A 72,089-nucleotide genomic window follows, 5' to 3' on the forward strand; every position below is an offset into this window, starting at 1 on the left:
CATTTTCAAAATTCCATTTCTATGGCAACTGCCAAAGTGTTATCATGAATATTTAATATATTTATTTAATAAGAAAATTCAACAAGCGTACATATTTTCATCTGTAATTTTCAATCACTTCCACTAATAAATATTAAGAAATTCCACAAACTTTTGGATCAACCCTTGTATAATTCTAAATATTAAATACAAAGTTGCCACTAGGTTTTCAATATTGAACATGTCGAGTTTTGGTAAGTTCAATGGCATGAGGTATGTGAACCGCAGTTGAAAACACTGCTACAATTTGATTTATTTATCAGTGTAAATGTATTTGAGCAGAGATAATTATGAATGATTTCTTATTTTAACTGAATGCATGTGTCATTTTTTGCAACTATTATTGTTTACATCAACTTTTTCATCACATGCTACAAGTGAACAAAAACTAAATTATAGTCTGTCATGGAAGTACAAACATCTCCATCTTCAATGTGCGTGTTTCATAATTTTGTTTGTCGGATTCTCTGTTAATGTTGCTTTCAAAATTTTCTTACTGATTGCTGACAGGACAACTTATTGTTTTATGACCAGTGTATTTATTAATTTTTCTATGCTTTGATTTTAACGACATGGGATTTAAAAAAAACAAAAACATACGAGTGACCAGGTATTGAGACAACGCGTAATTGGCGGCTTCACTGCATGTAGAAAATCAAGCTATGTAGATAATTATAATGACTGTACAAGTGCTGTTGAAAAAGAAATGCTTACATGCTTGAAAAGTACCTAGAATAAATGAGGAAACGTATACCTGTAATTTGCACTTCACTTTATGCAGGTAATTCAAGTTACTAGCTAAATCTAGTGAATGATGTTACAAAAATTTCAAAATTGATCGCACACAACTCAATATTTACACTTGGAAAAAATAAAATACTGTATGTTATGCTTTATTATCCCCTCGTCAATTAATTTATGCAACTGGAATACGAGATCACACAATAGTTGAATAAATTAAATATGTAATAAATATAAATCAAGGCAGCATACGACTTTGATCCCAGTGTATGTCACTTCCGTTATGCACTCAAGGACAAATTTACCAACCCATACACTCACAAGAGTGTTATTATATCCCCTCCAACTCCGTTGTGAGGGGATCTAATATAGGCTGATATAAACTGTAGCTTATAAAATACATGTACACAGTACCTTTTGAAATGTACAAAAAAGGAAACAACATATGCTTATCTCAAGGATAAATAACTTTCTTCTTTTTTTTTTTTTTTTAAAGAAACAGCAATATATCAAGCTGATTTATATTCATATAGATATTAACTGTTTGCCAGAGTAAGGATAAAAAATTTCCAAGAATTTGTAACGTCATAAAACGTGTTCAAAACATGTAGAAAATGGCACAAACTTACTTATAATGTTCTTTATCTCCATATATTTCATGAAGATTTATTTAAACACCCAAGAATGAAAATCTACAATTTCTTCATCCTTCAGGTTTTTAAAATTTATGTCATCAAAATCAGTCAAGAAATATGAATCAATCAATGCATCAATTTTTCGTTTATGTCATTTATCCTTAAAAAATATTCACAGGGTTATTTTTGCCCCCGTGTTATTTTCGCCCTCTCATACTTGCAAACAATTATGCCCCTTTTTAAAAGCGCCAAGTCATAGTGTTGTTTACGAAATTATACTGTATTCTTTGAATTCGCCCCCTTTTTAATTCACCCAGCTGAGGGTAGGGTGAAATGGGCAAAAATAAAATGGGGACAAAAATTTCCCTGTATACAGAAGTACATTTTATTTTGTAATGAAATCAACTACATTTCATAACTTGAAATGTCATTAAAAATTATTATAAATGTTTTAAAAATTGTTAAAAAATACTTTAAAGTGTCTCATATGTTTTTTAAGCATGATGCTGATATTTACAGACTGAAAACTTGCTGCTACCCCACATGCATGATTTAAATGAAACACTTTGAACGAAAGGCTGCACAGTTTACACAAAAATCTGCACGAAATACTGTACGTTTCTCACATGCTTACTTTCAATTCGGATCTAAATTATAACTGATTAATTATCCCTTCGCACGACTAGTTGCTGAGGGGATACAGCATCGCTACTGTGCATGTGTGTCAATCGCATCATCTCAGGCCTTTCTGTCAGAGGTCGGAAAAACAACCTCGAATGTATTAACATCACCGGATGTTAAAAAAATTATTCTTGTAAATACGTTCTTCTTTCTTTTAAATTGATATAGTTTCTTTAATAAATAATTATGATCATCTCTATTACAAATGTAAATTCAGTTAAGCAAACCATGAAGCGCATTCAACGAAGACGAAGTGAATTTAATGCGGCATTATAACGCTAGGTGGCAGGATGTTCGCTGCGAGTGTTGGTACGATTATTAGGTACGCAAACCCGGGCGGGGGTTATTCGTAATTTTTTCTATTTTCTGCCTTAATACTTTATCAATCGAACCCAAATCTTCAATGATGTATGTTATATAGGTTCAGGCATGTATCCGGTGTCGTTCCCCCTGAAGGCTGGCTAGATGGTAAGACTTCCCCCGGAAGACTAGCTATATAGTAAGACTTCTCCAGGGGAAGTCTCACTATATAACCAGTCTTCCGTGGGGAAAACTCACTATATGGTCAGTCTTCCCCCTTCATAGTGAAACGTCCCCCTTTAATTTAGTTTCTGAATATTTTTTAATGTAAAACAATGTTTTTATTCTAACGTTTTTATACTACCCATGACGTACGTTCCGCATTACTTTGCAGAGCATTATGGGTTGGCCGAAACCAGACTAGTCCCGGTCCCCAGAATCACGCATGAACAGTTATTATTATCCTGAAATAAATGATATATGGTTCCTGAATAACAACTCAATTTATAAAACGTCCCTCTGTGTGTGTACATAATGCAGCTATATATACATATGATTTGGACTCATTTCTCATTTATGCCTTATCATAATAATGCATACATAAATGTTCATATTTTTTCTGTCGGGAGGGTATTCTTCACTTAGCGGTGCTCTTGTCAAATAACATATTAATTAAAAATCGCAGTCTCTCATAATACGTTTAATTAAAACTTGCTACAACGGTACTATATAAACATATAGAAGAGATATTCAATATTCAGTTTTAATTAATTGATAATTGTCATTTTGTTTGCAATTCGCTTGTTTAAGGATCAAATGCCTATCATTATCTATGTACAAACTTTCACAATATGTTTAAATGAAAACTTCCTACAAAAGTACTATAAAACCGATAGAAATAATCATTATTCAGTAGTAAATAATTGATAATTGTCATTTTGTTTGCAATCTGCTTGTTTAAGGGTCAAATACCTATCATTATCTATGTACAAACCTTTTTCACCAAATACTATTCAAAATTATGCACTGCATGAAAAAAATATGTATCTTTAATTCATAACCTCTTATATTAAATGCTTTTACAATTGTTGTTTTTTTTTATATTAGAAACTTGTTTAATTACTGAAAAATATAAACTCAGTGATTGATTAAAAAAGAATAGTTTAATTGCATATGATCCAACTTCTTTCAGTACCAAATTTTCTTCATAATTAACTACATTACCCTTACTTGACTTTACTGTAACAAAAAGTGGAAGGGGGGGGGGGGCAATCGGCTAGGATTGCTTCAAATCAAACAACTTAATTTGACATCCTAACCCATCGATAGCCATATTTAAAATAAAATGACTTCCAAATGAATCCTAGACATTTCCCCCATGATTCTTGCAGAAAAGTCTCAATTTTCTCACACAGTTCATACATGATTTCGTAATGTACTTAGTCTACACAATTTGCACAAAACGCTATGAAGCTTACACGAAGTCTGCTTAGTTTGCACGAAAAGAAATGTGCAGGAAAATTGCACTTTTTTTAGAGTAGAAGTACGTTTTAGAGTCTGTAAATATTCTTATATTTATTCTTCTTATAATGTATGACATTTGACACTTAGATTTAGGCACGAATCCAGGGGGATCCACCCCTGTCAAAAATTTCCAACCCAGAAAGTTCTTGACAAGCCAAAACACCCCCCCCCCCCCAAGTCCATTATCCAAAGGTAAAAAAAACCTATTTCGTGGTGGTAATGGCGGTGTCCATATTTTCTAAAAAAAAAAAAAAAAAAAAAAAAAAAAAAAAAAAAAAAGGGGGGGGGTCCAAATTCATTTTTTTATTTGCTTCAATCGGTATATAATTTTGATAACCCTGCAAACTCCAAAGTGGGGAGGGTGCGGACCACTCGGACCCCCTCTAGATCTGCACATGAAATCAACAATTATTCACCTACTTACTACTACAGGGACTTGATAATTTTTGCTAATAGATTTTTTTTTGTCTAATGATAAGGATACAGAGTTAGAAATTGTTTCCTACAGCATATATTATAAAAGGTGGCATTATGGTCTAAAATCTTACCTTCGCAATTGTTGCTTTGTATTTCAGCAGACTTGTTGATGTGGATAATTTTCTCTGGATTTTTCATTTAAATCATACGATGGAATTCCAATTAAGTCTTTGCTATTTGTATACCTTCACCTACAATCAAATTACAATTAAACTTTTATCTTTGGAGTTATTATTTATTTACGTTTTTATTTTTATTAAAAAAAGTTTGAGCTGGGTTACACAAAAATACAGATGACAATGTTGCCACTAATAGCGCACAACTTCAATATTTAGTAGTACATGTATAAAATAAAGCTACTGTTTTAATTAATTGCTTACCTTCTTTCTTTAAATAGACATGTACATGTATGTAAAGGGGGTAATGAATGATATTTAAATTCTCATCTGGATTTTAATTTTCAAGTCATTATTTTAGAGATTAAAATAAATTAATTTATAAATAGTCATAAATAATTAATCATTAATAGGGGGGTGCACGGAAGAGATAAGAGTACAGTTCTGTCCACAAGTACCCGTGATGTAAACTGCATGGGCATAAGTAAAATTGCTGACTTTCATTCATACAGTAACCCCCCTCCCTGCCCCATCATCACGCTTCTGTGTGATAATGAGATAAGTTGTAGCTATACTGAATAAATGAAGCTGTTAAGCAATAAAAATATCATCAATATTGTGCTTGTTAACTTATTCCAGGGACTAATTTATAATAAATTATGAGAATTTCTTGTATAAAAAAATAAAACAGGCTAATTTGAATAACATGAAAGAACATGGAGTTTGTTAAAATCAGTATTAATGCTAAGAACATCAAAAACTTCAAAGTTTTATAAAATCAACTGACAATTTGTGAAAATACTTGTCTTTTATAGACAGACTTGTTGGGTACACCTTAATTGGCACTAACACAATCAAAATAAATCATGACATTACTTTTTCAGAAAAGAAATACATGTATATCCATTGTATAACTAGGAAAATAGCCTACCTTTTCTATAGTAAGAGATTTTGGCTTTAAAAGTTGTAATTTAACAGGAACACTCAGGGATCCAATGCCTTTCTGTTTATGTTGGCAGCCATTACTATCATCTGATTGGATAATCTCATCACATGTCACAGTTGTTTGGAACTCTTCTGGATTCTTCATTTTTGGTGATAAAACCAAAGGCATTCCGCATGAATTCAATTTCAGCTGACAGGAAAGTCCAACAGTTGGACTAAATTTGACAGACAAATCTCAGACAAACATTTATTGGGTATATGTCATGAAATACCCAATTAATGCCTCTGGAGCATGATGCAAGCAAAAGAATTATTGGGTATACCCAACAAGTCAAAAGTACCCAATAAGTGTTCCAATAGCAAAAATCATACCCAATTAATGTCCTCTCGTGAACACAGACAGACAGACGGACGGACAGACTCAGAGGAAACCTATAGTCCCCTCCGGTTTCACCGGTAGGGGACTAATAAATTACAACTATATGGAAACGAAATGAAAAAAAAAAAAAAACATGTGTAAATTTGTCAAGTCGGAAACACTCAGAAGGGTATTATTGGTATCACACAGACTGTGTCATGGCCTTGACTCAAGTTCAAGGTCACTAAGAACAAGATGCTTTTACTGGACGTGTGGTCTGAAAGAACATGTGTGAACTTCTCAAGTCGGTAACACAGATTGGTTTGCGTCATAACCAGAGTGTGTAATGGCTTGACGCAAGGTCATCTGGACAAGTTCAAGGTCACGAAATAGAAAAGGTACATTATTTTATTGTCTTTCTACTGGCGAAACATTGCAAGTTGATAGGTCCCTTACAAGATTATTTATCATCTTAGAAAATGGAATGACCTTGACTCAAGGTCACTGCTCCAACGGAAGACCTATTCGTTGCTCTGCAACGAGCTCGGCTCTAGTTTATACAAATTATTTATAACTTTTTCTTTTTGGTATAAAATAAATTGTGAATAATACAAAAATGTACATGTACACAAAGTGTAATGACGGGTCTCTGAATGATTTTCATTTTCTAATTCTAGGAGGGTGTACTGACCCTAGGGGGTCCTGAATAAAATGTCAAGCAGATTATCACTAACACACTTTTGACGCAGGTCATATTGTGATCATTTCCAGTTTCAGGATGAGGATGACTTCAAGGGGTCATAACCTTTATACCATTTAATGTATAATGACTTGAGGGACAATATCATATATGGTTAAGGGGAGAGTTTCCAACCATTTTCAAGAAACAATGTATATGATCATTGAAGTTTTAGGGGTTAGGAAAGACCTCTGGGGGTCATGACCCCATATATCCCATTTAGTGTGTTATAATACAAAGATGACTTAGGGGCTTTTGCTCTAATGACAGCTATTTTATTGTTTCCGGTTCCAAAGATCGAGTGGAATGACCCCAGGGACTTGCCTCATTGTATAATTTGTATCATTGTGGCATTCCAATGATCTTTGACCCTTTTCCACCTATAGGCCCCTAACCATTTTCATTTTCGATTATTTTACCCCGTTCTAGTCGCCCGTGTGGCGCAGTGGTTAGAACGTCTGCTCTAGAGTCGTGGAGTAAGGAGTTGATCCTTAAGTCGCAGGTTCCAATTCACTGCGGGACGTGGAGACCAGTTCTTCGGATGAGACTGTATAAACCGAGGTCCCCTGTTGCAGTAGTTGTTGGCACAAAAAAGATCCCTCGCTGATCAATGGCCCTAAGTGTCGACCATAGGTTAAAATTTGCAGCCCTCCACCGGCAAGTGATGGCGTCTCCATATGAGTGAAAAATTCTCGAGAAGGACGTTAAACGACAAACAAACCCCGTTCTATATTAAACGTTTAAAATAATATATTCGTAATGTACTTACCGCCTGTTATAGGTACTGTTAACTTGATAGAATGATAAATCCATTTAAAACACACACTAAATATTAATTATCCCAGTGGTAATAATGATGTACATACATCATGTCCAAAACAATAATGATAACGGTAAAAGTAGTGCTCGCAGTGTGACGTAATTCCACGCACGAGTCGAGAAATTTTCCAAAAAGGTGTACATTTGTAAAATTTATATTATAATTACATACAATTTTTTTTTTCATAAGTTTGTGTTATCTATTCTAAATATGACAGGTAAACGGGTGAATTATGGGTGGAGGTTGATTTTTGACAAAGTTGATTGGGTCAAGATTTGGAAAGGGGTTCTCCGAGTCCTACCCAAATACTGATAAAAATTTGCACAAGTTGTCATTTTGGCATCTAATTTTTTTTAAGTTCATCAAAAAAGCTATGCACTAAAATAATAATATTTGTTGTTTTGACAATAAATTCAAGATGTTCCAATTATGGGTAGAAAATTAACCACCCCCCTTTTTTCACAAATCTTTCAAAAATTCTCTCTTTATCAGAATTTACACTATTAGGTAATATCAGACTAGTAATGAAATATTTACATGCGAGGATCTAGAGGGGGGGGGGGGTCCGGAACCTATATACGAAATCTTCTATATACGAAAGCAACTAAAACACGGACCCCTGTTCAGTTGGTATGAAAAGTTATACATATGAAGCTTAAAAAGTGAGCAGCCAAACCCCCCTCCCCCCCCCCCAACACCACCACCATGAAATAGGTTTTCACATTTAGGAGAGGAGGTTTTTTTTTTTGCTTGTCAAGATATTTCTGGGTTGATTCCCCTTGGAAAAATTCTTGGATCTGCACCTGATTTACATAAGAGGCCCATATGGGCTACATGTTCAACTGAGCATTTTATGCTTGATTTAAATGTGTGCTTCTTCCCTGGTTACCAGAATTTGAAGGAGAGCAGTCAGAGCACATTTCAGGGACGTAGCAACGATTTTGAAAGTGGGGTGGGGTGGGGTGGGAGGGGGGGGGGGCAGCCAGAGAAAAAAAAATTCAACTTACCTGAAAAAACTTGACAAGCCAAAACAATTTTTTTTTCAAAACTCAAAAATCCTATTTCGTGGGGTGGGGTGGGGGTGGGTTCCAACTTCTTTCAGTACCCAAAATTTATACGTACATGTACACTACAACATTACCTTTATTTGACTATAATGCAACAAAAAGTGTGGGGGGGGGGGACCACCCTTTCATGAACATTTTCAATAGTAAAAAGTTATGTTTCGAAAAAAGTGGGGGAGGGGGCAGGCCCTCTCTGCCCCCCCCCCCCCCCCGATGCTACGTGCCTGCATTTAGAGGCAAACACATTAGTGCTGGTATGTTTTGTTTTTTTGTTTGTTTGTTTGTTTGTTTGTTTTTTTGCTTCTCAGGAAATTCGGGGCTGGAATTTTTTTTGACTGAGGTGTGGACACCCCCTCCCCCCGGACAAATTCCTGGATCTGTGCATGTAACTGAATGTAATGTCGACAATGGGAGATAACTCTTCAGAATGTGAAATTCGTCTATTGCGGCATCCGATGATCTTTGATCCTTTCTAAACTTTAACCTAACCATTTGCATTTCGGTTTATTTTACCCCAATCTATACTTAATTATTACTTAAAATTTGTCCTTGTACTATACATACCGACTATCATAGGTCCTGTCAACTTCATGAAATATAATCCAATTAAAACACAAAATGAATTAATTCCTACTGATATACATGTAATGATGTGCACCATGTGCAATCTAAAAATGATAATGGTAAAACTAGTAGTAGGGTGATGCAAGCCAAATGTGATGTAGAAATTTTCAAAAAGAAGTTTACATACATGTACAGTACAAGAACAAATTTCAAATTATCATAACAAACGATGTTTTAACGTAACTTTGCCATCTAGGCCTATTTCCAAAAACAGGAAATTTGTGTGTGTGTGTTGGTGGGGGGAGGGGGGAGGGGGTGACAAAATTGATTGGGTATGGCTTTTCAAGAAGGTTTTTGCCTAATCAAATACTTAAAAAAAAGTTTGCACATTTTGATTAATTCATTAAAAACGCTTTGTACGTAAGTAATATTATTTATTGTTGAGAAAATAAATTTTAAAAGTTCAATTATGAGCCAAAAATGTATATCCCCCTTTTTATCAAAACCTATTTTACATCATTAATTAAATTCTGTTATTTCAGACTGGTAATGAATTAAGTAAAGGAAATACCTATAAGAGGCTCATAGGTCACCTGAGCATTTTATGCTCGATTTCGCAGCACAGTTAAGGTGCCAAATGGAAATATCGGCATTTTTTAAAAATAGAAAATACATTCTTTACAAGGATGGGCATTTCTTTTTAGGACTTTACTATTATCGGACAAATGCAATGTGGTTGAAAACTAAATGTTGAGGACGATTAGATTTCTTATTAAGACTTGTCACGTGATGTGGCAGTCACGTGATTTTAGCAAATATACGTGAAGTATTGAGGTCATCTATAAATTCTAATATTGCAAGGGCATAACCAAGTTAAAAATCTAAGTTTAACATATAATTATTTTCAACACTCTTTGTAGTTTGTGAAAAGTGCTGCGAACCTATATAGATTCTACTATCTAATTGCTAAAACTACATTTGTTAGACCGTATGTTGAATATTTTGCTGGTCAAGTACATTAAATATAGATATAATTAATTCATTTGCAAGATTTCAACAGGTTCACAGCACTTTTCAAATATTTTCATACTTCTTGAGTTTATGTGTAAAAGCTTGTCACAATTCGTTGAGGGTATGCCCTTGCAATATATCGATTTATTACGACCCTTCTAATACCCTTCAGTGAATCTGCATACAAATATACGACAGTATCGCTTGTCTAGGGAATGTACGGGAAGTATATGAATAAAATCATAAAACAGACATCGCATCCAAGTTAATGGCCTCTTATATATCTACAATTTTTATTTTATTTAATTACAAAATACATTTTTCATTGTATAAATATAACTTGTTCCGCCTTTCACTGCATACAAACTGCGTCAAATTTTCCGATATGACGTCACATTGACAAGTGCATTGCGATTAGTGAATTGTTTATATATTGCTGTGTAAGATTTAACCAACGACAATAATGCATGCACTAGTTAGTATTGATGTAGGTTAAAGCTATTCATAAGTTTAAAATAGCAAATCATTTCATTTTGTGGTAATTTGAAGAACTTATATTTTTGTGTGATGTCATAGTAAGCATTTCCCGTATAAATTAGGCCCCGCCTCCTTACTGCAGCCTTAACTGTGTTGCGTTGACGAAACATGTACTGTGTAAATTATAGAATCATTTTGACTTTTTCCTTGGTAAGCCCAATATGAAGGAGTGTGCATTTAGAGGCAAACACCTTAGTGCGGGTATTACTGTCTCATGACAGCATCTAGTTAATAACGTACACGACTGCCATATTATCTGAAAAGAAACAGACTCTCTTATCAGTCATTTGATTTCCCCATAAATGAACAGCCACAACAATTGGGAAAAGTTCTTTTACAGATATATGATGTTCAGTCACTGGGTGAAATAAGCAGTTTCCCGTCATGGGAAACTATATGGAAACCAAATGGAAACCTCAAGTTTACATAATGTTTCCCAGTGGTTTCCACAAGGGATGCCAGGTTATTCCGTCAAGTTTCTGTGGCACGGAAACTACTACGCTCCGATTCCATTAGGTATCCCGAACCACGGAAACCTCGGGAAACCTGAAGTTTCTCGAGCCTCCATGTATTTTTCCGTAATGGGAAACCTGAAGATTCCACTGGTTTCCATAATTAGGAAACTACATGGAATTGGAGCGTTGTGGTTTCCATGGAATGGGGAAACTGGATGGAATCCTCAGGTATCTCATGAACGGAAACTAGAGGAAACCTCATAATTCTCATGATGCAGGAAACTACATGGAATTGGGGCGTAGCCGTTTCAGTGTGACGGAAACTAGGTGGAATTATCTGGTGTCCCATAAAAGGAAATTACAAAGAAACTTGAAGATTATCTTATATTTCTGAGACGGGAAGCAATGTGGAATTGTGGTGTAATAGTTTCCATACCATGGAAACTACAGGGTAGGTTGTGCATTTCAATTTTGGGAAATGATTGACAAGCTACTGGAAGCTCAAGGATCCCTGTATTTTCCATGGTAAATCTTTCTTTTCTAGAATGTGAAAAGAGATCAGCAGTTTTAAATCAAAATATATATTATTAATTTCCTTGGTAAACTGTGATTTCTATTCAAAACCTATTGAAAAATGTATAAAAAAGAAATAGCATTGTCAAATCATATGTTTAAGAATTCATTTGATGTACAAAAAAACATTATTTTAAAATGATATCAAAATAAAATCATATATCTTAGGTAAACAATATAGCAGTCTTTCACATCTAAGTTCATTCATAAACATCATTAAATACTCAGTACTTCTTTCAACATCATCTTCCCTTGTATTTTCTTCACATCATCTGCAGTATGCAATATATTTTCGTACAAAATTATTATTTGATGACAGAATTGTATACTTGAATATTATTTAGAAATCTGACAAGATCACCTTAATGTTCTCTAATGTACCAATATCAGTGATTAGTTTCAGTCTTTAAATTTAATGACCATGAAATCAGAATAATGAACATTATACAATAATGTTTTAAGCCAGATTATTATCAAAGCAGGTATGATGGAGAATATAATAACCATTTCATAGAACACTGCTTTTAGCTGAGTTAATTGGAGAGAAATGTGATCCGGACAAGGATATTACAGGTACAAGGAGTTGTTTTTTTAATTGACATTTGATCTAGAAAATGAATTAAAGATCACTACATACCCTTCATCACATGGCATACAAGCCAGATCATACAAAGGGAGAAAAAAATATGTTCTTGACAAGGACTTTAAATAAAGATATATAGTGTATTCTGATACTGACCTTTGACTTGGATAATTGGTCCAAGGTCACTTTTTACCCTCTATCCACAGGCACTCTATGGGTTAAGTTTGAGTGAGATAGGGCTTAGAGGAGAGAAAATATACTCAGGACAAGTGTTGAGCAAGACAGTTTTTTAAAAGTAAGAAATGGTACATGTATAAAAACCAAGAAACGGATGGCGTATATAAAGAAATGTTTGTATATGTAGTAGTATTGACAATCACCACATCAGTATATAATACCTAAATATCGAAAGAAACTTTTCTCTCCATTTTTTTGAAGGAGGGGAGGGGGGCTTAAATTTATCAGGGTAACCTTCTGTTTAACACAATACACGATTTAAAAAATATTTTCGCTAAGCAACTACGTGTAAAACAATTAATAAATTATTGGGGTTTTTTTTCTTCAATGAATTGCCTTAGCATGCAGTTCTTCAGTAGACGTTGTTCTTAAGGAAAAAATCATGTTCTATAAATATAATAGACTTTTCTTTCTTTAGATCATTGTGTACAAAATGGCTATATTAAATATACGTGCATGTATGCATTTAAGACGAACATTATTGTAATTTCATGCGAAAATGAAGACATTTACTATATCAAGGTCTGAGTACAGATATAAATAAAAAAACTTGTTAGTTAAACCTCATTAATTTTGTATAATTTATGTATATTATTCTGCTGTATTATCTTATCAATGTCTTTGTAGAGGACTATATAAGAATTTCACACAAAAACATTTATTTAGTAATCTGGTTGTTATGCTGTATAATAAATCCATCTGCATCCTTTCTCGTAAACAATTTGCGAATTAAGCAGGCAACAAAGGTGATAAATATTTTTTTTCTATTTTTTCAATATTTGAGGTTTACATTGATGTCAAACAAGGACGATTGTTAATTACCGATTAAGAAATTTAATTTCATTTTTCTATTCACTTACAAATTTATTTAAAAAAGAATTATGATTTAACACATAACGACAATTTAGGTTTATCTTGACAGATAGAAAAGTATATATAATTTTTAAATGGTTAGGAAATTATCTTTTTAAATCAGTAATGAAAATTGAAAATTTAATACAATTCTTTTTCTTCTTCTCTCATTGAATATCTTAAAATTTGTGTTAGTAGCTTATTTTATCAATATTTTGTGGTCTTATTGATAATTTAAATTATTTTTTTTAATCAAATCAATGGCCAGCAATTATCACCTAAATTTAAACTGAGTTTGCGGAGACTATGTGTATGTACATGCTTGACCACAGCTCATTGTTCCCCTCAGGTAGAAAATCCTCTCAAATCACATAGAATATACAAACAATACACAGCACCAGGTGTCTCCGCGACACGTGTCTCCACCTGTGGCACGTGAGAACAGGTGCCCGCGATTACAAGAGTCAGTGCGGTGATTGAATTTTTTCTGACCAGTTTACACCCCGAGTTTTCTAAAATTAAAAGTTGTATTAAATCTTATCTATTAATTCCAATTCACGTGTCCTTATGAGTTTTACAGAGACTAAAATGTTAAAAATTCTTTAATTTGGGTTTACAGTCACAAAATGTTCAATTTTATTACACAGAATTACACTAACAGTTTTTTTTAATCATTCTTTTGAAACACGTTTCCAAAATGTCTATTACAGGGATAATAGGTGTAAACCACAGTATACGTGATTTCCATATCTGGGAAACATGCAGGAAACTACAGGTTGATTGTTTCCATATCGGGAATCTACGTGGAAACCACTACTGTATGTTTCTACGGTTTCCCATATTGGGAAACTTCCGGGAAACCACAGTTTGATTGTTTCCATATCGGGAATCTACTTAGAAACCACTATGTGGTTTCCATAAATTAAAAACTTTATGGAAACTACTGATGTCACGATTCCCATATGTTTCCATCGAGTTTCCAAATTTGGGAAGCCTGGCTTTTCATCCAGTGAGTCCATGCGGTCGTCCATTCTCCATAAAACCATTGTTTTCCAAACACCCTTCCATGTCCTAAGCCACTTGCATCAGTATACAATTGCAGTGTTTCTGATGTTTGAAGCTTATTATCCAAAAAATGATGAACCATTAAAATGTTCAATAAATAATGGCCATGCCTCTAAATCCGCTCTTGCATCTTTTGTCATTCTTCGCTTATGGTGAGGCTTTTTTAATCCTTTGGTCAAATCAATGAGCCGGCGGAGGAATGTTCTTTCTGGTGTAACTACTGCACAGGCAAAATTTAATAGCCCAATCAATGATTGAATTTCTTGTAGAGTCACCTTTTTCCGACGCTTTGCATTGAAAATTTCCTTACGTATGTTGGAAGGTTTTTCTTCTGGAAGACGTATGTATGAGGGAAGGGGGGGGGGGGGCATTTCTATCCTTTTTCCGAGAAGAGTCTCCCGTTATTATTTTTTATGGATATTATCCTAGAAACGCCACACTCCCTCCCCCAACTTTTAGTTGCAGCATGTCTGAACCCTTGTTTTACAAACGTTTAAAGCTTAAAACATATATAATGGTATATTATAGCCACTTTTTTCTCTTCATTCACAACTGATTGCATGCCCTAATCATAGAAAACAGTATTACAGTTTGTAAAAGGTGAAATTAACGAACAGTGTCTTAGGGCTAGAAAAAATATAAATAAATCAATCAAAAGATGCATTTACAAATATATAAACGACGTATTTTTTAACCATGGTGAGAGAGAGAGAGAGAGAGAGAGAGAGAGAGAGAGAGAGAGAGAGAGAGAGAAAAGCTTACATAAAAACAAAGCATGATCATTATAATTTCATGGTATTATTGAGTTTAAATCCTGATAAAAAAATATATATAACGACGCGCTTCACTGACACTCACTTTTACAAAAAGTACTTTTGCATCTGTTAATACCAGTTGTTCAAAGCACTCTAGGCCACATGACGAACACTTCTTTTAAGTAGAATACAATGTGTGCAGGAATTTTATCTAAGGTCGTTATTTTAGATTTGCCATTATAATTACTTTTTTTTCTAAAATGTACTTGACTAATAACAAAACTCGTATTGATTTTTTTTTTCCGCAATGGTTTCTAATTTCAATTTAAGGACTCATTAAAGTTCAAAAATACTCATTCCATGTTTTAGAGGGATTAAACTTACAAAACTTCAAACCATTTGATATAGATTCTTATTGACTGTCATTAAGAAGAAAATATATATCACAATTTATTTCAAGAACCTGCAATTCAGCAATTATAGGATAATGAATAAACTATGAAAAGTATTTGTCTTTCAAATATTTTTAAATTGTACAAATTGAAGATATTTGTTTAAATTAAGAAATCTTTATGAAAAAATGAGAAATGCACAATGAAAAAAATTTTTTAATCTAGACTTTTATATAAACTAAAAAAAGAAAGTATAACTACGATTTATATTTTAGATCACATTGTATTAAGGTACTTGGTCAGATTGATGGAGTTGTGAAGAATTGCTCACTAATTAATTTAGATCAGCAAGAACTGGTAAATGTCTGAGGTGATAGATATTTTACCTTCTTCAAAACATCTTATGAGATACTAATTTATCCATGAAGGATTTAAATAAAAGAAAAAATATATCAGAAAATATAATCTAACACGTTAACTTTTGAATGAATGTAAATTGTTCACCTTAATTCTATATTGAAATCTGACCCTGGTAAACAGAGATCACATCTCTGGACGAAATCGGAAAGGATTTCAGAATTTAGTTCCTACGATCGTTAATCGATATATTTTTATATATATTTATATCGATACCTCTAGATCCTGTTCACTGACAACAGAATAATTCCCAATTTCATGAACAAAATGCCTTCTTTCTATCGACTGCAAATCTGCACATGCCGTTTAAGCAATAAACCAACACAACGTCAAAACCTAGCACCTGTGATCTATAAGGCAACGGAAGTACATGTAATAGATATATATTCTGCGACACCTTGTGTATGAAGAAACTGCTGTCATTTGACATTTTTAAATGGTTTGATACCCTCCTTGATCCGAAACTGGTAAGTCCGCTCTAGTGTAGATCGAAACAGTCGTATGTAATGAAGTTATACATGTTATATTTTAATTATTAAGCAGATTGAGGGTCATCCCCCAACTGTTGTGATGTGGAAAGCTAATGACCAAGCAACATATTGCACAATCTCTGTAACGGATCAGCCAGCGGAGATTTTCAGATAGTCAGGTTATCAAATGTAAAATAAACAAAAATTGATCGCACTCCCCTTAAGAAAGCATGGCTCCTCTCTCGTTGGTTAGAATAATCATATACAAGTATACATGAATTAAAACGGCTTGCCAATGAGAAGTGCCCCTCCCACCCATACGAATAATTTTTTGCGCTTGATTAGTTTTTACTTTCCTTGTGAAAAAAAATCATTTTTTTTATGTGAAGTGGATATGAGCTCTCTGGATCTGCCCTTGCATCTAATCGCAGCTAGGTTAAGGACTCCCATATATACGTCAGCCTATGCAGAGGTTCGGCAAAGCTATTATGACGTCACGTTATAACGTTATAACGATACAAATGAATCTCGATGAATAAATACTATATGTTCTTTTTAAAACGCACTAAATACTTCCGTTTCTCATAAATGTTATAAAGATAAATGGATGTGGAACTTATCTTGCCATAATAGCACTTAGCGTATGTAGAATGAAAGCAAGCTTGATCTCGCTGTACTTACTGAGATGACGTCATTTCTTAGTTTGACACGCAGTTTCTCTGTATTTGAGGCGTGGATCAAGCTTTTATCGTAGCTTGTAAAAATAAAAATAAATACGAAACATGCGTAGTCGGGCCAAAAGAGAGACATATTCTAAAACATATTAATCCACATTTTATTGTCAAACTAAATTGATAATGTGTAGACTTTATATAAAGCCGTAGGGAGCACATTTGTACAGTAACGTGCTAGAATGACAGGTCCAGCCCCTCGAAAATATCAAAAGTTCAATGATATCCGCTTCACTATAAATTCTGAATTTTTAAACACGTGTAGCTATTATTCCTATTATTCTGAAAAGTGCTGGGAGCTGGTTGTACGTTGTTTATTTATTCCGTAATCTAACATTATTCCAATGCGTATATTACATTTTTGGAGTTTATAGAAAGACGGCTAAATTTTAAACAATTCTCGAGCATGAGGAAGTTGCTCCCAGCACTTTTCGGGTTAAGGAATTTGTCTCAAAGAAAACAAAATAGATTTTAAAGCGGAAAGATGCCCGTATATCGTTGAACTTTTACGATCTTTGTAGTAGTACATATATGGTCCAATTTTAAACCTGTCACGTGACAAACAGCTGATGTAAGCGATGTCACTTTGGCCGAACTTAGCAGAGACCCGATATATACAAATGCGAACACCACAATTCACATTTATCAAAACTACTGCTGTTAAAAAAAATATTAAAATTGTATTCATTTTCCCTGAATGTATAAAGGCGTACATATTTCATGGGCGTCCTTAACCTAGCTGCGATTTTTTTTAAATTTACTTAGGTAGTAAATTTTATGTATAAATTCCTTTGGTCGAGTCGAGTTTTCTCAACCAACATCTCCATTGAAACAAATAAAGGACTGTTCACTGATTGATATTTAATGTACAGTTAATTCACAAGAGATATTTACATGTTGAGAGTCGTTGTATGACACTGCATGAAAAGTTGCGTTTAATATAATTTAATAAATTTGTTTACTTAATTAAATTTCTTGTTTTGAATTTAATTTATGTATAACGTTACATTTTATATAAAATATATTGTGATATAATTTACTACATTTTTCAAATAAGTATAATCAGATTTAATGCAAAAAACATCGAGAATAATATAGTTTAATAGAAGAAATTATACGTTTCGTTTAAAAAATCGACATGTAAAAGTAAATCCGCTTATACTTTAAGTTTAAGTATGTTTTTGGTATTTTATATATGTGATAAATAATGTGTCAATATTTTTTTTTTATTTTATACAGAATAAATATTGTTTACATATTTATTATCGCAAAAAGACAAAAACATTTACATTAAAGCATCCTACATATATCGCTTTTGTTTGGCTTTTTATTAACTCTGAAATAATTTAATATTGACAATGTATATTATTAGTACGGTAGTACTAGATCTAAATTTGTCGAAAAAAAATGTATTATGAAACTGGATCAAATTGTTCTGTTTACTTTGATGCTGTTTATTCTAAAACCTACTCGATCCTGTTTGGTAGCCAAAATTGTCCAGTTTCAAAGGATCATCTCTCTCTCTCTCTCTCTCTCCCTCTCTCTCTCTCTCTCTCTCTCTCTCTCTCTCTTTCTCTCTCAGCCTTTACTTAACGCATTGCATAAAATATTAATTCAATCAGATCTTTGAACGTACAAAAATTAATTTGAGAATGACGCAAGACTTACTACTTATTCAAGTATTCTGGCGATAGACCACTGTCATCAAAAATATTGGTAGAACATACTTTAAAAACAGGTGCCCCACCCTGAAATTTTAACAATTTTATTATGAACCAAATGAATAAAGATATTTGAATTTTTTATATAACGTTTGATTCAGGAGAATATCATGAGAGAGAGAGAGAGAGAGAGAGAGATTTAATTCGAAAGAGATTTTACTTTATACTGAGATCGCTGCTGTATTTGCAAATATCGAATTTTGTAAAAATTGGACTGTGCTACACTCTTAATAATCATAGATTGTTATTTACTATTGTATTTATCTATAAATGCTCATATATTTAAAATTCTTAAAGACGACTTAAATCTAATTTACTTAACATATCTAATTAAATATTAGGGAAAAAAAATCATCAATATGTCATGATCATTTACACCTCAGGCTCAGTTTTTTTTTTTTTTTTTTTTATAATAGAGTTATCTGCCCTTCCAAAAAATTTGAATCAAAATCTTTTTTTTTTTAATTTTCTTTCCTTTTAAAGTTTGAGAAATAATAATAAAAAAAATCAAATAGGCCTATCTAATATAAAATGATTTTTCCCTCTACGCGCACGCTATACATAATTATAAATTAGCCATTTAAAATCAGGCAGCAGCATCGCGAATATTCCGAGCCCGCCAAACAGCACCAAACATGTCGGACAGGCCAAGTATCGGAAATTAGCGAGGAGGATGGATCCTTATCATGCTCATGGAATAGTTTCGATTCACCAGAACCATCGGATTCATACATCGATGAAATTATTGGGGAAAATGCAAGACATTTGAGAAAGGGAAGAAAAGGGCACCTCAACATGCTCAAGGTAAAGCAGGTAAACATACTCTGATACTGTTTAAGAAAAAAAAGATGGCGAAAAAGTCATTATTTACATGTACATCAACACTAGCTGCAAAATCTAGCTCACTGGTCTGAAACAATTGGGATGGACGACCAGTCTCCGGTCTGTCAATATATATTTTTTCGGAGAGCTACAGTTCTGCAGCTACATCAACACTAAAAAACGTGCAATATGACCATGGGAAACCTTCAATATCTATAGATGACTCGTATATGTATGAACGTCACACTATATTATATCCAACGTAGCATACTGGGGCAATTTGAGACGAAAAATAAAATATTTTTAGCCGTATAACTATTCAATATGGTATGTCATAATAATCCTTTGGCTAAAACCTTCATAAAAATGACTGACATGTAAATATGTCCGACTGTGAAACCGTTAGGGCGAGCGCAGTTCATTTTCTAAAACTCAACACATCTCAAATGTCGTTTTACATTGCTTATTACACTTTTATCGCGCGTTTACTGAGTATCGTACATAATTTTTTTTGTAAACCGTTATTGACGTACATATTCTCTAACGTTGCAGACTCCCAATGCATTGGGATCGAAATTCCTAACTTCTCGGATATTTCCGACAAAATTGGAAATACCTGAGTCGTTGAAGTGACAAAAATATGACGTCACATACAAAGTCGTGTTTACCAGGGATGCAAGCGATAGTTTTGTGGGTAATTACGGCACATGGAAATTGAATTAATTCGTTATTTATTAATTTTATCAAGTAAGTTGTTGCTATGCTTATGCCACCATGTTGCTATGCACCGCAAAGGATTATTGGGAGTATGGAATATTTTCACATGGGACGATAAAAATTTCTTTGAACAATGTGCAGATTTCAACCTGAATTTCCTCCGTTCGTACACGTTGTCTATGGACCTCGCTACGTGAGCGGCGCTTTGCGCCGCCTCGCTGCGCTCGCTATTAACGCACATGTCGGAGGAATAGCACATGGAATAGTGCATAAACACTCACTGATAAAGGAAAAAGTATTCGCTGATTTCACATAAAATATGATAGATACAATAGATCAAGTGCAATTGTTATTTAATATTTTTTTATCGCATTCTTGAACTTGACTGTACTAATTTCTCGGCATTTGATTTTTTGTAGTTTTTCTGCATGTAGAAAATGACATCACAATCGCATTTGTTTACTAACAGCTCACAGTTTCCCGAAAGTGAAGGAGTAAGGGGGTTTTATAGAGATACACAAATGTACTGTATTACTCAAATAGAATTAATGTGCAGAAGTTTTATTTCATTATTTCTATAGCTGAAATTAAAAGAATGCTAGAATTCATTACCAAACAAAACATTTTTTATAGGCCGAATAATTATACCCCGACTAGGTCCCTTCAGAATGAGAGGGCAGTATAATACCGTTTTTGTCTGTCTGTCTGTGCATGCATGTTTTTGTCCATAACGAATTTCCGTCACAGTTCTCAGCAACTGCTATTTGCAGATGCTTGAATTTCTAATTCCTATATACAGCAAAACTCAAATTTAACAAACATAGATACAGATAGCGAATTTTTATTCATGTCCAGCAAAGTCCTTATATAAACCTATAGAAAATCGCTGTATGTAACGAACATGGCTATATATAACAAATTTATGGCTATAATGAAGTAATTTTAAGATATTTTAATGCATTTTTTTTCATTTAAGTATAACAAATATTTTTCATTACAAATTTCATTAAATATACATAAGATTTTAAGATCATGATGAGGAGTTCGATGAAGATGCAGATGACACTACATTAGCATTGTTAACTCAGAAATTTAATGGATCCTTTAATGATATTGTTCATGTTGACAATAAATTTGAGTTGTGGACACCCGAGTCATCAATAAATACTCCATATGTTTGTGAGTCACCATGTATGTAAATCATATATATTTGCCACAATTAAAAAAATTGTTCTGGAAATAAAATCTTTATTTCATCGGTTCTATTTTTAATTTGTTATAGATGTATCCGGTAGCATGGATATGATTATGAAGCTAAAGGATGAATATATATGGCAGGTTTCATTATTTTCTGACATTTCAAATGCATTGGTTAGATGATAATATTTAAATGTTCAAATCTAAATATTATACACTAAATTCTTGAATTGTGCATCTAAGGAAGTGAAAAGGTTGTATTGACAATTTTTGTAACTGAGGGTGATATCGATTATATAACATACAATAGTTTGAAGTACTGTTAGCTGACTGTTTTATAACAAATTCGGTATAGGATTTCTTATGAATTCACTATATTAAACATATAATGAATTAAGATTATAGCGAAGATCTTTCTTTGGTCCCTTGAAATTTGCTATGAAGGAGTTTTGCAGAATTGCTGTAATTGCAATATATGTATATATGTTATTCCCATATACATTGTAATAATGTATACTGTATACAAGTATCGTAACTAACTCTGGAATACATTACTGGGATTCATTTTTGTTTAAATGTTATGTCAACTTCTTGTCAAATGATCATGATGATAGCACAGTTATTTTTAACTGACTTGTGTATTCACATCAAAAGGGGGGGGGGGGGGGTTGGTTGGTTATATCACTATTGAGCATTCATGATTGACTCACAGATTTCTTGTTTTGTTAAAGCTACAATTATAATAAAGCAACATTTATTATGATAAATCTAAATGATGTACTATCATTGTGTCTAGCTTCAAATGATTTCATTTAAAGGCATAATCAGGATGTTTTATTTGTAATTGATATGTTAATCTGTGAATGTATACTTTCAGACTGCTGCGCATGATGGATATCCCCATGACAATTCACAAAAGCTTGAATGGAAACTGAAATCTGATGGTGGAAACCAAACGTTGAAGTAAGAAAAAAAATAATAACATGTACTTTTAAGCTCACAAGAGCTGAAAGCTTAAGCGAGTTTTCCTGATCACATTTTGTCGTCTTCCATCTGTCTTTCTATCTAACCATAAAAAAAACGAGTAACATTTTCAAGGGGAGATGATTTAAATTTAATGAAAATGTCTTTCTATCTAACCATAAAAAAACTAGTAACATTTTCAAGGGGAGATGATTCAAATTTAATGAAAATGTATTGGCAATTTAAAAGAAAATCTTGAACCATTTATCCAGAAAAATTGAAACTTATGTTGAAGCATCTTCAATTAAAGTAGCTTTTAGTTTGTTCAAATCATCGTACCTTATTGTTTTCCATGATATGTGGTTAAATATCTGTACATGTGTGTCAGACATAGTTGAACAGGATATCAGATGACCAAACTCTACTTGGCACCTTAAATATTGTGTATTGATATGAATACATATCATATGAAAATTGTACTATGACATGCTGATCACCCGAAAGTAGGGTGGGGCTACACTAAATCATATATTCTTGTTCCTTGCAATTGTCAGATCTTAAAAACACTTGATACACCACACAACTTGTGTGGCATTTCAAGTGTTATAAAGATCTAGACATATGACCCCATGAGGTGCTCCTGACCCCCCCCCCCCCTTTTTTTTTTGTTTTGGTCAAAGTTATGGCCATGGTTGCTCAGGTGAGTGATGTGGCCTTTGGATCCTTTGATGGTTTGAAGTATTTATTAAATTTTGACTGAAAGACAAGAGAAAATAAACAATCTACCAACAATTAAGCTATGATAGAGGTAGCCATCTAGTGGATAAGAAATGTTGATATAGAACATGCATATACCATTACTTGGTAATTTATTTTTGGATCACGTTCAATTTCAAATGCTGGAATGATTATGTTAAAGGTAAAAGTATTAGTTTATGGATTATGTAGAATATTTTCTGTGGAATAAAATTTATAGTACTGTTCTTTAAATGGAATTCAGGTAATTTGATATGATGAGATCATGTGTTGCAGACCTTCATCAGATGGAAACAAAGAAATGACTGAACATATATGCCAGTACGTCGTAGGCATCTATCTAGCTTGCTGAGCATTTGTTAGAGGTCAGTATAAAGCATATCTTTAATCTAGAATAAAAAATGTAAAGTTTATGTAATAATATTTAAATGTATGTTAAACATACTTTATTATTATATAGTCTATTTAAAGTCCTTACATAATCTATACAAGCGCAAACAGTTCATAACACTACATAATCACCGGATTTGAGGCCTTATTTACCAGAGGGTCAGTGCGCATGCAGCGGCATTGTGACATCACAATCAACACCTCAAACAACATTGTAAACAATGGTTGCAACGGCCGCAGCCAGCTGTGTATCTGAGCAGGAAAAATGTTATACATTAAACCTATCACAGGATTATATGGACATATTCCACATAGCGTAACTTGGAAAGGAAAACACGGAAGTTACAAATTGTAATCTGAACATTTTTTCTATTTTCAATGACGGAAGTTCTTAAATGAAAATGGTGTCGTCATGCAGCCTTCAATATCTTATTTATTCAAATCTGGACTATATAACAAAACAATAATTATGGACTCTTATGGTGTTGAATATACACGTAGTTTTTTAATCACCAGAAAATATCAATATTGACCTCGGCTTCGTCTCGGTCAATATTGATATTTTTCTGGTGAGTGGTGAATAACAAACCACATTCAACACCAAAAGAGTCCATAATTGTATAATATTTAATACATCTGGTGATTGATGGTATCATTTATATAAAAATACTTTAATTTAATCATGTAATTTTTTATTTGATTTGCAAGTCAAAAATTCAAACATTGCTCATATGATGATAGTGGAAGAAAAGAATTGTTAACTTCTGAAAGAGATCAACCAAGTGCAAAATTCAAAAAGACTTGGACACAGAGCTCAAATTTTTTTATAATTATATTTTTTCATTGTTAATGTCTAGAATTAATTAAATGCAAATGTTAATTTGCTCACAGTCAATAAAGGGTATATGGTACTCTAGCTGTGGGTTTACTTTACAACCTTGGATATTTGATATATGTGTGATTGTAATTTCAAGTTTGAAAAAGAATCTTAATAATCATTTATTAAATAATGTATCTTACTAAAGATTTCAGACATTCTTAACTTTTGCTAATTTTTGCTGCAATGTCATATTTTAGGTGCAATACACATATACTTTCAATCCATACAAGACGAAGAAACGCCGATTGGAAAAGCTGATTCCATTAAAGCATAGAATGGTGATGTACCAAAGGAAGTGGCGTTCTGATGAATGTTAAAAAGTATTCGAAGAACTAGACACCAAAAGTGCCACTCACAAATCAAAGCTGTCTAAAAGGCAGAGCATCAGAAGAATTAGGATAAATAAGGAATCCAAAAGAGACAAACCTGATGATGTAGCGATTGAACAGAAATGGGCTATTAGAGATCAAATATCTGAGTTGCTACTGTTTTGCATAATTGTGTTGCTTTTTTTACTTAACTCGAATTGACACATTCAAATGTTATATAAGAAAAATATACCTAGTGTTGTATTTTTGACAGTTAAAGTGTTTTCTGATGCTTGATTACAGATTAAAACTCGGTCATATTTTTTATTGTTTGAAGATCGATTCGCTTATTTTGTATAGTACACATGCACATACATTTTTAATCTTGATTTATAAATTACATTTATGTACAAGTTTGACTTAAATGATTAGTGTATGGACAATTATTGTGAAAAGAAGTAGGAGACAATCAAGGGTAGTCTGAAAGAGCTTTGCTGGCAGTAAGTTGCAGATCTTGATACCCAAGTAAGAGAAAGGTGGTGTCTAAGACCGATCCTTTTGCTGTTGCTTGTTGGCGAGTGAGGCTTCTCTGTCAGTGGCTTAGTTTGTCTTAGATGTAAAAAAATAGACTAAACAGACCAGATAAAGAGATTTCTGAGTAAATAGGGTAAATAGTGATTTTAATGTATATTATATTGCAAGAGTAAGAAATTAATTTGTTTCCTTTCATTTGAAGTAAAGAGTTTAAGACCAGAATTTTTTGCATTAATATAAAGAGTAAGGCTAAAAAATTTTGTAACATTTACTTGTACATATGTTTATACAGGCCTTTCATATGTATGTTTCGGAGCTTATTCTTGAAATTTTACGGCAAAGACTAGAAGATTATTTACTGAAAATATCATTATCAAAATGTCTTGCGTTCCAATGTAAAATTGATTTGATGAGGATATGCTATGTTTCAATCCACAAGTGATAAACCTGATGATGTAGCGATTGAACAGAAATGGGCTATTAGAGATCAATTAGCAGCTGTTACTTGTTTTGTGTAATTGTGATGCTTTTTCCTTAATTTGAATTCACATAACCATGATATAAAAGAAGTTTTCTTGATGATGTATTTTTTACAGTCAACATAAAATGTTTACTGTACTCACTTAATGATTAAAAAGCTGTCGTATTTTTTATTGTTTGCAGATCAACTGGCTTATTGTGTAGCACACATGCCAAACATTCTTAATCTCCGACTTATTTCCATGTTTTTACAAGTTTAACTTGAATAATTAGTGCATGGATATTTATTGTGTCAATAATTAGGAGACAATGCAAGGGTAGTCTGAAAGAGTTTTGCTGGCAGTAAGTTGCAGATCTTGATACCCAAGTAAGAGAAAGGTGGCGTCTCTGACCGATCCTTTTGCTGTTGCTTGTGGGCGAGTGAGGCTTCTCTGTCAGAACTAGACTAAGAAGACATTTATGCATAAAATATATTGTAATAAGAAGAAAAGGCAACTTAATTATTAATAAAAATAAAGAGTTAAAGAACGTTTATCATGTGTACATGAATATACTAATGCATGATATTATTTGTACATGAATATTCCAGATATATTGTTTCTGAACATATATTAGGCATAGACTAGCTAGAAGAAAATGCTTTGAGTGTAAAGGTCAATTTTATGTCTCAATTTTAAATTAGCCTAAAATTGTTTTAATGAGATATATGTAGTTTCACAGTATTCATATTCCTGTCTACCTGCTTGTGCTTATTGAGATTCTTAGAATTGAAACGACAAAAGATGTTTAATGTTATAAGTGTACCATTCCCCTAGATCTTGATATACATGTAGAATCATTGGCTCTTTGTCTTGCAATGTTTGTGCTAATTTATATAAATGAATGCCCTTGTATTCCAGTATGTTCACTAATTTATGTGGTCATAATGTACTTTCTCTTCTGTCCAAAACTTTTTAAGGATGGAAAATAGGAAATTATCATGGAAAAAGATCTTAAAATCTTTTGTGAATGATTTCAAAATTATCACTTTCAACAATATTTTTCAAATTGCATGCTAAAAAGTATAATGACTCTGTGCTTTAAGTTATCCACATTCATTTTTTGAGAAATTTGCCTATAGCACATGTAGAATTTTTTTCAAAAAGGCCTTGTATTTCATGCTGTATATGAAAGACACATAATGAGATGAATAAACTTTTATTTTAAATTTACAACCCATTAAACAGTTTTGATAAGGACTGTTTCTATCATGGATATTGTATTTTTTTTTTTTTTTGAAGTCTAAATAGACTGCAGTTTTTACCTTTTGTGCAGATTTAATGCTGATAGATTTGAATGTGGTATGCAATTCTATTTTGTAAATTGTTGTAATTAATTTGTTTGGATATGAATTATTTTGTGACCCATTGTTATCAGCGTCTAAAAACTTAATTTCCATTAAATTGTGTATTGTAAAATTCTAAATTCTGACAGTATATTTAGCACTATGTAATAATTTATAATAATAATAATAATGGCATTGAATTCCAATTACTAGTACCTTGGTATAAATTCTGAAATATTTTATAGACTTATTAAGTTTTTTTAAGATTTATTTGTTTGTATGTCATTAACATAATGTAATAAAATTATATGAAAAATGGATTTGTGTGTGATTGTAAAATAATTGAAAAAAAAATTATATATATCAGAAGTCCATGAATTCACAGTGGTCAGTATAGTAGTAAAGTGAAAATAATGAAATTGAAAACACAAAGACAACACAGTAAAGCATACATAGAAAATTTTTAAAGCATCTGGAGATTTTTAAAAGGATTTTGAAAGGACTAATGCTTTACTTTGTGGTCTTTGTGTTTTCAATTTAATTATTATATATATATTCTACAAGGAATAATGAGATAAAAATAAATATTAAACTAAATCTTTAATAAATCAATAATAAATGTTTAATCCATGTATATAATTATGTTTATACATGAGGTATAATATTAGTTTATAAAAGGGTTAAATTGGACATATTTCGTAAGTTGTCCCGTATATAATTCAGTTTAAGGAAGTATTGTTCAGTAAAGTGTGAATTAAACAAGAACAAATAATAAGGTAAAACTCTACATTAAATTTTATTAACCAAACAATATAATATAAACATAAAACTTAATTTTATGTGCATGTTTAATAATAATTATACATTTTACATACTAAAGGTATAACATTTGTTTACGGAAGACTTAAATCTGAATGTATTAGTAAGTTTACAATTTTCCAAACTTTATTAAATTTGTTCTTTTAATTTTCTTTTAAACTCGTATTAAATGCTAATTATTTTTTAACGTTTACGATCCCACAATATGTTATACTATGCAGTTAAACATTAAATAACCGCAGCATTTAAATTGCATTTAAGGTAAAAGTAAACCCGACTTTTCATGCAGTGTGAGGGGGAGGGCATTCTCATATTTCTTTCTGGGAAGAGGTTCTCCTGTTATTACTTTTGCATGGATGTTATCATAAAAGGCCATTCGAACTTTTAGTTGCAGTATGTCTGAGGCCCTGTTTTACAAACAATTACAGATTAATACTTATATGATGGTATATTTTACCCACTTTTCTTTTTCATTCACAACTTATTTCATGCCCTAATCATGGACACAGTATTACTGTTTGTCTTAAGTGTATTGAAAAAAATAAAAATTATTTTTAAACCGTGGAGAGAGAGAGGGAGAGAGAGGAGAGAGAGGGATTGGTCGATTTTACGTCCCGTTCGAGAATGCTTCACTCTTATAGAGACGTCACCATATACCGGTAAAGGGCTTCAAATTTAGACCTTTGCTCGGCACTCGATCAGGGCCATTGGGCAGTGAGGGTTCTTTATCCTGACAACGCCTACCGTGACTTGAGGCTCGGTCTCATCCCAATGACCTGCAACTTTCACTTCAAAGTACGCTTGGCGAAGGAACAGTTGCTACCTTTTTTTATCGACTTAAGTCAGTCGCAGTCGTGATTCGAACACAAGACCTTTCGATCACGGAGCGAGCGCTCTATCGACTGAGCTACATGACCGGTACAGAGAGAGAGAAAGAGAGAGAGAGAGAGAAGCTTACACGTACGTGTAACGTATGGTAGTATGGTAGCACATACCATATGTTACACGTATGTGAAACGTACGTAACACATACGTGAATTCCAACCGCACGTTACACATGCGTGGTACAACGTACAGATAACGTGCGTGTGACAACATACGTTTCACATAACTTACGTGAAACGTGCGGTAGGAATACACGTATGTGTAACATGTGCATTGTCAACCACATGTGACACGTACGTTGATGAACGCATGGTTTACATATGTAGTATAAACCACATGTTACATGTACGTTAAACGCATGGTTTACATGTATAATCAATGACACATTACACGTATGTTTATAAATGCATAGTTACATGTGTTATCAACCACACGTTACACTTATGTTAATAAATGCATAATTACATGTTTTATAAACCACACATTACACGTACATTAATGAATAGTATGTGTATTATCAGCCACATGTTACATGTACGTTAATAAAAGTTGTTTTAAATGTGTTTGAAAACCTGTGTTTGAGAAGGCTGTATATTTTCTATATTAATGGTACTTTTATATACATGTACGATAAATGTTGATCAACTATAATTAAATTCTGTCCTTTTCTATTTAATTTCAATTAATTAATTAATAAAATTATTGTTTAATTTTAGTCATTAAGAGAAGAAAAAAAAATCCCTAAAAGTTTTATTGTTGCTGGGACTATAATATTCAAAAATTGGTGACATTTCAAATACAGGAACTTTTTGTACAAATGTACGCCTGACTCAGACCTAATACTATTTTTACTTAATAGTTCAAAGTAAATCTGGAGAACTAATCAAGATAATGTTTAACAATCAATAACCTGTAAGTCAGGAATCAGAGTATTATGACCAACCTGATCTAAGTATAAAATACTTCTTAAAACGGGTACCTAGATCATAAGTTGCATTGATTTTAATCATCATAATATATTGTAAAGATTTAACTAATTTTTTTCTAAATAATAATTTTAATATTATGATCTTTCTAAATAATAATTTTAATATTATGATCTATGATTAAAACCCAATCAATTCTGAAAGCTCACAGGTGTGTGTGCTGTCACTTTGTTGTGCGTGTTTTAATTTGCGTTTTTAATGTTCTTTCGTGTTTCAATTTATTTCACATTGTTTACCTTACGTCCACTTGCATGTCTGACATGGAGTAATCAGTTCGCATTGGTATATAATTTATTCTTAAAGTAGTAAAACATAGTTTACATACAAGTCAAGTACTTCCAATTCTCGTAATGTGTATATCGGATATCGGTAGACGCACATAAAACTGAACTCGATCATCGGTAGATATAATCATTCCGAATTCAAGAGCTACATTTCAGAAAAACTAAACTTAAAAAAAAAAAACGAAAATCACGATAATTTCACAACAAAACTCAAATGAAATTCACCTAAATTGACATTAGACATACAGTAGGTAGCGTCCGTATAACATTAAAATATGTAAAATATACATTTCGGAATTTTCAAGCCACCATTTATTTTTTACTTTACGGGTGACGTCACTGGAAAGATGTCTGACGTCTGCAAGTGTTTGGAGCTAGACTAGGATAACGGTGAGGAATATATAACATCAACAGTTATTTAATTACGTTATATTTCAGACTGTGTCGCATGTAAACTAACGGGTATGTTTCTTTTAATTCAGTGTATGACATAATGTAGACTTAGTTTACCAAATAAGAAAATATTGACGAAGTCAACTATCTTGGTCAGCATCCCAGCCCAGGTGTGAATCAACACTGGCACATTATATCAAAGTGCAGGTGAGGTTTAAACATACTGTTATAACAAGTATTTATTGTAAATATTTTTTTAGCCTACCAATAAGATGCAAATAAAACCCCTGATGGAACACCCCCCCCCCCATGTATTTCTTTATAGAGCATGTAGAAGAAATCAATGTCTTTTAGGGCATTTAGGGTGTAACACTTATTTTTCAGATGTCTTTGCCTTTTTCATCCTTATGAATATACATAATGTATTTTGAGATTGTGATTTTTTTTATGTGATTTTAAATGTACACTCCAGGATGGTGGCTGAAGGCAGAAGCTCATCTCCTATTTAAACACCTTAATGTCAAGTCTGGACTTCAAAAACATATTCTAAAAGTTTAGCAAACATTATGGTAATACTCTTAAAAAAGAAATCAGATTTTTTGATCCCATTGCTTTTAGACTTGCGATTACATATCATGTAATGATGTGCATTATATATTTCAATCACAAGATATGAAAATGTTAAATGTTATCAGAAAAATAAGTAATTTTTCATCTTGTTGGTTTTGCTTTACAAGTCTGAAATGCAATTTTTATTAACATATATTTTTTTTTACCTCAAGGACAGACACAAAAACAAATAGGTCCATACTAAGCTTTGAAAGATTTATGCTTAGGGTAAGTTCTATTATTATATAGAATTCAATTGTCAGACACATGGTTATGTCTAAAACTTATATGTTGTATTTATATCAATGATGAAAAATATTTTGTATAAGCTCACCTGAGCTGACATAATCACAACAAATTGTTTTAAGTAATTTAAAAGTAACCTGAGTCAGTCATGACCTATTGCTATCTGTTTTTGTCCATCGTCATTCACTGTGCATTGTCTGGTAACATTTGAACATTTTCAGTTCCTCTAAAACTGCTGATCCAATTTCGACCAATTTTGGCATAAATTAATGCAGCATCTGTGGGTGAATTGGAACAAAAATAGTGAATTTCATGGTCCCTGCTCCCCCAGGGGCCTAAGGGATGAAGCTAAAAACCATCAAAATTAATGCATTCTTTAACCCTGTAACCTCCAGAGACGCATTTGGACGCATTTTCAGCATTACAGATATTTAAATGTTGGCGTTTTTTAAATATTCGGGTTACAACAAAACAATTGATATTTTCTGAAACTAGAGAAGAAACTAAAAATTTTTTTCTACTCAAATTTTTTTCTGTGCGATGTTGAGAAATTATCATAAACTTGAATTGAATATTGCACATCATTGCAGGAAGTTGATAAAACTACGCATAAATGACTGATTTTGTGCTGTCTTCTGTTGGCTTTATCTAAATTAGAAACACAATAAAATAAAAAATGAATACCATAACCTGAAAGCTGGGAATATGCCCTACATTTCTTATTTCGGACATTATAAGGTACATGCATCCGTTACAGAGATATTTGTTGTTGAACATTGGAACTTTTACGAGTAAAACACAAAATACACGACGTTTTTCATGCACAATGAAATTGTTCATGAGCTCAGTGTAAAACAAACTGGCTCTTTTGATATATGGACCAGATTTATTTTTTTTTAAAACGAATTATTCATAAAGAAGAGTTAATGTACGACACATTTTGAGTCATAAACATGCAACAAAAGGAATTTTCCATAGCTTTGGGAGATACATTATATACTTTCACCCAACGCCCCGATTGCGTGCACCCATTGCAGAAATCCACAGTACAGTTAAGGCAACAATTTCTATAAAAAGGCACCAAAAACGAGACACTTAAAGTTCAACCGTCTTATTTTTTAGCATGCAACTCTATCTGAAATATCTTAATGGCTTTATAAAGAGTTTGTCCATCGCTTTTCACATCGGTATTTTTTGTCATCATGTGACCCTCTACAGTCACGTGAGCTCCGATTTTAGGTCAAAATATGAAATGTCAAATTTAACCAAAAAGTGCAAGGGCAAGGCAAACAATATTTGAACTGTGCAATGTTTCAGTGTGTCCCTTGGTATCTATCCTATCGAAAAACTAATGCTCATTCAGTCAAATTTCTGAGATATTTAAGTTATTCTTTGATAACAAACACCAGTATTCAAAAATAGGGTATTTTTCATCATTTAATCGGAAATTTTAAATTGCCTAAAGAATAACAAAGAAATGAGCATCACTTTTTAAAAACTATACAGTAAAATAAAGAATTTAAAATAAAGAAATACCTCTTGGGTTGTCGCCTTGCCCTTGCACTTTTTGATTAAAAATTGAAATCTTAACACATTCATTCTAAATATAGTTTTCAAACGCATCAATGACCCGGCATGGGAGATAACTCTGTGGTACTTAATAGAGTTTGTGTACCTCGCAAATTTTAAACAAATAATACCTACGGACTGTGCTGGGCTTTATTTCACTAAATCAAAACGGTATGCATAAAAAAAATCCGCGACTTTACTTTGTTTTGTATATCTTCGTTCTTTCATATGCTACACAAGACGTATTTGACACCTACCGCATTTCCTCTGTTCGTCAACGATAGGTCTAAAATTTGCCGCAACATCAATCATGTAAATCGATTGAAAATGCCCATGGTTTTAAATATATTGAAAGCTTCAGTCATCTGTAATAAACAACAGACAGACCCTATCAATGATAGAATATTTATGCTCCCCCAGTAGACACACAGAAAAATTATCCCCAACAGAACTTAGTTTTTTTTTTGTTTGGTTGTTGTTTTTTTTTTTACTACATATGTGATTCTTTTAGTTATCAAACCTTCAACTGTTTAGGGATTCTAGACTACGTTAAAAGTTTTAAGAACAGTAGGAAGGGATTGGGGTGCTTACTCCTGTATTAAATAACCTGTTTTCCTTTCTACAGATGTACCCCCCCCCCTCCCCATCACCAGTTTGCCTCTGGCTCCTTTGATACCATATACCTTACTTACATGTTAAAAATAAATTATTTAACAGTGCTTACATCAGGTTTTACTTATTTGGGTATTGTAGCACAAATCACACTTGGGGGGGGGGGGGGGGGGGGGGCTTTAGTCTCATTTTTTAAAGTTATTATCAATCCATGCGCAAACAAGATAATCATAGTAAAAACTTTGTAACCAAGAAACAGATAGTCTGTTAAAGAACAGGTGAACACAATATACATGCTGAAATTTAGATCTTGTTGATGCCCAAAAACACAGACAGGCGCGTAGCCAGAATGGAAGTAAAATTAATGTACACAGAGAACAGCTGGCGTCTGCTTTGAGGCTCCCAGTGGGTCGAGGGCGAAGCCCTGATGAGGGTCCGGGGGCGAAGTCCCTGGAAGCTCATGGGTTTTTCCAAATATTTCATTCAAAATCATGCCATTTCGATTTTCTTTAGAACGTACAAGACATAGTAATATTGTTTTTAACACAAAGTTAAATACTTCCATGCAAATTTATTGTACATGCAGAGGCTGAATATTTTTTAAAAAGATATATTGATATCATCTACTCTTTTTTTAACTTTCAGCAACAAATATAATTAATTTCAATTCTTAACAAAAATAATGTTATATATCAAATCATATACTAGTGAATCACAGCATTCAACGGTTGATATTTTCTCAAAGATCTTTAAAAATTATCAATGTGTTGTAGAAGAATTACAAATTAATGAATGTTTTATTTGGTTTTGGCAATGATTTAATAAAACATTACAATTTTGTTATAAAGACATGGTAATATAAAATTTGAATCGAAACAGTGTATGAGATAAAATAATTTGAAACACAAATATTTGCTGGGTGGTATTGATATTTTTTTCTCCTCTAATAAATCTCTCCCCCCCCCCCCTTTTTTTTTTATTTGAAAACGATGTGTACGCACCTGCGTATTTGCGTATAGGCAGCTACGGGCCTGTCAGAATACATGCAAGTAAAGATATTCAAATCTTAACAGCCTTCAAACTTTCACACCATTGTACTGTTAAAAATTCAAAGTATTATTTATCTAGAAAATTTATTTAATTAGGAACAGCTTTTCAAATTCAAAGGCAGGCTGTGAAGGGATTTCTGAGCAGGTGCAAAATATTTCAAACAGTCCACAGTTCAAACAGTTCTTCTGGATGAAATCAATTCTGAAAACAAAATGAAATGCCATTATGGAAAGTTCATTGGTGTTTTGAAAAAGTGATACTCAAAATAATGCAGTGATTAACATGGAAAACATATACATGTATATATTTGTAACTCTACTGTTTTTATTATCAAAACATTTCAATAATCTTGATATGTATGGTTTATAGCTAATATGGAGCATACCTTTTTATTTTATTGGTGCAAACACTTGCTGCCTGTTCAAATTGTTTGGGAGTAGCTACAACACAATATATTTGTAATGAATGAAATACATAATGATTACTATTGTAGAATGAAATAACATTGCATTGTGCAAAACAAACTACATGTATGCTATACTATATTTTCTGAAATTCATAAAATAAATGAAAACAAACTTTTGATACAAAACTTTTCTGGAAAATTGAAACCAATGACATTTGCAAAACTAGAATTCATTGGTAGCTAAAAGTAAAAAAAATAAAATCAATATACTAAAGATAACATTTAAGCCTTTCACCTATACAAAAAATAAAAGAGAAAATAACACTGACATGCTATAAAATTAATGTGAAATGCTTTAGTAGTGATCATACACAGTGCAGAAAATGATGCATCTATTTTGGTAGTTCTGTTTGATGTAAATGCCAGTTTTAACCAGTTCTGTGACAGCTACAATGATAGAAGAATTATACATATAAACAGTTTATAAATACATGTATATACAAATAAGACTGACTTAATGTACATGTAGTCAGAAGAATGAAAATTCAAATATTTTATCTTCATTAATGTAGAAATTCTACAAATTTACAACCTAGTGATACAGATAGATAAAAGTTCTACAGATAAATTTAAAATATGAATCACTGGTAAAAACTGAAATCTTAAAATTCATATATTTTTGATTGCCAGAGGTATAAATTAAAATTCATAGGGTCTTATACTCTTGTACGTACAGTGCGCATACATTGTACACTGTGCACTTTAACTTCACAAATACATGTACATTGTAAGTGTGACTGCATCTAAATTATAATTTGATATCATGACATGCTGTGCTTATATTATGTAACATGTTTGTACATGTATGCCAAAGGACAACATCATTGCATGTTTAAAAGTGTGCAACTTTCATATTGTTTGTGTGCGTGTGTGTGTGTGTGTGGGGGGGGGGGGGGCATACACACAATGCACTGCATTACAGTTTGTGACGGACTGTAATAATACATCTTATTTTACATGTTCACGGTTATTTTACATCGATGTACAGAATAGTATGTGTTCATGTTGATACCTATGCGCCTACACACCTTAATGAACAGAAGGGACCTACATGACCTAGGGAGGTACATGTAGTGTGGATCGTCTCAGTTTTCCATGATTTTCCTAAATAACGTCATCTTCTCATCAAAAAGATAAATAATGCCTAACGTTAGGTCTCTTATTTTATCCGTATTCTCCTTAAAGATTGGCTGACTGTTGCATTTATCCACTGCATATCTCAGCTGCTGTCGCCACGTTTTTAGATGTAAACAACATTCCGTGTCACCGAGTGCAAGCGCTTGGCTGAAGCCGAATGCAGCCAAACGACACAATAAAAAGATAATTATTTCGAAGACGTGTTGCTACTTTATAAGAGAAAATCACTAATGTTTATTTATTTAAACATGAAAATACAGACATTCATTACAAATTCTCGCAATCATCATTAAATAGCTTTTTTGAGCTCTGTTTCCTTTATATAGATCTATCTGGGCGGAGCAACTGTCATGACGTCAAACCTCATTATGACCTCATTACCATATTATCTTCATGTGTAGCCTTAACTGTACTGCGTCCCTGTCGAATATGGTGTCCGTCCTACATGTAGTAGAAATAATTAATCAAATAATTAAATATTATCCTTACCATTTTCCTAATCTTCATATTTATTATTGAAAAATGAATATATATATATATATATATATATATATATATATATATATATATATATATATATATATATATATATATATATATATATATATATATATATATATATATATATATATATATATATCTTTATTTAAGTACTTGGTGTACTTTGAAAGGAAAAGTGCATTTCTATTAAAGCAACAGGATAGATAACGCGGGTATCCTTTTTTAATTATTAAAAGATGAAGAAAAAAAAATTGTCACAATGAAAAAATATATTAAAAGTACTACGTCGTACGTCGTAGACGTAGACAAACAAACAGCTGATTTTAATTAAATTGCTATATTTATAGAAATCATTTCTGAATAAACACGTGTAGGAAACTCAAGTTTCTTTGTTCGTGTTAAATTCATTTTTCAGTCTTCACAGAGTTAAGAACAAGTCTATATCAAACTGGATAAAAATGGAAAACTTGGGATAAACTAACAAATTCTCGCTCATTGCCTAATCCCTTACAGATTAGCCGGGATTACAAGTATGTGTATTGAAGAAACTGAAAAGTTGAATCTACTGCTACAACAAAAATAAAACGGAGCAAGTATGTATGATATTTGCCAGAACACCGCGCGAAAATAGCAAAATGCGCTTTTGAATATAAAAACCGCCCTTTTACTATTTTCTAAAAGCTGTGGAGAAATGTTAATGAATTCAAAGTACAATCAGAAGTATTCGGAAACTATGCCTACGCTCTATAATTTTGAAAAAAAACTTGTTTTTCATTATAGAAATCAATGGAAAATATTTTTAAAACATCCCCCTTTCCTTTTTACAGCAATTTTGAATTATTATTAACAAATCCATACCTAAGCTCTTGTTGTTCCCGAGGGTGGTGGCTGGGGGTATGTTTACAAATAAATTACATGAGTAAAACATATGGAAAAAATGAAGCATCATTTATCCATGCCTATGAGTATTTTAAAATCTGAGTTTTATTTTAAAATCTCTTGATGTTTTAAAGCCTGATTTCAATGGATATACATCTTCTAGACCCTTTTTAAAAAGAGTTGTGATTAAGAGCAATGAACAATTTGACACTGGTATTAATAATGTGATATTGTAATTTTTGAATTTACCAGGTGGTAGTAAATACAACAAGAGGCTGGGCCACATCGCTCACCTGAGCTCATTGGCTAGGAAGAAGCACTAATCAGTTCAGTATTGAAGGGGGAGGGGGGGGGCAAACTTTAATTTAAACTACCTCAGGATGCTTCCATATCAATATCACCAATCATGGTTTTGCTGTTCTTAAACAGAAGAATTTTAAAGATTTTTTTCCCTATGTTTTCCATCGTTATGGTAGCTCATTCTGTAGAGCTCTCGCTCCGTGATCGGAAGGTAAGGGGTTCGAGCCCCGGCCGCGACTGACCTAATTCGATAAAAAATAGGTAGCAACTGTTCCTTCGTCAAGCGCTCGGCATTTGTGAAATGTGAAAGTTGCGGGTCCTTCAGATGAGACCTTAATGACCGAGGCCCCGTGTCACGGCAGGCGTAGGCACAATAAAGATCCCTCACTGCTCAATGGCCCTGAGTGCCGAGTAAAGGTCTAAATTTGAAGCCCTTCACTGGTATATGGTGAAGTCTCTATATGAGTGAAAAATTCTTGTACGGAACGTACAACAACATACAATCAATCAATCCTATGTTTTCCTATGTAAAACTTTGATCTCTCATTGTGGCGCCCCACACTACCCACCCTAAATTTGAACAAATTTGAATCTACACGACCAAAGGATGCTTCTATGATAATATGACTAATCATGGCTTTGCCGTTCTTGAGCAGATTTTTTCAAGATGATTCCTAGATTTTTTCTTATGCAAAACTTAATTGACCCTCTGTTGTGCCCCCATGATTTGAACAAACTTGATTCTACAATACTTAAGGTTGCTTCTATATAAATATGATTTATAATGGCTTAGTGGTTCTTGAGAAGAATATTTAAAATGTAATTAACTAAGCAGTAATTAATTAACAAAGATTGCATTGCAGTCTAAGGGGACAAGTAATTTTTCTTTTAAAAATAAATATTCAAATAAAAAGAATATTAATAATTACTGTCGTGGAAAATGCATAAAACATTAGAAATAGAATGACAATTGAAAACAATTTTTTTTCACAAGATAAATTTTTTATAATTGAATTTTCAAATAAAAACAGATGGAAATTACCCTTACCAAAATTCAAGGTCATAAATTAGGACACATCCCACCCTTACATGCTTATAGTAATAAATGTTAATTATGTCTAAACATGCTAAATATACTGAGTATTAAACACCTACATATCTGTCGTGTATTCAATTTCATTGAATCTGTTGCTATTAGGGATGGAATACCTTAACTTCTTTATTGCTGATTCAGCATCCAACTTATTCTGCTAACTTGCGAATGCCTGACTTTCCCAAAGCTTTGGCTTATATACTCTTTGGTTTGGCTAGTCTATTCCAAGGGTTGCCCGGTCATTCCATTATTTCAGGTCTTTAATGCATTTTACTCGAATGCCCCTTAACCATTACACCTATATATTCCTATGCAAAACTCTGACCCACTGTTGTGACCCTGTTCGATCCATGGGGGTCTTGATTTGAATAAACTTGAATCTACTGTACGTGAGGATACTTCTACATACTAGACGGGTACGTTTTGTACTTGTGCATGAAAAGTACACGTAATTCCAACATTGGTAAATTGAACTTGCAAAGATACCTTAATACGAAAACGGACATATATTTTTTTCATTGCATAGGTACCTGTATTTGAACTTTGTAATTGTCATAATTATTTAATTTTAACATTTTAATAATTATAGTTTCAAAGTGAAGCCAAGGTCATCACGTGTCCGTAATCATCCACCTGTTTCGAAGATATTGCGGGTGCTAAGAGCAATTGCGGTGGGTTTTTTTTAAATTGACACTTGCTGGCTGGATGTATACTGTCTCCATGGTCACGGTATACCTGAGTATATACTCCCCCTACATTCGCGATATACTTAGCTTGTAAGTTAAGGAAAATAAAGTGATAATTCTACGTCGAATGTATGGTGAAATTCTTGAAATTTTATCAACGTCCTCCATATTGTCACTTACATGTACATGTTTCGATCGCCATAAAAACAGTAATGATCTCTACTGTATTTGGAATATACAAGGGGCGGGGCTTACTGGCGGCAAGATTAAAGCGGGGTCCGCTTCACGCATGAGTGCTTAAAGCGAACCCGGAAAGCGAACGCCGGGTTCGCTCTAGCGGACCCAGAGCTGACCCCAAGCGAACGCAGAGTGAACCCGAAGCGCATACAGAGCGGTCCCAAATTTTCTGAAAGCGAACCCACAGCGGACCCAGGAAGCGAACCCGGGGTGCGCTTTGGGTTCGCCGCCCTGGTGTTAGGTTGTGTCCTGTCGGTACTGTATCTCTCAGTTAATTCGATACGCAAGAGCATGCTCTACGTATGTACAATTTCTAAAACGAGTTAATATTATTGACAAACAAGTTTATGAAACAAGAATATCAGCAGTCTCGTTTAAAGTCGTCATTTCGTACATGTAAGTTCTATGGTCGATACAATGACCATGTCAGCAAATACAATTTATCATTGAGTCAAATGCTGACTGACGTTTTTCATACTAATTGTTAGACCATATATTTCATTATGCGAGGGCGCATGAGGAATAGAGGCATGGGTAATTGTTTCAAGAATCATATTGATATTATTTTTTTTAATCTGAGCAGACGAATTGACTTTTTTCATACAACATTGTAATTTTTAGGCCATGATTTACACATTGAATTGTCGACGGATTTTTCCGTTATTTTCCGATCATGACAAAGAGCACACGGCGGGTGTGACCGGTCGGCAGGGGATGCTCACTCCTCCATGGCACCTGATCCCATCTCTGATGTTTTGGAGGTCCATGTTTGCTCTGCACCTATTTTGTAATGTTTAATGGACTTTTGAGCTTGAATACTGTTCGTTATCTCCATATATTTCATCTTTAGAAATGTCAATTAAATATATGCCGGATAGATTTAGATATATTTTAATAAAGGTTTTTCGATTCATTTCATTTATGATTCATGTTTTTATTTTCTCATCACCATTTTTTTTATTTTGAGGAGTTATACATCATAATTAGGCATACAGGAAAAAAGCTAAATAGGGTGAAGATAACGAAAAAGTGATGGATCTAAAAAGATATATCTATGAACAATACAAATTGCGACGGGGGCATAAAACAGGAACCCCTGAAAATTCCAGAGGTGGGATCAAGTGCCTAAGAGGAGTAAGCATCCCTTATTGACCGCTCACATCCGCTGTGAGCCTTACGCATAGATCAGGTAGGCGAAACACTCCGTAGTTAAATTCAGTATAAAAACAAAGGCCTAACAACAGGTATGAAACCTTTCATTCAACAAAGGACCAATGACAGGTTTTACTTGCTAACAAGGACATTATAACGAACATAGAATTGAGGAAATGCTGACTTTCAACGAGGTTGTTGAAATACCTGTAATACCGTCTTATTTGTCAGTAGCCTACTCCGGTATAGAAATTGATCGTACTTGGAGCATGTTCAATTAGATATATATCGAGTCGACATATAAATGGAACTAATTAATGTTAACTAATAATACGTCGTTGATATACATAGGGAAGCTAAATATCGGATGGATGATTGATATTCATTTATCTCGGTAAACTTGGTATAAACCATTAATTATTTGATGCACCACTTGAAGCTTGATTTTTTCCCCCCATCAACGTTCACTTTACAAAAAAGACATGAAAGGTTTACCTTTAAACCCAGTGCTAATTTTAGCAGCTTCATCGTAAACATATTCAAGCAATTTTTTGCTGCTTTGAGCAATATCCTACACAATGTCTGCATATTTAAAAATGGATCTAATAAATAAAAAAAAAATTGAAAAATACATAAAAAAAAAACAAAAAAAAAAAAAAAAATGTGTTTTGATTGCTTTATATAATTATCACCATATCCAAATTACTTGTGGGAATAAATTATTTTCTTTCCTTTTAAAATCACCATAAATGGTTCTTGGTTCTTTTTTTACCAGAAAAAATCAACAGTACAATGGACAAATTCCTTATTTATTTTGAGATAATGTTGGATTGGTAATTTGATTGTCTACAATAGGAAACAAAGAAGTGTTTGTTTTCAACATATTTTATTGACAATATATCAAAAGAAAAAGACACAGATACCAAAAAGCAAAGAAGTATCATAAGCAAACAATCAAATATTATTTGATATATTTTAGGTTTATCATTTATATGTATAACAAAATCAAGAATTCCAGTGTTGTAAATAAGTATGTATATATGGACATGTGTCTGTTTAACTAATTACAGAGTCCTGTCAGATTGTGGTGGTCTTTACATACACGTATCTCATTATAACCTATTACAATCACCTGGTACAAAGTCTTGTCTTTTTAGATACACGTATTTGTATGCACACACTTTGTTGTCGTCATAGGATCCAACGAAGAGAAGGTGATTTTTGTTATCATAACTCAGGGTTCGTGGTCTGTGTATCTCTTGCTGTTCTATCTGTATCAATGACAGGAAGCAGCCGTCCTTATCAATCATCTGTACTGTGTCCGTGCTTTCATCACACACCAGGATGTGTAATAACGCGTCTGTACAGACTCCTCGTGGTTTCAGTATTGATCCTGTTGGAGGTCCTGTGTAGGAGAAGCGATATCTTCCTCCACAGTTTGTTACCACTAAACCGCGGTTAAAATCAGAAACAACAACATCCCAATTGCGGTTCTCTGTGATGTAGATAGGTCGACCATACAGTTCCTGACCTTTATTACCGTGTTGAATTGTCTCTATGTATTGTCCAGCGTTATTGTAACGGTTCAGCTTACCTGTATCTGTATCAGTATTCAACATTCCGACAAGCAGATCTCCAGTGAGAGGGGAGCTGAAGACACTGCATGGCTTCCATGATTCTGTTTTCTTAATAAGTGTAAATCGTTCTTTGGTATCTTTAGATAGTTTGTTAATGTCACCATCCGTGTCTATATAGATTAAGTCAGATATAATGTCCACCGTGTGTATTCCATAACTCCAACGGTGACAATCAGGAGTTTTATTTGTCAGAAAATTTAGTGTCTTCCCTTTTAGGTTTGTCAGGATGAGACGAAACATACCACATATCCAGATCCGATCTGATGTCACACAGGAAATGTGTCTTATCGCACTAACACCTCTCACTAAAAAAGTAATGTGCAGCACGGATGTGGACAGACCTTCATTTTGTACTTGTCTTTTTCCCGTTTCTATGATTTGAATTTCACTCAGAAGCTTAACCATATACTCCATGTTGATGTCCTTACTGTGGGCATGTTGAATACAATAAGATGTAATGTCAACCTTGGGAACGCTGGTTTTCTTTAGGAAAAAGAGAAATTTTACCTGTCTGTTTAAAGACTGTTGAGATATGTGTTCATACTTCTCTATGCTGGTAAGTTGTTTGATCATTTGTTTCTTTTGTTGTTTGTTTTTAACATCACATATCACTGTGTCAATGAGGTCCTTTAGCCTCTGGGCTTTTGATGACATCTCTGATTGACGGTAGAAGATTTCTTTGTGAAAAGTTTTCATATCAGATTTGATATCTGCCAGGAGAAAAAAACTGTTATAGAGAGTCTCACTTCTGATGTTATGGTTGGTTTTTCTATTTAGTTTTCGGCTTATCACATATGCTATATCAATATTCCATAAGTTGTGTTCGCTGTTTTCTTCACATAGGTTTCTTTCTGTACTACTTTGGACACCAACAGAAACACTATTCCTTGTGCATTGCACACAGATAGGAAGACTACAGGAGTAACACCATTTTTCAATGAATTCTGTTGGATGTCTCACACAGGGTGTTAGTCTTAGTCTATCTTCATATTTTTCACGGTTAATTACAACATCATGATGTTTGGTGTGTAAATCAATAACATGTCTCTCCTTACAATGTAGACACAGGTCATGCTTACACGTGTTACAGTAGTATTCTGTGCCCCCTTTGCATTTTACTTTATACTCCATGCTGACGTCCGACAGGTTCATAAAGTGGAGGGTTTTTAACCTTCATAAATACAATTTCCTGAAATTCAATAATACCGTATAAGTAATGTTTGGGTGTAGGCATCTTGAAAATGGACTTTCCCTGTCTTTTATCTTTAAATTAACAGAATCATGTCTGAAAATAATGTATGAAATAGGATGATAAAGAAATTATTAATCTCAAAAGTACATGTACGTGGGAACAATACGGACCACAACAAAAACATATATGTAACACATATGAACATGTATAACATGCATTTTTTTATCCTTTGTATATTAAAATGAGGAATAAACCAGAGTATTCCGGGAAACATATCACTTGCAACAATAAATAACCTTACAAAATTGTCATTTAAATACATTTTAATGATATTCCATTCCAGTCAAGAACTTGGCCAATTGACCTTGAATGTTGATAACCTTTCGACGTCCGAGCGTATATACATGTATTTAGAACCGCTGTAATGTAAAAAATGATGACAAATCTGGGTTCATATAACGGATGCTGATTTCCTGTAGGATCGCACAGGCGTTATTAAACGTTTTGAAAAATAGTTTTAAAAGTCACAGCTTTAAAACAATTACATGTATTTTTATTTTCATATTTTTACGCATTGATATGACACAGTTGTTCTATATTCAATAGATTTTTTTTCCTAAATAAAAACGAGTAAGTACGCTACTTATTAGATATATTTTGTCTTTGAAACAGCTGTGGTATATGCATTTCAACGCAGTTATCCCGTATCATTTATTATTTATTAGACTGGTGAGAAATTTGCATTTCTGAGAGGTTGAAAAGTTTTTTGATGCATTGTACCTGCATGAATGAATTTACCCAAATAAGCTAGAATTACATTTCTTGATATGTATAATTGCCAACGTTACATATTTCTCCTTTTAGAGTACTTTTTGAGAAATAAAATTGAAATATGTTTAGGTTATGTTCCTGAATTTCAAAATTTGTTCGAAATTGATACATTCGTATCCTTTCGTATTAACACCCCACCAGTCATAGCAGCCAAGTGGTAGGGTGTTAATACGTGATCGGGAGGTCAGGGTTCGATTATCGCTCGCCGTTTCTAACGTAAGACGTAATAAAAGTACTGAAAGTGCTGAATGTAGTTAATTTAAATTACGGTTTCAATAAAATTCGAATTTTTGTAACCTTGTTCACAACTTTTCAAATTATGTATGACATAAATTCTTCAGAATTTGGTATTCGAAAAACAAATGACTATGAGGATGTCAGAGAAGTATGGTTTGTTCTAATTTGTCCATTACCTTTAATTAATATATATATATATATATATATATATATATATATATATATATATATATATATATATATATATATATATATATATATATATATATAAATATAAATATATATATATATATATATATATATATATATATATATATATATATATATATATATATATATATATATAAGCACTAAAAATGACCAACGACACGATTAATAATAATTGTCAAATTTTCGGGACAACCTGTCCCTTCCTCAGGACAAAGAAAAAAGTTAAGAAGTCATAAAAACAAAGGAAATAGAGAAGCAAAAACAACTAGCACTACTACTAAACTACCAAACACTAAATATTTACAATGTTACATGTTTAATTTGGAGTTTATAAACAGTTGTGAACAAAGAAATCCGGAGCGCTATGAATTGCGTCCGGTCTATCGGGTGTAGTCTGGTGAAGCGTGATTTACATAATTGAACGAATTAATTATCGCTAATTAATTACGGCCAACAGTAAATCGTACATTGTCTTATTCTCTCAAAATAGCGTAACTCTACATGATAAAAAGAAATTAAAGAAAGATGATATTGAAGGACAATTTTGAAATATGAATTTGGATATATTATAAATTTGGAAATCGGATAAAAGAAATAAACAAAAATGTGAGCTGTAAATATTTGGGTAAGTTGTTCCAGGATTACTAATACGAATTAACGGTAAAGTTTACACTATATAGAGAGAATGAACTTGTTTGTTACAATCCGGGATTGGGTCTAGTTCACGTTCATCCTGGTGAAGTCATTAAGTTTGTTAATACCATTAGGGCGGAATGACTTCAGCCTGTGCATCCAGAACTTTTCCTTGCCTTTTCTCTGCGCGTCTGTCCATCTTGGATCATGGTCAATAACCACTACTGTCATGTCCTCCCATTTGTGACCTTCAAGGTTGAAATGTTCCCCAACGGGTTCATTGAGTTTTTTGGTCCTAATGGTAGAACGGTGATTATTGACCCTCCTGCGGAGATCTCCTGTTTCACCAGACTACACCCGATAGACCGGACGCAATTCATAGCGCTCCGGATTTCTTTGTTCACAACTGTTTATAAACTCCAAATTAAACATGTAACATTGTAAATATTTAGTGTTTGGTAGTTTAGTAGTAGTGCTAGTTGTTTTTGCTTCTCTATTTCCTTTGTTTTTATGACTTCTTAACTTTTTTCTTTGTCCTGAGGAAGGGACAGGCTGTCCCGAAAATTTGACAATTATTATTGTTCATGTCGTTGGTCATTTTTAGTGCTTTATTTAAATTTCCATCCGTGACCTTGTATCTACTTAGTAGATCCGACACTTAGGATATACAGTGTTGTTGGTTTTTAGTGCTTTTTATGTCCTTTTTTCGCCAACTGTATCTTCTCAGATCCACCCGTATATCCATTATTTCTCTATTCTAATTCTCTGTACCTATCATTCATTTTTGTTTATTTCTATCATCGTTTGATTTTCTGGTTATTTATTTGTATTCCACTCTTGCAATTTAGTTCTTTCCACTCTTCTCTTCAAAATTTTATTCATGTAGCATTTGTTTTTATTTTTTTGAATTCTTGTACGAGTTATCTCCTACGAATTAAGAAAATAGTGCAATCGTTCGTTGAATCTTCGACTTCACACGGCTACAGTTTAAAAATTAGTCATATTCTTTAGGCCATTACCTGTTTATTTCCTTTTAAACATGTCTATAAAAAGTAATCCAACATTCAAACTTCTGAAGAAACAACACCAAAAATCAATCAAAACTGAACACCGGGTCTCGAATTTACAGACCTACTTAGAGTGTGACATTATACCTAAAGGTTTCCAGATTAATGTCACGCCTAACATAGGGCCGATCTCCAAACGCTTTCAAGAACGTTGGGAAGATATTACAAAGAGGTGTTCTAAACAATTGATGTCACTCTGTCTTTCTTGGGATATCCACAAGTTAGGACAATTTGAGAGTGATATCACTTCCTTAGAATCATCCCTCAATGATAGCATGTCCCAAGCTGATCTTGATGAAGCCCATAAGATTATTGACACCTATAATATGGTCCTAACAAATGAACTCAACAAGACTCAAAGAAAGAAATTTCTCCGAGACAGTGTTCCACAGACCAGGAACAACCGATCAGAGGTCCGAGTTAACAAAACACGTAAGCCCCGCTCGAGACGCTTCAAGCGCTTAACGACAATCGCGAGGGATGGACCCTCACAAACTCCTGACGTCTGCCCAGTGCTCAATAGATCTAGTGTTCCTCTCTCCGAATCGGAGACCTCACTTCTTTCCAAGGGGCTGAATTTCTGTCCCACGCCACATGAGGTCGACGAAAAACAAGTCAGAGAGGACACCCGAGCTTCCTTTCGGAGACTTCGGTTGAAGGAGCATTTTTCTAGAAAAAACTTCGAAGTTGACTCATATGACTCTTCTCAGCCACAATTGCACGACCTAGAGGAACACAAACTCTATCGGCCAAAAAGTGACTGGGAACCTGCACCGGGCAAATGCGGAGCCCTTGAGTCGTATATTGACGCCGTTGAGTCAGACATAGAGAAACTCCTTTCAATGCCAGACAAGGCTCCCGACAATTTGAGTAAGGAAGAGAGATCCGCCTTACAATCATTAAAGAATCGGGATGACATTGTAATCAAGAAAGCAGACAAAGGCTGTACAGTAGTAGTGCATGATAAAGAGACGTACATGGCGGAGGCCCATAGACAACTCTCAGACGAACGTTTCTATAAGAAACTGGACTCTGACCCTACTAAAGAATTCTCCACCGCCATCACCAAAACTCTTGACGAAATGTTTGAGAAAAACGAGATTGGTATCAACGTCTATGAGACACTCAATCCTATTGACTGTAGACCAGGACAATTTTATCTGCTTCCTAAGATACACAAAGAAGGTATGCCAGGTCGCCCTATAGTTAGCGCTATTGGACACCCCACGGAGAAAATTTCTGAATACATCGATTTACATCTCCGTCCACACGTAGAGAATTTGCCATCCTATCTCAAGGACACCACGGACTACATTAACAAGACGCCCTCTACTGGCCTTCTAGATCATACCCTTCTCGTGACTATGGACGTCACATCTTTGTACACCAATATTCCGCACGATGAGGGTATCGAAGCCTGTAGAGAAGTCTGGGATCGTAGATCCATACAAATTCCTTCTACCGAGTCCCTTGCCAAGCTCCTTGAACATGTTCTCAAGTATAACAACTTCATGTTTAATGGAGAACATTACCTGCAGGTTAATGGCACTGCTATGGGTACGAAAATGGCACCATCTTATGCCAATATTTTCATGGGCAGACTGGAACGCAACTTGCTACTTCAAGCACCATTTAGGCCCCTTAGCTGGTTGCGTTTCATTGACGATATAGAGATGAAGTGGGTGGAATGTCGCGAGAGCCTCGAGGCATTCATTTCGTTTGCCAACACCTTTCATCAGTCTATCAAATTTACAGTAGACGTATCTAATTCGAAAAACATATTCCTAGATACTACATCTACCCTGACTGATGGTGAAATCGAGTTCAGTCTCCACACGAAACCCACAGATTCCCATCTGTATCTTATGCCAACTAGCTGTCATCCCCCACACACATTCAAGGGTGTGCCTATGGGTCTAGCCACCAGAATTCGGCGCATCTGTTCATCCTCTGCCTTATATCAAGAACAAAGCGGTCTCCTTAAGTCCCACTTATGCAAGAGAGGCTACAATGCCCGCACCGTACAAACTGCTATTGATGAGATGGCGGGACATGACAGGCAAAACCTATTACGCTACAAGGAAAAGGACAATAGCGGCAGGGTCCCTCTGGTAACCACGTACCATCCCGTCCTTAAGAACCTCAGCGGTATCCTTCAAAAGAATCTGCCAATTCTCCACTCAAATAAACGAATGGCAGAGGTCTTTAAGGAGCCCCCATTGGCTGCATACAGACGCCCGAGGAACCTGAAGGACATGGTAGTAAGAACCAGATTGGACAATCCATTACCTAACGGGGGCTTTAAAACTTGCTCTGACAGAAGATGTCTTCTCTGTAAGTACAGCTCTGACACAGACAGTTTTAACAGCCCCGTTACAGGCCGCAGCTACAAAATACTAGGGAATTTGTCCTGTCAAACAGACAACTGCATTTATCTCATCAGTTGCAAAGTTTGCTCCAAACAGTATGTTGGTGAAACAGGAGATCTCCGCAGGAGGGTCAATAATCACCGTTCTACCATTAGGACCAAAAAACTCAATGAACCCGTTGGGGAACATTTCAACCTTGAAGGTCACAAATGGGAGGACATGACAGTAGTGGTTATTGACCATGATCCAAGATGGACAGACGCGCAGAGAAAAGGCAAGGAAAAGTTCTGGATGCACAGGCTGAAGTCATTCCGCCCTAATGGTATTAACAAACTTAATGACTTCACCAGGATGAACGTGAACTAGACCCAATCCCGGATTGTAACAAACAAGTTCATTCTCTCTATATAGTGTAAACTTTACCGTTAATTCGTATTAGTAATCCTGGAACAACCTACCCAAATATTTACAGCTCACATTTTTGTTTATTTCTTTTTTCCGATTTCCAAATTTATAATATATCCAAATTCATATTTCAAAATTGTCCTTCAATATTATCTTTCTTTAATTTCTTTTTATCATGTAGAGTTACGCTATTTTGAGAGAATAAGACAATGTACGATTTACTGTTGGCCGTAATTAATTAGCGATAATTAATTCGTTCAATTATGTATATCACGCTTCACCAGACTACACCCGATAGACCGGACGCAATTCATAGCGCTCCGGATTTCTTTGTTCACAACTGTTTATAAACTCCAAATTAAACATGTAACATTGTAAATATTTAGTGTTTGGTAGTTTAGTAGTAGTGCTAGTTGTTTTTGCTTCTCTATTTCCTTTGTTTTTATGACTTCTTAACTTTTTTCTTTGTCCTGAGGAAGGGACAGGTTGGCCCGAAAATTTGACAATTATTATTGCTCGTGTCGTTGGTCATTTTTAGTGCTTTATATAAATTTCCATCCGTGACCTTGTATCTACTTAGTAGATCCGACACTTAGGATATACAGTGTTGTTGGTTTTTAGTGCTTTTTATATACATGTATATATATATATATATATATATATATATATATATATATATATATATATATATATATATATATATATATATATATATATATATATATATATATATATATGTGTGTGTGTGTGTGTGTGTGTGAGGGTGTGTGTGTGTGTGTGGGTGTGGGTGTGTGTGAGAGGGGGTGTGTGTGTGGGTGTGGAAAAACAATGATAACAAAATATCAATTCGGAAAATTTTCTTTCTTATTTGGCTCTATCATTGAACATGTCCTGGATCTGAATGCACTTTTTTTTAAAAAAATGCCAGAAAGCTGATTGGACCATTTGAGTTTGAAAATCTGAAGCTAAGAACATAACAATGGTACCGAGAAAATGTGGTAAACGAGCTTGGAAGGTCTTTATCAAGTAAATGTAAATATGCTTCCCATTTTTTGACAGATTTCGTTCTTATTTTAGGTGAAGGTATTGAACGTTTACTTTCAGTGTCTTAGATAATAAGATAGTTCTTTTTGAAGATGAAAATCACATTGGAGAAAAATTGATTGACACTCTCAGTGGGAAAAATGCAATTGTTTTGGCCTGGGGGAAAACTAATATGGCATTTCATTATTGACATAACATGATGAGAATATCATCAGACGGTCACATAAACATTAATTCATGAATAAAGTGGACAGCATTCCTCTATTTAATGTGATGATTAAAGTTTGATCAGGAATAACATCTATATTGATGATGAAAAATTAATGGAGCTATGCCAGGAAGGAAGATTTTCTCAAATAGGGACTTAGATTCACAATATGCATCAACAGAATTATTAGCTTCAGATATATATACACCAAGTATTGATTTAGAAAATTTCAGATGAAATTTTTCCCATATTAACTTGGAGTATACCCTGTCAATAGTTCAGAATTAGCATGGTGGTCATCAAAACCCGAGTCCTCTGTCTCGGGAGTGTCGTTTATCCAATGTGGATAAAGTTTGGACGACCTTTTTTTTTAATAATATCTCATATGTTTAGAGTCTAAAGTAAACGATATATTAGGGATTTCATAATTATATTATTGTTAAGATATTCAACTGTTTTTCTAATCGTAACTTGGCGATCTGTCATAACAAATTGTTCAACAAATCTTTTCCCCAGCTTGCTTTCGCTGGGCAACAGAACGAGATAAAATGCAATTACAGGTATTAAACCACAAAGCAATATAGTTGGTCCTTGCAACCAAAATGTGTACAAATTAGATGATATTGTGTTCGAGGGAAATGGGCTACCTTAACACCCCACCCAACGCCAAAAATACTTAATTTGCCCCAATTTTGAGAAAGTTTGGATCCTCTCCGAATCCTTCTATTTCAGCAGTCATCTATTTATTGAGAAAAATAATTATATGTACAACATTTTTGAAAAAGCAATAGAATTACTTTTACTTTTTCAAAAATGTTGTACATATAATTATTTATAACAAGCTTCATAAATAATCAATCCTGTGTATACTATCATCAATTATAATTCTGGGCACAAAAGTAAAAAGCTGCTTAATCGGAAGTTAAATTTTGTCCATGCAGTAGGTCACGTCTGCTGCAGCAAGGAGATCTTATCTGCGGCTTTAGAAATTTACACATATTAGACAATGCCTGCTGTGATAATCAGTCACGAGCATACATGTTCGTAAACATAAAACAGCTAGAAATTGCCTTTATATCAATTGTCTGTATCAATTTGATAAGTTCTCTGTATACCATAATGCATTCCAATGTATATCTCATTATTAATCCCGTTGTTATTGAACTATTGAATTATATTATCTCAAACGTGTGGTGAATACTACCCATAACATAAACCTATGCTTTTTCCACGGGTGTGCTTCATCAATAGCACTTCCAATTTTGACACAACTCCTCACTTCAAGATAGTTTTGTTTGTTTGTTTGTTGTTTAACGTCTCTCTCGAGAATTTTTCACTCATATGGAGACACCTCCACTTACCGGTAGAGGGCTACAAATTTTGACCTATACTTGGCACACAGGGCCATTAAGCAGTGAGGGATCTTTTTCGTGCCAGCACCTACTGCGACACGGGGCCTGGTTTATACGCTCTCATCCGAAGGACCGGTCTCCATGTCCCTCAGTCTGATTCGAAACCGCGACGTAAGGATCAACTCCTTACTCCGAGAATCTAGAGCAGACGCTCTAACCACTGCGCCACGCGGGTGCTTCAAGATGACAATTTATCGAAACTTCTTTTTGTGAAATTTCTTGCATTATCAAATGAATGCTAACGAGCAAAAATGTTGTTATAAACAAGAAAGACTCTTTTTACCTCAATGAAATGTCTTTTTTTTACTGGCTACTGCAATAACAGATGTTAACCCCCCCCCCCCCTTCCATTGCTACGCTGAGCAGTGAAGTTGTTAGTGCAAGATTCATTTGACCATGCAGGGAAGTCTAGTCACTTTCAACAATACTTTCTTACATTATACTGTATAACTGACCATGGATCTACAAGTAGCCTAGCACTGTCGATTTTTAGAGTAAGGTTTATGATTCCTCGGTCCTTACAACACCGCACAATACTTTCTGTCAAAAGTTTGTATTAAAATGAACCTCATGAATCAACAGGGGTTATCTCAAATTTTTTTTTAAATGGAAAATCAAATGAGATAAATAGAACATCTATAATTGTGTGACTTGATATTTGCTTTATCCAACTCTTTGAAATGGTGTATATTCGCTCGGCAAGCCTTGCGAATATATACCATTTCAACTTGTTGGATAAGCAAATATCAAATCACACAATATAGATATGCTTTAGTTGTCTAAGTTAACTGTAGCTATGCGTGTGTTTACGCAATGCCATATTATCACCAGAATACCTTCAGCTTTTCTCTACATACTGCAGAAATGACATATATAAGGTATTTTAGGAAGGAATTTCCTGTCTTAAAATTAAAATACATGCACAATATAAGAACACTTATCGAAAGCGGCATAAAAATTGAAGTGAAAATGCATATATCGAAATTTAAACTGCAGAACAAAGTTGACTATATAGCTATTACGGACTATTGTAAGGAGTAATGGTTTGTTTGGTTTCCTCAAGATATTTTTTTAAAAAATCTACGTCGGCAAGAGCTTTTATCATCCAATCAGCACAGCCAGCAAAGGAATCTGCTCATTACTGACCACATGTTTTTATATCGCGCATACCAGAGGCTGTACCAGACTATTGAAACCTGCCGTACTGTGACCGAGTGTTGGAAAATTTACAATTACAAACACTATTATTGAGAAGTAGTCGTAGCATCATTTAAAGTTCAAATGTTTACAATGTATTGAAATTAAAAACTATACATCTTTCTTGATATGTAAATAATTAAAAAATGTGTTCAGAATGCCTCGATCATTTTCAAGTACGATTTCTTGTCAGCGGCGATAATTTTCCATTGACGATTTTTCTATCAGAAAAGTGATTATGTCCAAACACCGTTTGGTCTTGGGAAGGGCATAGAAGAGTTGATAAAAACAACTCCCAAAATAGGTCGCCCGGTGTAATGTTGAATATTGACCCGCGTTGAATATTGAACCGCGGATGCTTTTTCTCCGTTGACAATTGAGACCAGAAGTCGTGATATTTAAAACTGGGCTCATTTTTAAACAGCTTGGTATTTTTTTTTCTAATCTCTGATGACCTAAACAAGTAGAAAATTTACCTGTTATTTATTTTTCTGTTTTTAATAATTCAGAAGTAAAAATAAATTATTAGATATATTACACAATCAGTATGTACTGGTTCCAGCTGACAAAGCTGGTAACAACATAGTCCTTGTTTGTAAGGCTCACTATTTGAATTGTATTTTAGAGGAACTAGGATTTAATTCTACAGGTGGAAATCCAACTTACACCCTGTGACGGTACATTTTGTCATTTTGTACATATTGTCGTCGATGACGATATGTATCTACCCTCACTGCACATATTGGCGTCAATCGGTAAATATTGTCGAATGTCAGACACCTCGGCCCAACGACACCTCGGCCCAACGACATCTCGGCCCATTGACACCTCGGCCGGCCCAAGATTTGAGACACCTCAGCTAACGTAAAAGACACCTCGGCACAAACAACTTCCTTTCTTCTTATGTAGCAAGATACCCTTATCACCCGCATATGGGGTTTATATCTCTCAGTTGATTCGATACGCAAGAGCATTCTCTACGCATGAACAATTTCTAAAACGAGGAAGGGTACTGAAACAAGATGAGGAAACAAGGATATAAACAGTCTCGTTTCAAGTCATCTTTTTGCAATTTTTACAGTTGAAGCAATTGATCTTCTCAGCACATACAACCTGTCATTGAGTCAAATGCTGACTGACGTTTTTCATACTAATTGTTAGGCCATTATTTATACACTGAACTGTTTACGGATTTCTCTGTTAATAGCTGATCATGACATGGAGCACACGGTTGGTGTTACCGGTCGGCAGGGAATGCTCATTCCTCTATGGCACCTGATCCTACCTCTAAATTTTGAGGTCCATGTTTGCTTTGCTTCAAATTTGTATCGTTTCATTGGACTTTTGAGATTGAATACTGTTCATTACCATCATATTTCTGTTGAATATTGACTCCAACTTTAGAGTTTCTTTTTTTTTTTTACGGTTTTTAAACTGGAAATTGTTTTAAGCGATTTATATCTGCATTTATATTCATCAATATTTCAGTTTCAACATTTCCATTTTTCCAAAATAACAAACTTAGGTCTGAGAACATTTTGAATATATATTTGCAGTGTTGACTAGTAAACGAATTAACTTATTTTACTTACTTAGAACATCACTTTCTTAATTTAAAAACATTAATTATCTTTTAACATAAATTGTATATATATAAGAGTAATTCTAGAATTATATTAAGTGTGTCATAAATTCTCGTATTGCAAAACTGATTAACCTTGCTTCAATATGCCTGTTTCACAATTTTTGTCATTAATGTCAAACTTTTGTCCCCCAGATGAAGGCTATTTTAGAAAAAAAAAATCTAAAAATAGTCTTTTATAAGTGGATGTTTGACAACTAGTTTTACTAATGTAGCCTTGCTATCTAAAAAGGTTCATACTTCCTTTTTTCTGTAACTCAAAACCATTTCCTATCGTGGACCTGGGATCTTAATCAAAGATATATATGAATTATATCTTATATTTTTTTCTCTTTGTCTTTGTTTCTTGTAAAGAATGATTTCAGCAAAGATAGACATTAAGCTTTTTGATATTTTTCATATAACTTTTACCAAGTAAGTTTGCCTGTGTAAAATGTGTCAAGACATCACATTCTGCCTTTTAGTACAAGGTCTTAGAACGTCAACCGTATATATAGCCTTATCCTGACCATGACCATGTTTATTAATGAATTTCCTAACTCTTATAATTACCATCAAATAAAATCCAGTAATTTATGCTTGACTCAAAAATGTTGTAGCTAAAAACACCCATTTTTCAGATAACTACCGCTTTGAATGAGCTATACTTTCGTTGTGGTATAACTTGAGAACCTCTTTAAGGATTTGTATTGGAGACCAATTGTTATTTACATAAAACCCTTTAATATAATTTTGGCTGATAACGGGATCAACGAATTCATTAATGATATCCATTTGGAATTTGATAAATGTAATAATGATTTTTACATACATGAGGAAATGCTTTTAAAAAAGGAAAGAAATTTTGGACGTTTATCAACTCGAAGTCCCGGTCAATATGAAACAATACAAAACAACCTTCATATTAGGTAATTTTAAATGAAATGTGAAGATAACGATCGAGGATCATTTTAACAAGTCCAATTAATAAATAAAAACTATGGACAGAAACAAAGGAAATCTCTAAAAACAGAGATTGGATGAGGTTCCATGGATGATTGATTGATTGATTGTATATTGTTTTACGTCCCATTCGAGAATTTTTCACTCATATAGAGACGTCACCATATACCGGTGAAGGGCTTCAAATTTTGACCTTTACTCGGCACTCAGGGCCATTGAGCAGTGAGGGATCTTTATCGTGCCAACGCCTGCCGTGACACGGGGCCTCGGTTTTTAAGGTCTCATCCGAAGGACCCGCAACTTTCACTTCAAAGTGCCGAGCGCATGGCGAAGGAACAGTTGCTACCTATTTTTTATCGACTTAGGTCTGTCGCGGCCGAGATTCGAACTCACGACCTCCCGATCACGGAGCGAGCGCTCTACCGACTGAGCTACCGTGAATGGTGGTTCCATGGATGAGTGAGCACCCTATTCCGAACGGCCACAATCACCGTGTGCTCTTTGTCATTATAATGTATACGAAAAATGAATAGACAGTTCTGAACGTTAGACAACATTCGACCTAACGTTAGGTTGTAATTGAAAAAAAGGTCATTGTATCGACAATAGAACTTGCGAAATGTTGACTATAGACAAGATTGTTGATGTCCTTGTATCATCAACGCTTTTGTCAATACCCTGTCACAAAAATTTATAAAAAGGCAACAATCGTTTTAGTCATAAATATATTTTAAAGGACTTATCGCATGATCTTTCAAAAATCGTAATTTTATGAAAGATATCATCTACAACCTTGTTTATTAAAATACTGAATACAATAAACGTTGTTCAAAGCATATTTTAAGAGATATTGAGAGTTAAAATTCAAATACGGCAATATGCATATTTCAGTCGGATTTCGGCGAAATACTGCTCTGACGTCATAGGCGACAATTCGGTGATAGAGAGATGAGAATATACACACTATTAACGGAGTTATCAATGACAAATGCAGATAAATTACGAAAAATGCTGAAAAAAAATTCCTTATATGCTTTTCAATTACTTAGTTCTAAGGTATAAGGCTTTTAAGATATTTTCGTTTTTTATTCAAAACATTTAGAACATGTAGCTCTAATTACGGCAATGTTTCGTGATTGAGAAATTATTTTTCAAGATCGCCATCCTTAAAAAAAACATATGAAGACTTGCATAAATTAATATTTTATACAAAACGAAGAATAACAAAGTTATATAATGTTTAATTTGTGAATCAAATAAGTTAATACATGTGATAAGGTTACAAATTAAATTGCATTGTTATGGCGAGTTTCTTCGTCTTCGCTGCGTCTCCCTCGCTATCGTCGCTGCTATTTTTACAATGTTAACAGATTTTTCAAATTTTTTCTTGCTGACAATTCTATCATATAAATAAGGTTGAATATTCAATTTTATTTGGTCGTCCACAACGCAGAAAATTCAGGTTGTATCACTTAAATTTTAGTAAGATTGATGAAGAGCTGATCAGCCATTGTCGCCTTTGACGTCACAGGGTCACGTGATCGCTATCTAATTAACTTACATTTTTAATTCAGGGGTTTTCATTTGAGTCAATAATTGGTTAATTAGCGAGATTTATCCACAGTAAAAACACAGAATTTATAAATTGTGGTCATAATGAACGTAATACGCTTTTAATTTCAAATAAACTTTATATGTTTGTCTTAAAATATAAGCACAATAGATATAGAAATATATTATGCAAATGAAGTACACAGTCTCACATGGAAGGTCGAGAGTTCTAAAATACTTTGAATTTATTTCCGCGCTTCAAATAGCCATATTTTGTATAATTATCCAAAAAATTTTTTTTTGTTATACTACTTGATGTAAATTTTGCCTCGTTAAGAAATATGCCTCATGCATTTTCAAATATGAATTCATGGAAACTTCTGCATTTTCCTTGTATTTGAAAAGAACAGAATATAAAATATTTTGATATATCCATATTCTATGTATTGTTAATTCTTTCAGAACTATTTCTTGAATTATTCAAATCATTTGTTTTATATTTTCGATGACATGCAATGAAAAAAAGAAGATTCTGTAAGCAACTCAATTTATATTTTCTTTGAAACATAAACCAGAAAATGAGACATATAATAATCTTCCTGATACAACAGTTATATGAGTACAAATCATTTAGGATATTTCTTTATCAATTAAAAAGGTTATAAAATGTTTTTTTTAACTGAAATACATTTGTATATTAAATTGAAAACATATATTTTGAAGTCACACGAAATATAAGATTAGACATAGCTTTGGTATTTCATTTCTGTATGCAAAACAAGAGAACTATTTAAAATGATGTGTGTTTTCATTTTACTGAATGAAGAAATCCTACAAAATGAAGCTCGATCTTATTGTAATATGTCAAGCGAAAAAGCATCATATTCAATATTGTTCAATAAATAATAAATTAATATAAATATTCTTTTCCTATGATAACAAATCATTTAAATACATACCTATTCAATATGTTTTGTGAAATGATTTCATCTCAGGTTTAATCCTCTCCTCTAATTCCTAGCAGAAGAAACCGTAGTGTGTTCTATTAAACATCCATATACTAACATTATATGACCATTTAGTCGGGAGATTTCTTCAATTACACACTAAAGCGTGTAGCATTACGGAAGAAAATGCTTGATTTTAATAGACTCCATGCTCTGATTATTTAATGTTCTTTGGTATCAGTTACCTAGCAGTAACAAGAAAGCGAGGAGAATTGCTCTAATTTATAGTGTACTCTTATGTCAAATATGACATTCATTTATTTGATATATATATATATATATATATATAGATAGATAGATAGATAGATAGATAGATAGATAGATAGATAGATAGATAGATAGATAGTACAATGTAGTACAGACCATATACAGACCCAAAACATGGGACCCCGTGGACCAAAAGTCCACTCTTTGCGTGGACCTCGATCAATGTCGGCGTCTTTGAAGTTAGGGTGTTTGCGCACCGTATACGCGCGGTGTATCACAGTGCCCCATTACGATATCACGCAGAACTTATAATAAAAACGCTTCATCATCTTTATTTAATCAATTTCCTTTGAAATCAGATTTTTTTCCTCACTTTTTCTTAAAGTTAATATATATATATATATTTTTTATCTGAGCTAAAATATAAAAGTACGAGATCGAAAGTATATGAACGTGATGTTTATATTTACGTTCAAATTAAAATATTGAACTTGAATAACCCCACGTTTCTATAGTTAAACTGACTTTAAATTGTGTCTGATATTTAAATGCGGAGTCGGTAAATAAATTGGTTAATGCTTAAATTTCTAATATCTATGAAACGGATTGATTTAAATTGTGTAATTGACAGGAAAGTCCTATTTTTATGCAGTGTAAAAAAAAAAAAACAAAAACAAAAAAAAAAAAAACCAAATAGAAAGATCTTTTTAATTTTAGTTAGTATGAACTTATCAAAAACACGCCATAAATGACTTTAAATATTAATACTTCTGTACCGATATACAGATCTTTGAACAGATACGAGGCCCTAAATCTGATATCCATGTGCTCTTGTCCAGCAAAATACGAACTCTTCAAAATGTGTACATACATCCATGTAAGTCACGTTTCAAAAACCTAACAATAAAAGAGAAAAAATATTTTACAATATTCAGACTTTTAATTAAATTAATTACGTGGTTGTCTTTTCTCTCTATTATAATTGTGTTCATTTCAATTATAGTCATTTTCGTAACAAGATCTCTTTTGCCGTACGTATTCATTCATAGTGTATGTGGTATTTATCAGATGCATGGTTTATTTTATAAATCATTTTCTACGTAAAAAGAAAAAAAAAATATGCATCTTAATAAATAGCATAAAAACGTGTCAGATACACACCCATATAAACCTTGCTCTCTGATTATTACTCCGCGAATTATACTTTCGGTTAATGATTATTGCAACCTGTAATCATGTAAAATATGGAGCTAAATATCACACACACACACACACACACACACACACACACACACACACACATATACATGTGAAAGGTGTCAAACGGGGACAGGGGTTAAAGACTGTCAAAGTGGGGACTTCTTTATTTCTATTATTTCATTGACTTCTGACCAAAAATATTAGTCCTCCTATAACTCTGATGGCGAATATAATGAGAATATGTCAGTATCTTTAATTTTAAGCCAAGCACATTTTACAGCACAAACGGGGACCTATTTCACACTCATTAATATTCACACACCAGTACTTGATTCATTGTATCTAATCGGGGACATTTTCAAAAAAGAATGCGAAATACTCCCTTTTGTGCCTTTTATTCATTAATTTCCACCGTTCTCATCACTGATTAGGATTCTTGTCTTCATAGGTACTTGAATGTTTTATATTTTAAATCAAATATGGAGATAACGAACAGTAATAAGCCTCAAAAGTCCATTGAAACCCATAGGCACTCCCCAGCTTAATTGTTAAAAAATATATATCTACTATACTATAAACATATTATGTTTATAGTATAGTAGATATATTTTTTTAACAATTAAGCTGGGGAGTGCCTATGATGAAACCGTACAATCGTGAGCAGGGCAAACACGGATGTTAAAAACACTCGAGTTCACAGTGCCATGGAGGAGTAAGCACCCCGTGCCGACCGGTGTCGCATGATATTTGGTCCGCCTCGTTTAAAGGTCGGGGGGGGGGGGGGGGGGGGCTAATACGATAACATATAAGGTACGCCTTTTATAAGAAAAGGTCCGGCCCGTATAAGAAAAGGTCTGCCTACGTTTAAAGGTCCGGGTAGTGCAAAAGGTTTTTAATCTTGATTTAAACACATAAAATTAAAGATAGTTTGTACAATATATCTCTAGAGCAGGAATTCTACTCCTTATTTAGTTGCTTTTAGCAGTGCCCTTTATTTTGTTTTTGCATTTCCATGCTTGTGGTGTAAAAACTGCATACAAAAATCTCCTTGGACTACAGATGGCATTACAAATGAAGTTTTTTTAATTACCTTGATATTTTTATGATCGATGATTTTAGCATTTCAGAAGAAAATCCAGGTTTATATATTAACACTAACCCCCCCCCCCCCCCTCAAAAAAAAAAAAAAAAAAAAAATGAGAGCCCAGACGAGATATATTATTTTGTTTTGTGTCTCTCTTAAAATTATTTTTTTTTTTAAATCTTTTTTTAAGATTATTTCTAAATTTATTTTTCTTCTTCTTACATTTTATTGTACCTTTTTATGATGTATAGTTATAAAATCTCGGCGGAAAACTCAGATTCATCTAATACTAGAGGCTTTTATGCCCCCTTCTCCTCAATCCCCTTTAAAAAAAGTTACACAGTTCAGATTTAATTGTTTGTTTGTATTTTTTTTTTCTCTGTTTTAAAAGTTTTATTCTACGATTTTATGATCGGTAATTGAACAATTTCAGAGAAAACTTAAATATTTACAATAAATGATCCCCACCCTTTTCCAGAGAGAGAGAGAGAGAGAGAGAGAGAGAGAGAGAGAGAGAGAGAGGTTAATCAATATAATAAACCACACATAAATTAAATCAAGCCGTTCGTCTCAAATACTTTCAGTCCTGGTGATTTTTCCCAAATGATAATTATGTTCCGGAATTTATTCCTTTTTGGAACAGTTTGGAGGAGCAGTTTCGCTGAAGAAACACTGCATTATTAACGCGAATAATACCTATCGTTGTAATATAATTTTATCCAGTGATCATTTCGGCACTGAACTCCGTTGTCTCATTAAAGAAAAGACCCCCAACTCCTTCCTTCACGTATCTGCTGAAAATGCAACTTTCTTAGACAAAGCGCTCTTCCTTGCAGTGGAAAGCACGCTTACTCTAGCAATCATCTTCACTCCGTCCTTACAGTTTCCTTATTCAAGCAATTCCAGAATCCACTAACTTTTATCATAGTACAGGACTTGTATAAGAAGGAAAGTTTTTGACCGTCAGTCAGCCATTATATTCTCCATGATAAATAAGTACCTATTCTTATGAAAAGAAGGATTAATTTTTTTGAAAAAAAATAATAATACCAGTGTGTTTATTCCTGCTTGATTATAGATAACAATTTTGCTTAAGTTAAGACAAAATTAAAATTTGATTGCACGTATTTATTTCCCCTACGCAGATAATAGTGCATTACCACAAGAAGTGAATTCGGAATTTGTAGTGTGGTTAGGGTCCATATTTTTTTAATGAATAAATACATCCAATTTATCAGGATGAAGATTTCCGCAGAGGATAAAGGTGTTCATGATTGAACATAAAATTTAGAGACCAATCATGGGGGAGGGGGATTTCTGCTACTTTCTCTTTTAAGCATACATTTTGTGCACTCCTCCTTCAGGTGTGACGTACATTTTCATATTTAAAAGAAATTACTCCTCACGCAATGTTACAACAACACAACTGTATTTTTAAATAAAATTCGATTTTGCGTTATGTAAAGAGTTTTCCATGTAATACATCGTCGGAGACCATAATGGTTTGGATTTAATTCTTTCTTATAACGTTTCAGTCTAATTTCAGATCAATTGAAAAATATTTATCTCTCAATAAGCGCTGATAATTTATTTTAGTCATTTATGGACATTGGCAAGTCATGGTTATCCGGAGGAAAAAAGTTTAAATCATAGGTTTTTCCACTTATAAAACTGATTTAGCCCCCTCCCCCTCTTCTTCGCCTGAGATGCATTGTACTACCGGAAATTTCTCCAGCCAATACCGAAAATATTCATATAATCATTATTCAAAATTTTATTAGGTTAATATTCGAAACATACGGAAGCCGGTAGGTGCCAGGTAGAAAAATATTTTTCTGGCAGCCACCTGAAAATTATATGGCGACCGCCAAATATTTATCTGGCAGCCGCCAAATATTCATCTGGCAATATAAATAACAAGAAAGCGAATATTTTGGACAGGGTTCTTTTCTGTAGCATAAAAACTAGAGACAGGGGCAGTGCGGACCTTTGACGCAGTATAATAAAAGGTCCACCCTTTTTATTTCAGATATCTTACTATTACAAAGCGATAATTTTGGACAGGGTTTGATTCCTTAACATAACTAGTCAAAATGGCAGGCCGGACCTTAAAACACAGCAATAATAAAAGGTCTACCTTCTGTATTTCAGATATCTTACAAATGTTGAACAGGGTTTATTTTCGTAGCATACAAATAATAGAAAGTGACAAACGGACCTTAAACCATCCCATATAAAAGTTTCGTCCTCTGTATTTCAACTATCTACATTTTACAAAGCAAAAATTTCAGACATGGTTTATTTACGACAGTAGCATAAAAGCTGTAGAAAGTGGGAGGGCGGACCTTAAAACGCGGCATTAAGAAAGGTCCTCCCTCTGTATTTCAGGTATCTTACTGTTACAAAGCGAAAATTGTGGACAGGGTTTATTTTCGTTGCATAAAAATGAGAGATAGAGGCAAGGTGGACCTTAAAACTCAGTAAAATAAAAGGTCCGCCCTCTGTATTTCGGATATCTTACTATTACAAAGCGAAAATTCTGTACAAGGTTTATTTTCGTAGCATAATAATAAGAGAAAGAGGCAAGGGGGACCTCAAAACGCAGTAAAATAAAAGGTCAGCCCCCTGTATTCAGGTATTTCAGATATTTTACTGTTAGAAAGCAAAAATTATGGACAGGGTTCTTTACTGTAGCATTAAAACTAGTTGTTCTCATAGTGATCAATCGTCTTTTTGTATATATACTGAAACGGAAAAGAAACGCAAAAGCAGCAATCTACAAATATTTGAATTTTTTATCTAATGATTTTCAAAAATGAATACACTTAGATAAAACTTGATTTGAAAACATCAAAGATTTGATGAAAATGTGAAATGATTATCTTTTAACTTTAGGAAGTAACACATGACTGTTAACCCCCCCCCCCCCCCCCACCCGGCCATTCAATTACAGCGTGCAAGTCTGCCATGCACAACAATTGCAGCTTGATTTCTACGATGCAATAGGTTCCTCAATCTCGAGATCTGAGCGAAAGAAATATCCTTTGCCATTTTTAAATGCCTGTTTTTCAGATGATGAGGTCGAATTTTCTCTAGCGCAGTGTAGTAACCCTCGGACTTCCGGTCCAAGGACAGTCATTCATGCTAATGATACGTAAGAGACTGTTGAGGCGTGATGTAGGTCATATTTGCATCTGCAACTCTCCAACACCTTTATTTTGAGATTTTCCAGCTAGAGCAATGGAAATGTCTACTTAGTCATTTTCAGGAAGCCTTGGCATCGCTTACAGAAAAGATAGGGGAATTTTTTTTTCGGAACATTGCTGATTTACTTATGATAAACAGATACAATACCTTAAAACCCCGAATTATTGCCAAATATTTTGTTAAACATGCAATTTCTGATACTTGTTAAGCAGACTCAAACTTAACTTCCGATAATGGTATGAAAATCATTCAATTGTTAAATTACCGATATTTACAAAATTGAAGAAGTCCTTACTTTCTAGATACAAAATTATATCCTATATGTAATATTTCCCCCTAAAATATGATGTTGCGTTTCTTTTGCGTTTCAGTATATATCAGTTTTGACTGAACCACTTATGCTACCTTTATGGTATCTGTTCTGTTTTTTGTCAGTTTGTTTTCTTTTTTCAGTTTTGCTGTTTGTTTTTTTTTTTTTTGTTTTGTTTTGTTTTGTTTTTTTTTTCTTGTTGTTGTTGTTTTATCAAATGTTCAGTCTTGTTATTTACTTCAACCAAACTATGTGCTTGTAATCACAACTTTTTTCCCGCGGCTCACTTGCTTATTTTTTATGAAGGTCACATATTTCTTTTTAACTCATGATAGGTAATCCCGTAAATCTGGAAATTGTTACGTCGATTTATTTTTGCGAATCTGGGTCAAAAAGATGTTGATTAATTTTTACGTTTTAGAATTTTGCGAATTGTTATTCGCGCTCAAAATAAAAAGCGCTTAAAATTTTCATAACAGTTTATAAGTTACAAATGTGCAATGAATTTTGCATGTACATGCCATCTCCTTTCTTTCGTTGGATTGCATTATACACGAGACAATGTTCTCCGGTAAGATTCCATCGTGCTAGGGATTCGTTGTTAGATAAAACAACTGGCCTTTCTTTCTTGGAGAATTAATTTAAAGAGACATATACTGCCTGTCAAACCATCCGGCGATATTGAATGTAGTTATTTTCATGGGTAATTTGCTTGTAGTATAAACAGATTTCTTAAAATGACCATTGCTTACGAACACCTGTTCACCAGGTTAAAAAAAGCTGTCAGCAAAATTTTTAGTTATATTATTTGTTGTTGATTTATTTTTAAGAAAAATATTTTTGCGAATGCAAATTTATCTTCAGTAAAAATATCCAGATTTACGGTACTATCCAACAATATCGTATTCAGATGTACAATGAAATCAGAGTTATTCCCTTTGTTTAAGGCCTCATATCTAAGTACATTTTTATGACACCCGCCGTGTGCTCCTTGTCATGATCGGGAAAACGTAAAAATCCGTTGACAATTAAATGTGTAAATAATGGCATAACAATTAGTTTGCAAAACGTCAGTCAGCATTCGACTTAATGATAGATTGTATTTACTGACAAAGTCATTTTATCGACCGTAGAACTTGTGAAATGATGACTTCAAACGAGGCTGTTGTTATTCTTGTTTCATCAACGTGTTTGTCAATAACTTACCTCGACTTAGAAATTGTTCGTATGTAGAACATATTTTTGTGACATGAAGATATGCCCCCTATAACATTCCAAAATAATTCTTAAGATGGATCAAAATGTTTTGCACACTTGTAGTTTAAATGATAAAAAAAATGTTGGTATGAGCTATATAGAGAGTGGAAACCCTACGTAATCAAATCTAAATTAAATTTTGCGGAAAACAAATTACATACACATCTAAGAATTATAATTATTTAAATTGAAGATTCCTGCACTTCCCGTTCACTCGGCATTTCAGTTGCGACTGCTGAAAATGGGGTACTAAACCAATTTTATGCAAAATCATTTGATTGGTTGAGACCAAAATACGCATGTAAATAAGTGACTTCGTAAGAAAGGTCATGACACAAATCATTTGGAATACGTTTCCTACTGTATCGGAGACAAAGGGCGGGGTGCGGCTCGAGCTCTCGCCCTCGTCTTAAGCCCCGCCCTGTATCTCCGATACAGTAGGAAACTCGTTCCCTAAATATAACCAAAAGTGGAACGTTTATCATAATACAATCGGGGAAATGTATATTTGAATCATCAGGATACATTTCAGGGGACATTTTGTGTACTAATTATTACTATACAATAAGGGATTATACACATGTATACATCTGTATTACATAAGTACAATACAGTTACTGTAGAGGAATTATTGTTAAAAATTATCGCAAAACAGTAGGGAATATTATGTATTCCATTTCAATGTAAGTATAGCAGTAAACTAGAGAACAAATGGATAAAGCGGATAAGTAAGCTATAGGGACATTTGTGGATAAATTATCCCGATTCAGTAGGGTAATTTATAACAAAACAATAGAAAACATTTGTGTATAAATCTTAGGAAACAATTTAAAAAAAGGCCTAATCAAAACAATACAATAGAGGAACTGTGTGTTTGAATTATCACAATACAATGGGGGGAGGGCATTTGTGTATAAAAACCACAATACAATAGAGGACATATATATGTGTATAAAAAAATCACAATACAATAGGGGACATATGTGTATAAAAAAATCACAATACAATAGGGGACATTTGTGTATAAGAAATCACAATACAATAGGGGACATTAGTGTATAAAAAATCACAATACAATAGGGGACATTTGTGTATAAAAAATCACAATACAATAGGGGACATATATATGTGTATAAAAAATCACAATACAATAGGGGACATTTGTGTATAAAAAATCACAATACAATAGGGGACATTGTGGGTATAAAAAATCACAACACAAAAGGGGACATTCCTGTATAAATCATTACAATACAATAGAATTTTTGTTATAAATCATTGCGAATCATAACGAACATGTATGTGTACCTGATCATAATTCAAGAAGGGACGTGTTTATAACTTATTCTAAAACCAATGGAAGAAATTTGAGTAAAAATTATCACAAAACAATAGAGGACATTTGTGTATAAATAATCACAATACAATAGAGGACATTGGAGTATGAATAATAAAAGTATTTTTTTTTTAAATGAAATAATAATGAAAGTTTTTTTCTCTGATACCAATTACTTTTGATTCTATTTTGTTTAATTTGTCCAATGAAAGTTTGAAATTGAGCTTGAATTTTGTTTAGGAGTAAAATACAGTTACTGTGGAACCCCCATCCAACCGACTTTACCTCCAAGAGCATATCTCAATATTAAAGAAAAACAATAAATACATCGACAATAGTATACTTATTCTTAAAAATATATGTATGAAACAAAAGAAACAATATATAGATTAGATTGGAAAGAAATTATTTACTTCCGTTAAATGACGACATCTTTTGATAGAAAAAGTATTAGTAACAACTAACAAGTGGTCAAGGGTTGGGTTTCACTTAAAATGTTATAAAAAATTTTCAAAATCATCAACCAAATGAACATCAATCGCAAGCTCAACAAAGACAATAAATAAATCTGCGCTACGGAAAAGATGAAAAATAAGCGCACCTGTTAAGCGAAAAAAAAAGAGTGGAGAATTTACATACAAATGCATTTGCTGATCTGTAGCTCGTTGATCTGCTAGAGGAAATTGGAATGGGCGATTAGAGAAGTATAGTGCCCCCCCCCCCCCCCCTTGACCAAAATTGACAAAAAAGTACATATTAATTGCGCACAAAAGCGTGCACTGTTTCTTGATTTATTTCGCTGTATATTTAAGCTGCCAGCTCAAAATATTACAAACCATGAAGTCTTAACATGCATTATATTTTTAGTGCATGATCGTCTGCGAAATATGAGGATTAAATCATTCCCTGATGGTTTCACCGGGGGAAATGGATTTTATTGGCTGGATAAATGTTCGTAATTCCCTCATGATAATGAAATGAATCGTTTGCGGTATTATCCCTAAAAAGCCAAGCCTTTGTAAATAAAATTCAATTTAGGATCCACTTTCTAATTCACTTCTAAAAAAAGTCAATTATCTTCCGTATCTTTTTTTCCCCTTTTTCACAACGCCCTTATTGGAAAGAAGATAATTGCTAATTCCGTCACTGTTTGGCAGATGAACCCTTTCTAATATTATTAATTTTGCAACTCTCGGAATTTTTATTTTAACGAGCGATACCGGGATACGTATTGCAAAGGGGAAAAATGTACGATGTTTTAGATGTGGTTTAGCACAACGGTGATAGGGAAATATGAAGTTTTATGACCCTGTCAAGTGACTGTATTGGACCAATCAGGTAACGCGTTGTATAGAACAGTTATAATGAGGTATAATAAATTCCTTTAAATTCTTTTACTACTTCTAACAACATTGAAAACCCTGAGGTTTGTAAGGACGAAATTTTGTTAATGTATGACTGTACATGTAAGAAAAAAATAATAAAAACAATTTCAGCTTTTATTAGCTAAAACAAGATACATGTACGTGACTGTCAACTATATTTCTATGTCCGACATTTGAGAATTCATATCTGGCAATATGATCGCACATAGCAAATCAATATTCGACACTATAAGGAATCATTTATTACAGAAACCAATATCCAGAATGTTTTCTTTTTGAAATTACATTAGCGGCCCTTTTAAGAAATGAGATGTCATTTGTTGTGTACATGTCTTATTAGCCTCAAAAGGAGGAAACGTTTGAAATTAAATTGTATCAATTAAAGATAGCAAAGGTGAAAAAGAAAGAAAGATATTTTTTTAAACGACAGAATCATTTAAAACCGCTTTTGATAAAAAGTAATTTACTTGTGAAAAGAAAAGTATCAATTTTCATATACTAGATTATCCTAAGACATGATTATTTGCCTCTTTTTCCTGTTTCTAATCCAACTTAGATAGGCGCAGAAGCAGATTTTTTTTTAACGCTGAAAACATACTTTTTTAGCGTATACAAAAAGATTCGCTTGGAAATTAAAAAGAAATCTTTTTAAATACATGTGTATGAATTTTTACTAGGGATGTCAACGAATAGTCGACTATTTGACTGTCAGTCGAATGGACCGATGATCGAATAATGAAACGACATTCGAATATTATAATTTAAAAAAAAATGCAATAAAAGAGTGATAACGATATGGAATTCTCATTTCAAAATTGAGAAACCATCTTTCCTCGGAGACAGTTGATAAGATAATTTTCCTCTACAAAAAACTTGATTTTCCATGTGCGTATAGAAAGTACAGTAACTATAAGTGCTTCACTACCGCGAGAATTAATTATCTACCAGTTACTGCTTGTGTTGTTTTTGTAATAAATCAACCATCAATATATATCTGGGCTTTGTTTGTAAAATAATTAATGGGACTTGATTTTATACGATGTACCAATTATCTTTTATTTTAAGATTGCTCAAATGCGAGGAACATTTGACATGATTTGACGCTTCGATAATTATTAGAACAATTCGCTTGCATTTTAAATTGTTCATAATAAGGGCATTTTGATAGCCAGAACAATCAATAAATGAATAAGCAGTAACTAACTGTTTAACAATTTAACAGCCACCTGGCGTTTGGATAGTGTGAGATTACCCCCCCCCCCCCCTTAATTTATTTCACAATAAGCTTTAAAAAATATCGGCTAGCAAATTTTGAATGCTAACTAAAATAAAAACTAACTGCATGTACAGACCAACTTATGAATTCGATTGATGGGGAAATCATGAATTTAGGAATATTAGATTTCTAAATTTATTTCATATAATCTTGCTACCCAACGTTACGCGCTGCACTAATTTTTATGTTACTTTTTAAACAGATTAAGGGTTTTTGAGTTATAGATTCGTCATGTACCAGTGAAGTTTGAAATAAAATTTTATTTTCAGAAAATGTTCCGAATATTCGACTATCGTTCGAATAATGCAATCGAATAATCGACTAAGAAAAATAAATATTTTGACATCCCTAATTTTTACGTACTACGTAATAAACTATTTTTAGAAACAATTTTTACACCATGACGTGTTTGAATATTTGTTCCCATTAGTATTTATCGTTGATACAGAAAATACATGGTTTTATTTGGGATGGATTTCTTCTTTTTCCGGGACATCTGTGTAGTTATTCATGTTTTAATGTACATGTGCTTTATATATATAAATTTTTAACTGGGCTAGACTTTCAAATATAAAAAAAAAATGCCTAATACATAATTATACAGTACATGTATCATATTTTTGAATTAATACAATCCGTTTCCAGAACCTGTCTAGACCCCCCCCCCCCCCTTCAGAACTACTGGATCTGCCTCTGGAATTGTACACATGTAAAAACAAAGGCAACTTCAGAATATATTGACAATTTAGGAGCTTGGGAGAAAACATATATATAAAACATCTTCTATAGTTTATATGTTATGAAAGTTATAATTTGAATAATTAGAAACTGAATTTGACGCATGCGACGTCATTACGTCCTAACGTCGTTTTGAAGCGCCTTACTAAAATGATAAAATAGTGAAAGAATGATATATTTATAAAAGTGGTGTATATTTTTTAATTCAGAGAGAGTTGGGCTATCAAAATTTGCAAAAAGTCATTTTGAGAAATATTGACCTCAAGGACCTTTTTCTCATGACGGCAGTCAAATAATAAATAAATCTGAATATTATTCTTCACTGTTCTTCACGCCTTCCTCCTTTCTCTCTTTCGACTGATCAAGTCCATTTTCGTAAACATTGTACGACAACGACAACGAATTCCACAAACCGGGACTGCAATTTATTCTGTGTATTATAAAAGTATGACATTTTAATTTGAAATTAGCAAATAAAATGGTTGTAGGAATACATACAATGCTTAACTATAGACAAAAGATACTTTTAATTAATCCGATTTATCCTAACTAATCTATATAAGCTAACTTTATGAATCGCGCAGATTTAATTTATACTTCATATAATTCATACCCCAAAGGCAAAAAAAAAAAAAAAGGATTTTGCGCACACTGATCAATTTGCCGTTACATATAGAGAGCATAAGACTGCCCCCTCCATCTGCTCATTCAACACCACATACATGTAGAACTTTTTTTTTTTTCTTGAAGCAAAGTATTCATTAATATTTTGAGAATTCTTTACGTATCTCTCCCCTTCAGAAATCTCAGGCTGTCGAAATGATATGAAACTTTAATTAAATGTTAAATCATTTAACATGCATTTGTCACTAATGAGGCACGTTTAGGAATTTCAATCTAGTCCCATGCATAGATATGGATATGTTTACCGTCCTTAGCCAGGCAAATAACAGATCACAAATAAATTGGTAAAAACACTGTAGCTTCCCCATCCCACCTCCGCACTAACCCCTTCCTTTCAAAAAAAAAAAAAAAAAAAAATGCTTGATATGTTCAGATCTGGTAAATTGTATAATCATATGTAGTATTAAATTAACTCTGCAAATTATACAATAAAACTCATATTAATTTAATTGAGTATTATTTTGCCACGAAATCAAGAACAAGTCTACAAAAATCGAACTGACTGCAGAATTCAAATGCAATATAAAAATAAAATTTCGAATTGATACCTCATTTTATATTTCAAGAATAAAACACACAATTTTTAGCATAAAATACAACTATACGATAATAGATAAATTTATGAATGACAATGAAAACTTTAGGCTATAGTAATAAAAAAATGTACTTTTGGATGAAACTTTTACATTCAAGAAAAAAAAAATCAAAATCAGAACTGGACATTTAATGTTCTTTCTTTATATA

General features: G+C 33.3%; 1 protein-coding gene and 1 long non-coding RNA gene across 2 annotated transcripts; one reads left to right on the forward strand and one right to left on the reverse strand.

Annotated features, from left to right (window-relative positions):
- Nucleotides 1-21,623: 21,623 nt before the first annotated feature.
- On the forward strand, nt 21,624-24,796 carry LOC133180756 (uncharacterized). Its single transcript, XR_009720369.1, has 4 exons — nt 21,624-21,679; nt 22,416-22,501; nt 23,534-23,622; nt 24,725-24,796. It is a non-coding gene; the product is annotated as an uncharacterized LOC133180756 (long non-coding RNA).
- Nucleotides 24,797-42,189: 17,393 nt separating this feature from the next.
- On the reverse strand, nt 42,190-43,845 carry LOC133180656 (uncharacterized). The gene has a single exon (XM_061315127.1). The coding sequence runs from the start codon at nt 43,843-43,845 to the stop codon at nt 42,190-42,192; it is 1,656 nt and encodes a 551-aa protein (XP_061171111.1).
- Between the last annotated feature and the right edge of the window lie 28,244 nt (nt 43,846-72,089).

Source organism: Saccostrea echinata, unplaced genomic scaffold (assembly GCF_033153115.1).
Source record: "Saccostrea echinata isolate AGI-Se365-2 ecotype Australia unplaced genomic scaffold, CSIRO_AGI_Sech_v1 ptg000007l, whole genome shotgun sequence".
NCBI classification, from domain to species: domain Eukaryota; kingdom Metazoa; phylum Mollusca; class Bivalvia; order Ostreida; family Ostreidae; genus Saccostrea; species Saccostrea echinata.

What these genes read in the sequence shown, in the direction of transcription:
- LOC133180656 (XM_061315127.1), bottom strand. Translation starts at nt 43,845, where the DNA reads ATGGAGTATAAAGTAAAATGCAAAGGGGGCACAGAATACTACTGTAAC.